A 72,089-nucleotide genomic window follows, 5' to 3' on the forward strand; every position below is an offset into this window, starting at 1 on the left:
CAATGAAACTGTTCTCTACAAATGTACAGATAAATGTAACAATCCCATATCTTATTTTTATTTTATTTTAAATTGAATTTAATAGTTGTTGGGTTTTTTTACCACCCCACTACAAATGTACAAATAAATGTAACAATGAAACTATTCTCTACAAATGTACAGATAAATGTAACAATCCCAAATCTAATTTTTTTTTTTTTAAATTGAATTTAATAGTTGTTGTTTTTTTTACCACCCCACTACAAATGTACAAATAAATGTAACAATGAAACTATTCTCTACAAATGTACAGATAAATGTAACAATCCCAAATCTAATTTTTATTTTATTTTAAATTGAATTTAATAGTTGTTATTTTTTTTACCACCCCACTACAAATGTACAAATAAATGTAACAATGAAACTATTCTCTACAAATGTACAGATAAATGTAACAATCCCAAATCTAATTTTTATTTTATTTTAAATTGAATTTAATAGTTGTACAAATAAATGTAACAATGAAACTATTCTCTACAAATTTACAGATAAATGTAACAATCCCAAATCTAATTTTTATTTTATTTTAAATTGAATTTAATAGTTGTACAAATAAATGTAACATTGAAACTGTTCTCTACAAATGTACAGATAAATGTAACAATCCCAAATCTAATTTTTATTTTATTTTAAATTGAATTTAATTAGTGTTGTTTTTTTTACCACCCCACTACAAATGTACAAATAAATGTAACAATGAAACTGTTCTCTACAAATGTACAGATAAATGTAACAATCCCAAATCTAATTTTTATTTTATTTTAAATTGAATTTAATAGTTGTTGGGTTTTTTTACCACCCCACTACAAATGTACAAATAAATGTAACAATGAAACTATTCTCTACAAATGTACAGATAAATGTAACAATCCCATATCTAATTTTTATTTTATTTTAAATTGAATTTAATAGTTTTTTGTTTTTTACCACCCCACTACAAATGAACAAATAAATGTAACAATGAAACTATTCTCTACAAATGTACAGATAAATGTAACAATCCCAAATCTAATTTTTATTTCATTTTAAATTGAATTTAATAGTTGTCAGGTTTTTTTACCACCCCACTACAAATGTACAAATAAATGTAACAATGAAACTATTCTCTACAAATGTACAGATAAATGTAACAATCCCAAATCTAATTTTTATTTTATTTTAAATTGAATTTAGTAGTTGTTTTTTTTTTACCACCCCACTACAAATGTACAAATAAATGTAACAATGAAACTATTCTCTACAAATGTACAGATAAATGTAACAATCCCAAATCTAATTTTTATTTTATTTTAAATTGAATTTAATAGTTGTTGGGTTTTTTTACCACCCCACTACAAATATACAAATAAATGTAACAATGAAACTATTCTCTACAAATGTACAGATAAATGTAACAATCCCAAATCTAATTTTTATTTTATTTTAAATTGAATTTAATAGTTGTTGTGTTTTTTTACCACCTTACTACAAATATACAAATAAATGTAACAATGAAACTATTCTCTACAAATGTACAGATAAATGTACATTTCCCATATCTAATTTTTATTTTATTTTAAATTGAATTTAATAGTTGTTGTTTTTTTTACCACCCCACTACAAATGAACAAATAAATGTAACAATGAAACTATTCTCTACAAATGTACAGATAAATGTAACAATCCCAAATCTAATTTTTATTTTATTTTAAATTGAATTTAATAGTTGTTGGGTTTTTTTACCACCCCACTACAAATTTACAAATAAATGTAACAATGAAACTATTCTCTACAAATGTACAGATATATGTAACAATCCCAAATCTAATTTTTATTTTATTTTAAATTGAATTTAATAGTTGTTGTTTTTTTTACCACCCCACTACAAATGTACAAAAAAAATGTAACAATAAAACTATTCTCTACAAATATACAGATATATGTAACAATCCCAAATCTAATTTTTATTTTATTTTAAATTGAATTTAATAGTTGTTTTTTTTTTTACCACCCCATTACAAATGTACAAATAAATGTAACAATAAAACTGTTCTCTACAAATGTACAGATAAATGTAACAATCCCAAATCTTATTTTTATTTTATTTTAAATTGAATTTAATAGTTGTTGGTTTTTTTTACCACCCCACTACAAATGTACACATAAATGTAACAATGAAACTATTCTCTACAAATGTACAGATATATGTAACAATCCCAAATCTTATTTTTATTTTATTTTAAATTGAATTTAATAGTTGTTTTTTTTTTTACCACCCCACTACAAATGTACAAATAAATGTAACAATAAAACTGTTCTCTACAAATGTACAGATAAATGTAACAATCCCAAATCTTATTTTTATTTTATTTTAAATTGAATTAAATAGTTGTTGGGTTTTTTTACCACCCCACTACAAATGTACAAATAAATGTAACAATGAAACTGTTCTCTACAAATGTACAGATAAATGTAACAATCCCATATCTTATTTTTATTTTATTTTAAATTGAATTTAATAGTTGTTGGGTTTTTTTACCACCCCACTACAAATGTACAAATAAATGTAACAATGAAACTATTCTCTACAAATGTACAGATAAATGTAACAATCCCAAATCTAATTTTTTTTTTTTTAAATTGAATTTAATAGTTGTTGTTTTTTTTACCACCCCACTACAAATGTACAAATAAATGTAACAATGAAACTATTCTCTACAAATGTACAGATAAATGTAACAATCCCAAATCTAATTTTTATTTTATTTTAAATTGAATTTAATAGTTGTTATTTTTTTTACCACCCCACTACAAATGTACAAATAAATGTAACAATGAAACTATTCTCTACAAATGTACAGATAAATGTAACAATCACAAATCTAATTTTTATTTTATTTTAAATTGAATTTAATAGTTGTTGTGTTTTTTTACCACCCCACTACAAATATACAAATAAATGTAACAATGAAACTATTCTCTACAAATGTACAGATAAATGTAACAATCCCATATCTAATTTTTATTTTATTTTAAATTGAATTTAATAGTTGTTGGGTTTTTTTACCACCCCACTACAAATGTACACATAAATGTAACAATGAAACTATTCTCTACAAATGTACAGATATATGTAACAATCCCAAATCTTATTTTTATTTTATTTTAAATTGAATTTAATAGTTTTTTTTTTTTTTACCACCCCACTACAAATGTACAAATAAATGTAACAATAAAACTGTTCTCTACAAATGTACAGATAAATGTAACAATCCCAAATCTTATTTTTATTTTATTTTAAATTGAATTAAATAGTTGTTGGGTTTTTTTACCACCCCACTACAAATGTACAAATAAATGTAACAATGAAACTGTTCTCTACAAATGTACAGATAAATGTAACAATCCCATATCTTATTTTTATTTTATTTTAAATTGAATTAAATAGTTGTTGGGTTTTTTTACCACCCCACTACAAATGTACAAATAAATGTAACAATGAAACTATTCTCTACAAATGTACAGATAAATGTAACAATCCCAAATCTAATTTTTTTTTTTTTTAAATTGAATTTAATAGTTGTTGTTTTTTTTACCACCCCACTACAAATGTACAAATAAATGTAACAATGAAACTATTCTCTACAAATGTACAGATAAATGTAACAATCCCAAATCTAATTTTTATTTTATTTTAAATTGAATTTAATAGTTGTTGTTTTTTTTACCACCCCACTACAAATGTACAAATAAATGTAACAATGAAACTATTCTCTACAAATGTACAGATAAATGTAACAATCACAAATCTAATTTTTATTTTATTTTAAATTGAATTTAATAGTTGTTGGGTTTTTTTACCACCCCACTACAAATATACAAATAAATGTAACAATGAAACTATTCTCTACAAATGTACAGATAAATGTAACAATCCCATATCTAATTTTTATTTTATTTTAAATTGAATTTAATAGTTGTTGTTTTTTTTTTTACCACCCCATTACAAATGTACAAATAAATGTAACAATGAAACTATTCTCTACAAATGTATTGATAAATGTAACAATCCCAAATCTAATTTTTATTTTATTTTAAATTGAATTTAGTATTTTTTTTTTACCACCCCACTACAAATGTACAAATAAATGTAACAATGAAACTGTTCTCTACAAATGTACAGATAAATGTAACAATCCCAAATCTAATTTTTATTTTATTTTAAATTGAATTTAATAGTTGTTGGGTTTTTTTACCACCCCACTACAAATGTACAAATAAATGTAACAATGAAACTATTCTCTACAAATGTACAGATATATGTAACAATCCCAAATCTAATTTTTATTTTATTTTAAATTGAATTTAATAGTTGTTGGGTTTTTTTACCACCCCACTACAAATATACAAATAAATGTAACAATGAAACTATTCTCTACAAATGTACAGATAAATGTAACAATCCCATATCTAATTTTTATTTTATTTTAAATTGAATTTAATAGTTGTTGGGTTTTTTTACCACCCCACTACAAATGTACAAATAAATGTAACAATGAAACTATTCTCTACAAATGTACAGATATATGTAACAATCCCAAATCTAATTTTTATTTTATTTTAAATTGAATTTAATAGTTGTTGGGTTTTTTACCACCCCACTACAAATATACAAATAAATGTAACAATGAAACTATTCTCTACAAATGTACAGATAAATGTAACAATCCCATATCTAATTTTTATTTTATTTTAAATTGAATTTAATAGTTGTTTTTTTTTTTACCACCCCACTACAAATGTACAAATAAATGTAACAATGAAACTGTTCTCTACAAATGTACAGATAAATGTAACAATCCCAAATCTAATTTTTATTTTATTTTAAATTGAATTTAATAGTTTTTTGTTTTTTTACCACCCCACTACAAATGTACAAATAAATGTAACAATGAAACTATTCTCTACAAATGTACAGATAAATGTAACAATCCCAAATCTAATTTTTATTTTATTTTAAATTGAATTTAATAGTTGTCGGGTTTTTTTACCACCCCACTACAAATGTACAAATAAATGTAACAATGAAACTATTCTCTACAAATGTACAGATAAATGTAACAATCCCAAATCTAATTTTTATTTTATTTTAAATTGAATTTAGTAGTTGTTTTTTTTTTTTTACCACCCCACTACAAATGTACAAATAAATGTAACAATGAAACTATTCTCTACAAATGTACAGATAAATGTAACATTCCCAAATCTAATTTTTATTTTATTTTAAATTGAATTTAATAGTTTTTTTTACCCCACCCACCAAGTGACCTGGAGATTGTATTCCTAGTAAGTTGTAAGACTGAACGTCCAAGAAAGCTTTCTGGAAAATGATTGTTTAAAAACACTAAAGATGGAGAAAGTATGATTCAATAAATTAGAATTGACGTCTTTTTAAATTGCCCTTGGATTGTTTCAAAAAAAAACTTCAGCTACTTTTGTGCGAGCTATGAGTTTCAAATGGTTTCAAGGTAGATACAATGAGACTTTTGTTTTGGCATTTTCGTTGATTAAAACAATTTACCGTTTTGCGAGAAACTTCGATATCAGCAGAGATAACAGTTTTGGTCGAGATATGAAAAAATGTTTGCTAATAGCATCCATCTTTCATATGCCGCCTGAATCTATAAACTCTTTTTGCACAAGTATCGTGCCAGACCATTTGCCATGTCACTACAGAAACAGTCAGTTAGGAGAGAAAGAGTTAAATTGCCCTTCGATTGTTTGGAAAAAAATACTTGAGCTACTTTTGTGCGAGCTATGAGTTTCTAATGGTTTCAAGGTAGATACAATGAGACCTTTGTTTTGGCATTTTCGTTGATTAAAACAAATTACCGTTTTGCGAGTTACGAGAATTTTCAATATCAGCAGAAATAACAGTTTTGGTCGAGATATAAAAAAAAGTATTTGCTAATAGCATCCATCTTTCATATGCCGCCTAAATCTATAAACTCTTTTTGCACAAATATCGTGCCAGACCATTGGCCATGTCACTACATTAACAGTCTTCGCTTTTTATATCTCATTCAAACCTGTAACACCCAACGTGGAATGACTGTATTGGCATTGGGGCACATTGGAAGGTACCTAATACATTGCTCGGTCGTAGCCGAAGGACCATAAGCTCTGATAGTAAGGCCCGCCGCACATTGTTTATAGTTTTAAATTAACATTATCTTATCTTCTTATCTTATATAATACAGACGTTACTTCAAAAAAAAAAGATGATTACGTCTTACGCGTCATGCATTTAGTCATGTATATTAACCAATGACTCAAATTCTGTCAAGTCACTGGTTTTCCTGGCTAGCTCAGGCATGCTCTAATAGCACTAGGGAAGAAGGAGTATTTGTACAAATTTGTCCTAGCATATGGGACGAGGAATGTGCCTTTATCTTTGTGTCTTTCAGAGTATTTTATTAAATTTTGTTTTTGTATTTGAAGATTATGGTTCAGTGTTTTATGTATGATTGCTACTTTACTTTTGAGCCTTCTGTCCTGAAGGCTTTCTAAATTTAGTGATTTTACTAAAGGTGTTACTCTAGTCAAATGTGAATATTCGTTTGTTATGAATCGCACTGCTCTATTTTGTGTCTGTTCTAGTTTCTTAATGTTTTCTTGAGTTGAGGGGTCCCAAACGGAGGATGCATATTCTATTATTGGCCTAACCAAGGTTAAATAACATTTTAGTTTTATGTTCTTATTTGATTTATAGAAATTTCTTTTAATAAATCCTAATGCTTTGTTTGATTTTTTTGTAGTTTCATCAATATGTGGATTCCATGACAGTTTTTCATTTATTATAACACCTAGGTATTTTGCGTTTTTAGTCTGTGTTACTGGTTTGCCATGAATAAGATAAGTGGAATTAATTTGTTTTAGTTTTTTTGTTACTCTTAACAACTGACATTTTTCTGGGTGGAAAGACATGCTCCAATTTGATTCCCATTTCTGTAATTCATCTAATTCTCTTTGTAAAATATCTGTGTCTTGTGTTGTTTTTATTGTTCTATATATTATGCAATCGTCTGCAAATAATCTGACTTTTGTTCCTGAAGTAATGCAATTTGGTAAATCATTTATGTAAATTAAAAATAGTAGTGGACCCAAGACTGTTCCTTGAGGTACTACTGAGTTTACTGTTATCGGTGTTGATTTAGAGCCATTTATTATTACAGTTTGTTCTTGTTTATTCTTAAATAAAAGTGGCCCACGGATGGTAATGATTGGCACTACACTTCAATGTAAGCTACAAGTTAACAATCGAGACAATACTATAGCAAAGTGAGATGACTTTATTTATTAGATTCCCGCTATATCTTTATGAGCCACATGTGGCCCCAAGCGCCATGCCCTGGAAAACCGCTTCAGCTGGCGGACTAAACCATGTGAGGGGATGGTGATAACAGGACACCACTGGGCGAACGGCCTTCTAGACTAAGGACATCGGCCAGGTTGGAAGAGTCCCATGATGGACTACAACGGACTCATGTTCAGGTCCAAGGCGAACCACCTAATTGGAGGTACTCGGCTGTTGTCAAGCATGGAAAGGAATCTTTCTGCCATACAAGTATCTAGCCCTCGTTACACCAAATGAGATAATGACCGTAAATAGATCCATACCGGCTCGGCCGTCGCCCGGGTTACCAAGGGCCGCGCCTACCGTCACAGACCCAGACGGAGGTGAGACGTATATTACTGCACCACTCCTTTACACTTTCTCACAATCAAAAATGCATGTTTATCTATTTTGTGTGTGTGTGTGTGGGGGGGGGGGCTGTGCGTGAAGGTAAAAGAAAACAGAAAAGAGTTTTTGGGTGAAAGACTGTTACGACCAGAGTGATAACAAAATAAGAGGGTCAGTCCAAACGTAACAAGAAGCCGAAGAAAAGTCAGTTTAGTCATTTAATGTATATGTAGTCGACCGGCGGCGTAGCATACGCCGCTAATTTGCCTCAGGCCACTGCAACCTATGCAACTGCAGTGGGCCCGGAACTTACATTATTTACCTATAAATTCGTCTTATCCCAACCGAAAATTGGCCACGCGAAATCCATTTCGCAAAAGGCCCTACAACGGTTAATTCCGGCCCTGCTATTTAGTGATTATTTATTTATAATAACGTCTTATTAATGTTTATTTGACATTGTATTTATTTTATTATTGTTTTTACTATCGGCATCCTTACTCAAACTTGCCCCCGAGAAATTTATTTCGCATAGAGCCCCACAATGGTTAAGTTTAGCCCTGCTATTAAGTGATTATTTATTTATAATTACGTCTTATTAATGTTTAATTCTCATTTTTTTTTATTAAAAATGTATGCGTCTTTAAATATAGAGTTTTGAGAAACTAGATATACAACAAAAATTTTACAAATATTAAGCCAAAAAACAAATTCCTTTTTCATACATACATAATGTAAAAAATCCGGATTCATTTATCGAGAGAGAACTTCTCTACAAATGTACACGTTTATGTAACAATGAAACTTTCCAAAACTATTTTTTTTATTCTTTTTTTATTGAATTTAATAGCTATCCAAACTTGTCCCCGCGAAATCCGTTTCGCATAGAGCTCCACAACGGTTAAGTTTAGCCCTGCTATTAAGTGATTATGTATTTATAATTACGTCTTATTAACAAATGCACACCTAAATGTAACAATGAAACTTCCCAAAACTAATTTTTTTTTAATAGTTTTTTTTTTTTACCCCACCCACAAAGTGACCTGGAGATTGTATTGCTAATAAGTAGTAAGACTGAACGTCCAAGAAAGCGTTCTGGAAAATTATTGTTTAAAAACACTACAAAATGGAGAAAGTATGATTCTATAAATTAGAATTGACACAGTACTATACATCTGTTTAACTCTTTCTCTCCGTAATTATTTACCACATTCTGGTGGAATCAACGTTGGTATCGTCAGTTAGGAGAGAAAGAGTTAAATTGCCCTTGGATTGTTTGAAAAAAAATACTTGAGCTACTTTTGTGCGAGCTATGAGTTTCTAATGGTTTCAAGGTAGATACAATGAGACCTTTGTTTTGGCATTTTCGTTGATTAAAACAAATTACCGTTTTGCGAGTTACGACAAACTTCAATATCAGCAGAAATAACAGTTTCGGTCGAGATATGAAAAAGTGTTTGCTAATAGCATCCATCTTTCATATGCCGCCTGAATCTATAAACTCTTTTTGCACAAATATCGTGCCAGACCATTGGCCATGTCACTACAGAAACGGGCATCGCTTTTTATATCTCATTCAAAACTGTAACACCCAACGTGGAATGGCTGTATTGGCATTGGGGCACATTGGAAGGTACCTTTTTGATGTCCAAGAGCTGAGCCGAAGGCTCTTCGAGCTCTAAGTTTGAAAAAAAAACCTGTTTGGACGCCAAACAGTAAAAAAAAAAAACCTGTGAGAACACAGTTCTGTTTGAGAGAGACCCTAGTCAATGCCTATGTAAAACATTGCTGTTTCCAATGCCTTTGGCCCCGACGCATGCTTGGCTGCACATGGCCGAAGGCCGAGGGCACCGGGAGCCTCCGCCATTTTCCTTCGCTGTACCAAGCTAGCTGTGCGTGAACCGCCATTGATGTAACGGTCCCTTTGAGGAACAGCGCATGGATGTGGGACGTGTTCGTGGGGACTTTTTTTACAACCCTGCCCGTACAATGCGTGGACTCTCGTCTGCCTGTGGGCATCCCGACGGGAGTCTTGTGTTGCTACCCCTTTAGCCTAGCCACTTCCTCTAATGGCAGTTTCCACGCGGGCGCCACGATGAGGCAGGGCAACGTGCCCGCGTTGGAAGGTACCTAATACATTGCTCGGTCGTAGCCAAATGGACCATAAGCTCTGATAGTAAGGCCAGCCGCACATTGTTTATAGTTTTAAGTTAACATTCTTGTATAAAAATGGCCCACGGATGGTAATGATTGGCCCTACACTTCAATGTAGGCTACAAGTTAACAATCGAGACAATACTATAGCAAAGTGAGATGACTTTACTTATTAGATTCCCGCTATATCTTCATGAGCCACATGTGGCTCCAAGCGCCATGCCCCGGAAAACCGCTTCAGCTGGCGGACTAAACCATGTGAGGTGATGGTGAAGGCGGTTGGTCGTTGTGCTGGCCACATGACACCCTGCTGCCAAAAAAAAAAACAGATGACCTTAACATCATTTGCCCTATAGATGTTATAAATGCCCTATAGATCGCAAAGTCTGAGTGGGAAGCTTTACTACTTTAAACAGAGGGTGCACTATGTCATTGAATGATTTTAATGAATTTTCTTTTATCTACTTCGCCGAAATTCTTTTATTGCAGATGATCTTGGAACGCATCACTCGCGAAAAACGAGTGGTCACTGTAATCATCTTTAGCAGACTTTCACACATTCTTAGTCTTAAAAGAAATCCTTTTTTTTTTTATTCCCTTTGCCTTAGAAATCAGTCGATTTGTTGTTAGTTTTTATTTATATTTTAATGTACGACAAATCTTTCATTCATTCAAATTTTCCATTTCATTCTAAAGCTCATTAAGGTTATTATTGCTTGCAAAAAGTCTGTACAGATTTTCTACTACTTCTGACACCATTCATCTCTCTAGCTCTTTCCAGATTCCCAAGTCTTAACTTTTCTGTTTCTTTACACTATTCATAATGTTATTAATAACATTTCTAGAATCCCAGCGCCATCCCTCGCTATTTAAATATATTTCTGTAGTCTGTCCATCCTTGCTGTACCCGTCTCTTCTTTCGTTCCATTCCATGGCTATTCGTCATCAATACTGGCAGCACGGCAGAGCAACGGGGAAAATCGTTTGTCGTATCGACAGGCCGGACCATCCAGAGAGGCGAAGCCTCCCAAACGGCTACATTCAATCACTTCTATGGTCCAGTCAGCGCCTGGGCCTGAGCATTGCAATCACCAAAAAAAAAAAATGCCAACAGTATTGAGACCAGGAAAGGAGGGGGGGGGTGCGGAGAGGAGAAAAAAGAGGGTGGGGTGGCTGTGTTGGCGCGAGGGGTGAGGATAGATTGTGGGTAATATTTGAAGAGAGGAAGACAAAGAGGGGGAGAGGACAAGGCACACACAAACACACACACTGAGAGAGAGAGAGAGAGAGAGAGTGGAAGAAAGAGTAAGGAAATACATGGACATATTGAGAACGGACGGAGACACAGATAAGTGAAGTCATGAAGACCTGGGAATGGATTGCGAATCCTGCAATAAATAATAATAATGTGTCGGGAGAGTGGAGGGTGGGCCTGAATAGCCCTTAGTAATTGCATTCATATATATATATATATATATATATACAAGCCCTTGCGAATGTGTATTTGTGGTGCGTAGTGGTACTCTATATATGCAATGAGATGCTTTGAGCCAACCAATGAATCAATTAAAGAGGCATGTCTACATAACACCTCAGAGATTGTTCAATTATAAGTATCTTTTATTTTTGTTCGTTTTTCACATGTTTCGGGTGTCCCTTCAGAGTTAAAGACAATCTACTTCCTAGTCAAAACCTCCCGCAGGACAACCAGGGATGGCAGCGGGCAGGGTGGGAACCCGGGACCATCGAGACCACCGAACGACAGTCCAGCACGGTCAGGCTGGCCATTCTATAAATACACTATTTATTATATTGAGTGATTGTACTTGGAGACACCATAGCGCTTGTTTAGATTATATTTTGTGTTTAAGAGTTTTGAAGTTGTCATTTTTATTGTCTGAGTTCCAACAAAACCGGCATCACGTTCAAGTCAGGAATTAATATGACGCTAATCACTGACTTTTTAGCTTCTTTCTATTTGACGAACGCCTTCCATTAAAATAGTGTAAATCTGGTAAAATCTTTATATCTTTTTAAAAAAAAAAGCTTACTCCGTACAAATTGTGAACAGAGGCGTAGCTAGGGGGGAGGGAGGGGGAGAATTTGAGGAAGGTCCCCAAATGAGTGGTTTATACATTAAATATTACGCAAAATACAGTGGCCTCCAAAGAGGTCAAGCCCCCTGGGCTTTTAACTTTACACAGTTATTAACTGTACCTCAAAAAACATGAATGCATTAAAAAATTAACCAGTTAAATTATTAATTAAATATTGGATATCGGAAAAGGGAAATAAGTTTAAAGTATTAAAATTTATGGTTGTAAATGTGGAGTTCTTCGCTTTAATAAGCCCTAAATTTTTCTTAGGCCTATATATATCATTGTATTCTTATATATTGCTTTTTTTTTTTATTAAAATTGTAATTATTATTTAACAAAAAAAATGGTGTTTTTTTTTTGACAATATAAATTGTTATTTTTAAAAAAACACGACAAAACGAAAAGAAGATGGCGTATCTATTCGCTTAAAAATAACATGTTTGAAGGATTTTACAGATTAACCCAAGAACTGATCATGATAATCGTCCGGTCTTTAGACTCATTTTGGTAAATGACAAAGAAAAACATTCTTAGTTGACTTTTTGACTTGTTAAATAAAATCTAGGTTCACAGTCACTAATGAGCAAACGACTGCCACTGGCGTTGAAAAATAATGCATCATTATCTTGAACTAGTGCACCTTTGCGCACCATTTCAACAGTTTTACCTTATAGATGAAAGAATTGACAGGCCTGTTATTTTAACAAGATTATATTGAAGACAAAGAGACAGGAATGGAAAAGGATGGTCAACGGTTCATGTGTGGTACCCCAACTGTTGAATTATCGCAGTGTATCCCTAAGAGGTGCACATACTTAATATTGTGGCATTTGGAAATAATTTGTAAGAAGCGTATATACATATTACTTTATTGTAAGTGATTTATAGTTTTTGATTTACAAATAATAATGGCAATAAAAAGTAATTTTAAAGCTTCGCAGATAAATCATCTCACGGTCAAGATAAAGTGAACGCTGCATCGCAAAACTAAATGTATGTCACAAAAGAGTTAGTAACGAAGGAGTGACTTGTCTCCCTTTCGTCACAAGTCCACAGAAAGTTCGATAACTAAAATGGATTCTAACACTCAGAAATACATAACACAGCATTGAGACAATTCGCAATTTAGCTTTAAAAAAAACTATTTCAGTGATGTAAACATAATATTCAATGGATAACATTTTACATTAGCACAACATCCTTGCCAGAAGGTTTGTCGCACGCGGTAGAAGAGCAACTGTTGGAATTGGCTTCCAACGGAGTCTTGAAAAATAAATATAAGGCATGTACTTAAACATCATTCTGGTTACAAATGCAGCATATGTATCCTGTTTTAACAGACAACATTCTGAAATATAACCCATTCTATCTAACTTTATATTTATGTGAAGTTGGTTGGTCAGCAGTTGTAGGCATTAAATAGAAAAAAAAAAGGGACAGACTATTGGACGTGGCACCGCTTCTCAGGTTAAAATTAACAACCAGGAAACCAAATTAGGATGATCTGAAATCACAGCACAAACAATTTCATCTTTCTCGTTCAAGTACATTTCTGGAGAGGTAGGGGGTTGAGGGGTACCCAGTGTTACACAAATTTTAAAAGGGGTCAACGCCTACACATATCAAAAGTTTGGGAAACAGTGAACTAATAGATAGGTGACGGCAAAGGCGTTTTTTTGTTGTTTTTTTTAAATAACAGGTCTATTTATAGTTCTTTCAAATCTTGTGAGGGTGTAAAGCTTATCTTTTTTAATGTCCGACTGCTAACGAGAGTGCCGTGTGACTAGCACAACGACCAACCACTTTGACTTTTATGGCTACTTAATGTAAGGTACCCTTTTGATTATGGGTAGACTCGGGTGCTAAATATCCCGAAGCTGAAAATAATACTCTTCGCCGGGATTGGAACTCGTGACCTGTCAGTTAACCAAGCGCTTTACCACTTGGCTTTACCACCACCCTCTAACATGTTGTTGTTGTTTTTTTTTTAAACAAACAATAATGACGAGAATAAATTTAATAAATATACATTTTATTTTCTCCTTACAATATTCTCTTGCATTCTCTCACTTTGTCTCTTTTTTTTTTCTCTCTCTCTTTCTTTTTCTCTCTCTCTCTCTTTTATCTTATTTTATCTTATATCATACAGACGTTACTTCAAAAAATAATGTACGTCCTACGCGTTTTCCTAGGTCAACGTATGCATGATAACCAATGACTTAAATTCTGCCAAGTCACTGGTTTTCTTGGCTGGCTCAGGCAACCCATTCCATGCTCTAATAGCACTAGGGAAGAAGGAGTATTTGTACAAATTTGTCCTAGCATATGGAACGAGAAATGTGCCTTTATCTTTGTGTCATTCTGAGTATTTTATTAGATTTTGTTTTTGTATTTGAAGATTATGGTTCAGTGTTTTATGTTTGTATAATTGCTACATAGTTTTGAGTCTTCTGTCCTTAAGGCTTTCTAAATTTAATGATTTTACTAAAGGTGTTACTCTAGTCAAATGTGAATATTCGTTTGTTATGAATCTCACTGCTCTATTTTGTGTCTGTTCCAGTTTCTTGATGTTTTCTTGAGTTGAGGGGTGCCAAACAGAGGATACATATTATATTATTTGCCTAACCAAGGTTAAAATAACATTTTAGTTTTATGTTCTTATTTGATTTATAGAAATTTCTTCTAATAAACGCTAATGCTTTGTTTGATTTTTTTTTATAGTTTTATCAATATGTGGATTTTATGACAGTTTTTTTTCATTTATTATATCTCTGTTTCTCTGTCTCATTCACGCTCTCTCTTTCTCGTTCACTTTCTCCCTCCCCCTCCTCTCCCTCTCTCTCTCTCTCTCTCTCTCTCTCTCTCTCTCTCTCTCTCTATCTCTCTCCGTGCGCAGGTTTACAAACACTGTCTAGAAACAGGAGCGGATACTCGGCAAGGGACGACACTAATCCCTTATATCAGTGTTGCTAAAAAAAAAAAACTGTAGTAGGCCACCACGTGAATTAACCTCTTTAAAAAATAAGCAAAAGTGTTCCTCTAAAAACGCAGAATGCGAGGTTCCGTTCAGGAAAAAGTTTGGGAAACACTGTTCTACATGATCACTAGGTGCAGGTCGGGTCTGGTACACGCCTAGTTTCAGTATTTCAAGTCGATCCTTATCCTGAAGGTTTGCTGAGACCCGGTGGATTGAAGTCATTGCAATCTAGATTTCAAAGTCTGATCCTATGAATAATACATTCAACATGTTCAGTATTCATAGTAGATCAGGTTCAAGAAGGCTTACAATAAAAAAAAAGTTTGAACTACTTATAATCCCCATCCCTTCCTATTTTCAGAATCCATTTTTTTTTCGACCAGACCCCTCCCCTCATCTCCATCACCGCCCCCCCCCCCCCCCCGGATAAAGCTTTAAGAATATTTTGTGAACGTTGAACGTTTGTTCAGTGCTGAATATTTTTTTTGTCTCACTCGTAAAATGTTCTCTTTTCCTGGCTCTCTTTTAGTCTCTGTACTCTCTCCATCTCTCTTCCTACCTATCTGTCTTCCCATCTCTCTCTCTCCTTCTCTCTCACATTTTCTCTCCCTCTTATTTTTTGCTAGTCCCTTTCTCATAACTCTCTCCTCCCTGGCTCCTCTTAGCATTCTCCTCTTTCTCTCCTATTTCCATCTCTTCTCTCTCTCTCTCTCTCTCTCTCACACACACACACACATTCAATCCTCTTAGCCTCCCCTTTCTATCATAATTCCATTTCTCTCTCTTGTTTGTTTCCCCATCTCCTCTTCTTCCTCTCTTTCCTTGACCACTCCTCTCTCTCTCTCTCTCTCTCTCGCTCTCTCTCTCTCTCTCTCTCTCTCTCTCTCGTATGTATGTTGGGGGTGGGGTAAGGTCAGTAACAGTTTGGTGGAAGAGAAGGGAACTAGGTGTATACAATAGGTATTAGAAGTACTAATTCTTACATATCGAAAGGAAAACAAAAATAAAAAATAAAAAAAAAGTTTTATCAACTCGCATTTCGATCTGGATGTTTGATTGCCTATTACCATCTAACATACGGCAACGCCTGTGTGTAGACAATTGTTGAGGGCAGTGTCAGACCAGAACTAATTTATTCCATTAGCGTCTTCCTTATGTTGTGCTAAAATCCTAGCACATTTCTTTTTGTTTATATTTGCTTTTTTGCAATTTTGTTGTATTGATTTAATCAGATTATCCTCCTTAAAAAAAACAACACTTAGATCAGGGTGGGAACATAGAACTTAAGTGGAGCCACAGCGATTGTATTTCATAAGCATAAAATAGATTTGCGTTGTCTCGTCATACAGTTTGTTTGTATTCTGTTTCTTTTTATTGCATGAATTCAAAATTTGTTCAACTGAGGGTTTTAAAAAAAATAAATAAATAAATAAATGAAAAAACAGGGGGAGAGAATTCCGGATTCTTAAAACTAGTTATTGCCCCTTCTCACCCAGACACAATAGCGAACTCTGCAAACGGTAAGTGCAATCTGAGAAGGCAGTATCAGTTTACTGACGTGTTATTAGTTATGGAATCAGTAAAGAGCGCCATCTGTCACTGCTTATAGGCTAAACCCCTTTATACAAATTATAAATCCCCGAATCAATACCTAGGTCTAGAATTGTAGGTGTTATGGCATTGCTCGGTGAACATTTTGAAGAATAATTCTCAATATTTTTTTGTTTTCCATGAGGTTTTCATGTTGGAAATTTGCATACATTGCGGAGAATCCATAAATAAATATAGAGTTGAAGCTAGGTGCTGAAACAAATGTGATACATACATATATTAAGCATAAATGAACAGCAGCACCAGGGACTACGTTCTTAAGAGAGAAAGTAGTGAATTAAATGCTGCGAAAATAAGGGACTGGGTCACTGGTTCGAGCCTTGGTCGGCGCAGTCCCTTATGTGGGTTTCGCATAGAGCCCCGTAATTGTCAGGGCCGGCCCTGAGAGCAGCGGTGGCAGTGGAACCTAAATAAAAACGTAGAGAAATGAAATGAGAAAGATTGGGAGAGATTTCAAAATAAGGGAACGAAGTGGTTGAGTGTTAGAGCGCTTGGTTCCGAACCGAGAGTTCCCGGGCTCGAATATCGGTGATGACTGTGGATTTTTAATTCCGGGATTTTTAGAACGCCCCTAAGTCCACCCAACTTTAATTGGTACCTGTTTTTCGTTTGGGAAAGTAAATGTGAATGGTTGTTGTGCTGGTCACATAAAACCCTCGTTAACCATGGGCCATAGAAACAGATGATGTAAAATTCATGTGCCCTATAGATGACAAAGTCTGAAAGGGTTACTTTAATTTGTACTTAGACAAAACAAACAAGCCCCCCCCCCTTTTTAGTGAGAGATCCCTATTGCCACCTAAACAATAAAATCATGAGAAAATAAAATAATTTTTAAACAAATCTTAGCCTATATTAAGCGTAACTGTATCAATTAGTTTGGATCAGTCATTTAGATCAAGTTGTAATAAATCTAGATTATATAGACATGTGCGATTTAAAATATTTTATCAATTATCTTTTTTTTTTCCTGATTTTTTTTTTTTTTTTTTTGCTTCAGAGTTGAATATAATTACTTCCTAGTCCAAACCTCCCGCAGGACGACGGGGGATGTGAGCGGTCAGGGTTTGAACCCTGGACCATCGATAAATCTGAACGACAGTCCAGCGCGCAAACCGCACGACCAGGCAGCCATTTAGCTTTCTCAATGCGCAATGATCCTAACACTTCTCTGGATCAGTTTGGAAAATGGGGTAAAAATATTTCAAACTTAATTACTTACTATTTCATACAATTACATTTCGTTTAAGATTTTTTTTCTTTAAACCAACTGTGTTTTAGTTTTCTCAATACGCTATGATCATATCATTTATTTGGACCAGTTTGGGAAATTATTTTTTGGGAGGGGGGGGGGAGAAAGAATGGAAATATGGGTGAATTTTACTGTAATCTCTTTTAAAGCATTTTTTTTTAAATGCTTTTAAAAACCAATTACGGTAAAATCCACCCAAATATCCCTTTCTTTCTACCCCCACCTAATGTTCCCAATTAGTCAATAAAAATGATAGGATCATGGCGTATCAAGAATGCTAAAACCAGGAAATAACGCTAATAAAAAACTATTGATTAAAATATTATTAATCGCACAGATTTATTGTTGTAGGTCTAGATCTATAAAAAAAAATTAATTACATGACTAATAATAATAATAAGTCTTGTCTTCGAGTCCAAAGAGTAGTGAGGAATGCAGTATTTCCCGTGGCTGCGCAGCCCCAGCTATGACCTACATATTTTGCCACACCCAAGGCAAGAATAACCATTGTCCGAAGGTGGTCGATTTAGATTTTGTTTTCGCTGTCTGTGTCTGTCCTCAAATATGTATCCCGCGGCCTTTGTGAGTGACCTCTAGCTGTCTCATTCTGAGGTTGCATGCAACCAGGTGCTCACTTCTTATGTCAGACAATTTGGCGCCAAAGCTGGTCTTTAAAGAGTTTCCGTGGGGCGCCTCTGTTACGTCGACCACATTTAGCTCACCAAAAAAGACTGCCTTTGGCCTACGTTCGTCTCCCGTACGGGATACGTGCCCTGCCCAGCGTAACTGACGGACCATAAGAAGTCCCTCTATACTGTCCATACCGGCGCTGTCTGTAGTGCGGTCTTGCCACCGTATGTCCATGATGGAGTGCAAGCATCTTTGATGAATGCGCTCAAGTAGTCTTAGTTGCTATCTGTAGTGTACCCATGTCACAGGTCCAGATAGTAGGGTTGAGAGAACCACTGCTTGGTAATCCTTGATTTTTTTTAGGCAAGCGGAGCGATTTATTCCTCCAAACTCTCGCCTGAAGGCGTCCAAAAGCGCTACTGGCCCTGACCAGACGGTTATCAACTTCCCTTGAAAGTGAGGTGTCGTTTGATACTATACTACCTAGGTATGTGAAGTGGTCTACCACTTTAAGGGGTTGTCCGTTTATGGTGATCTTTGGGGCTGAGTAGGTTTTATAGGGTGACTTGTGGAACATGGCTTCTGTTTTCCCTAGGTTTATAGATAAAACGAAACAGGCAGGAGTGTATGCAAATTCGTTGACCGCATTCTGGGGATCATGTTCATTGTGAGCTAGCAGGGCGCAATCATCGGCATAGAGAAGCTTTGTTTAACCGTTATGACCATCTCCTTTGTTTTTTGTATGGGATTGTAGACGTCGAAGATTGAACACATTGCCGTCCGAACGAAGCCTTATGTAGATGCCTTCGTGCAATCGCTGCCTCATTCGGTCCAGCATCTCGCCAAAGAAGATAGCGAATAGAGTAGGAGCAAGTATACTGCCCTGCTTCGCGCCATTTTCTATTGGGGAGTGATCAGACAGGTCACCATTACATGACTAATCCAAACTGATTGATACAATTATACTTATTAGAAGCTTTTTTTTTAAAGTGTTTTTTTTTTTAATGTTTTCTTGATAATATCCTGGCCTGGACTATGGGTTTTTGCTTGGTTCTTTCCAACAATTTAACCAACTAATAATGCTGAAAATATTGATACATTCTTTTTTTTCTTTACCTGCCTGAATGGACCAACTAAAGGGCCGATTCTGAGTTTGTGTTTTCACACAAACTATCTTTAACCTTGTTTTATCATAATCATTATAGAATAATAATGCGAATTTTTCATATTTTTTTACTTTTTATTTTTTCATGACCTATACTTGACCTTTAAGATCCGGTCTTTTTCAGCATTAAAATGGCTGCCTCCATCAGAACATGTTACCGTGCTAGGTCAACTTTCAATAGTGTTCATCTTCTGAAACTTAAGCTAAAAAATGATTCATTACGATGTGTTCCTTTGTACGTGTCAAGTAAAAGAGATCTATTTGTTGCATGTAAGTATTATCTATTTTATAGATTTGGTTTACACTACTCTACTGTACTCAGTCTCAGTCACACTCAGTGAGTTAGTCAGTAATTTCAATTTGAGTTTAGTAATCATTAAATCAGTAACAGTAACTCTGTCAGTGTCTGTGTCTGTAGTACCAGACCAGTACACTGAGTACGTCTGTTACTCTGTAGGCTGTAGCCACTGTAGGCTGTAGTGTTGAAATCCCTGTCTTCATCAGGATTTGAACACAAGACCCCTTGTTTAGGTACTTCGATAAAAATTTCAAAATGATCATAATGATAATGCAATGGAACCTATTTAGTTAGATAGCGCTTGAGAAATGCTTTCCAATGGTACCAATTTTATATTGCTGAGTTAATTGTGAGGGAAGTTATAAAATTTTTAGTGGCCAAAAATGAGCCTTCTTTAGCCTTTGTAAATTAAAAAAAAATCTGTGACCGAAACAACTGACAGTTGAACTTAAATTAACAATTTATTAACTGTATTATAAAAAGTCTTAAAGATATGGGGTTGAAACTTCACACTCTTTTACATTAACCAGTATTCTGTTAAAATAAATTTAAAAAATAAGACCAAGCAATAAAATCTTTGAAAAAAGTGAATTAATATATAAAAAAAAGCCTTCGACAAAAAAATAAAAATATATGTGATTTTGTCATCATATGAGCCCAAAAATCACAAATAAAACAAATCAGAGATCTGTATTGTGTTTTATTTTGTTTAATTATAATTCTACTGTATTTAAATAGCTATTTATATGCATCAAATAGATAATTCTTATAAATTATAAATGAAAATAGCACTGCGCAGAAAAATATTTCCTAAAATTTAATGACTATAAGTTTCATAAACTTCATAAAAAAACTGTTTTAACCTTTTTGTAGAGCACTGGCAATTAATCATTTTAAAATGCCTTAATTTAAATGCTTTAAAAATTAGATTGTAAATGAAAAATTTCTTGCTTCGGACAATAAAATAAAAAAGAAACCTTGCGATTTTTTTAGAAGTTATTAAAAGATTTTTTACTTGAATTTTTGTGCAATAATAGCTCATCATTTTAAAAATATAATGTACTCATTTATTAACTATTAATTTACATGTATATTAATAGAAAAAAACAACACACAGAAAAAAAAATTAATTATTAGTTTGCTGAGCTAAAAATCTGAAAAAAAATTTTTAATATTTAATATTATTTTTTAAAGTAATTAAACTTTTACTTTAAAATTTGCAGATTACAAATTCATTATAATAAAGACACATTCCCTCTCCATAATCTAGCATTCAAACACTATAAAAGTTAATCTAAATGAAAAATTCCTATTTGTGCTTCTAAAAATAGCTCGTGATAGACAGAAATTAACCATTTCCAGTAAATCACAGTGTTGGTTGTTACTAAAAATAGATTTTTACCATCAACTTTGAAAATTAATATCTAAAGAGTGCGCCAAGCTACAAAGTTCAAACTTAGCACATATATATATATATTAACATGCTAAATTCAATAGAATTAGTGAGATTGTTGTAACCATAAACACTTTTATTTTATTTAAAAAAGAAAATTTTACCCTTCTTTGTCTTTGTTAATTTTAATATCAAATATCTTTAAAGTGCGCCAAGAGAATTTAATGAGATTTGAAATATACACATTTCATAATATGATAAATTATTGTAGCAAACAGCATTGTTGTAACTTTTATAGGAAAAAAGTTGTAAAAATGTCAACTTTCACATAAACTTTTGTTAAGAAAAATTTAACAGATTGGCTTCAAAAGCAAATAAAAATGATCTCTGATATCTTATGTTTACAAAAAGTAATCATAATTAGTCCTCAAATCAAATACAATATGCTAAAACTTTGATGGAAATGACCACCCCTAAAAAAAGGGTAAAATGTGCTGACACACTTTTCAGCCATTTTTTGGGAGAAAAAAAAATGGATCTAGGTCAGTTTATCGAAGTACCTACCTTGTTTTGGAGACTGAGCGCTTTATCACTCACACTGAACCACTAGTGACTATCATCTATGTCACCCCTTCTAATGCTAGATTCTATAGAAAACCACCCTGTCTTTATCAGGATTTGAACACGACCCCTTGTTTTGGAGACTGAGCGCTTTATCACTGAACCACTATGTCACCCCTTTTAATGCTAGATTCTATAGAAAACCTAGTAATTCTGTAAAGTTCAATATCATCATTGTATCATCTATATCTAAGGCTAAGGTTTTCTCTGAAATTTCAACCAAAAAAATTTTTAAACATACTTCAGGGTGAGTCTCAACAACAACAAAAAAAAAACACTTTTCATTACTATTACAGGGTCAATATTGTCCTTGTTAAAATATGTAATATTTCAAAGCATTTGAATCCATCTCACCTCTAGTTCTAGCCCTAACACTAATTGAAATTTCCTAACAGTCAGTTTAGAATCATAACAATTGACATATCTAGATCTAGTTCATTAATAAATTAAGATGTTAAGAATGTTAATAAATGTGACCATATTTGTATTAATTTAGCTCTAGGTCTGTTGTTGATTTAGATCTGAGAGATTTTTTTTTCTCTTTAAAAAAAATAAAATTTTAACATGTTTTTCAGCCCCCGCACAAAAGTTAAATGTGAAAAATGGTAACATCATTTTACCATTCACATCTCAAAGGTGTACACAGCGATCATTTCTGACCTCAATCAGGCTACACACAACACAAGAGGGTGTGAAAGATGAAGCAGAAGATGACTATCATTCCATCATCAAAGATACAGAAAGAGGCAAAGGTAAAACTCTACGGATTTATGTGTACACAACATTTAATGTATTGATCATGCATTATTATTACAGCCTGCTTAAATGAGCATTTAGGTGCATATATATATATATATGTTAATCCAAGATGTTTATACGCATATGGTTACCAGACATTCTCCAGGCAGGAGGAGGAAAAGTCCTCCATCAGGCATTATCCTAATGTTTAAAAATGTCTGGCTTTTACTCTATTGTTTGCTTTCTTTGCATATAGCAATGATTTTGTTTGTTTTTTTTATATTATCATCGGAATTTGGTCCATTAAATCTTCTGGTTTTAACATACAAACTCACTTATGTTATAGATCTAAATATCAGAGAGACCTCCTGCAGTTGCTGTATAGTAAGATGTTTAAAAGAGACCTGTTGATATTAATAGGCAATGAATAAGCAGACACACTGGCCAAAGATGGAAGAACACAAACAAATGAAAATCCCTCTCTACCCAGAAGAAATGATGAAAAATAATAGAGTGTACAAAAACATCCCAATGACAAGAAAAAGGACCCCCCCCCCCTTTATTATCTATCTGGACATCACCAATGCAAAGTTTTTCTACCTAATAACATAACAGAATGAGACAACCTATGTTCCGGAAGCTAAAGTCAGACAAGCGAAACCTACCCTTGTGGAGCATCACCAGAGAATGCTGACCATGTCCTTCAAATTTGCGTACTATATCAAGAGGCCCAAAAAGACTCTGGCCCCAAAACCTTTCTATATAAGAAAAACTATATGGAGAACTGTCTGATCTGGAAACCACTGCACGGTTCATCTCATGTATTACTGATCTGAACCCACCAACATGAAAAATTAGAAAGAAAAAGAAGACCTGTTACTCAGAACTTCTTGAGATCTGGGTTAGCTGCTAACATTCAAATGTTTTTTGTTAATCAAAATACAGTGGACTAAAACTTGAAACTGTACTCTAAAAGACATTTTTCTCAATTAATATCTGCAATCTGAAAATATGCTTAGAGGTTCACACCTATGTTTGCAGGAGTGATGGGAAGTAACAAACTAACTACTTAACTCCTACTTTAATGTCTAATACAATGTCTTTTGTCGGGGGGAGGGTGATAATTATTAACTAGCCTGTTTGAGAATTGCTTATAAATAAGATTTGTGTAATCTTTTTCAGGTCCTGCAGATGTTCATGAGTTTCAGGCAGAGACGAGAAAACTCTTAGACATTGTTGCCAAGTCCCTGTACTCCGAGAAAGAAGTAAACAGCATTTTTTATTTTATTAATTACCTGCCTCTGAGCATTTGATATTGTTAGTGTTATTTAATGCCTTATTACTTTGATGTCAGTCATTCTTGATGATCCCAGGTTTTTATTAGGGAGTTGATTTCCAACTCAAGTGATGCCATAGAAAAGCTGCGCTACTACCAGCTGACAGGCGCTGAAGTGGGTGACCAGGTTGGCCCACTAGAGATCCACATAGCCACCAACGATGATAAAAAGACATTCACTATCCAGGCAAGTTTTAGTTTCTTTGCTTTACTTTCCCTTGTCTTAGTGTGAAACTAATTGAAGTATACAGTATTTGTTAAATAAACAAAATGAAGCTATATACCAGTAATTGGCCGCACCCTAAAATCCCAGTATTCATGTGTGTACTTCAAAAGCAGTATTTGAAAACAAAGAGACAAGTTCTCTTGTTTTTATAACTAAAGTGAGATTTTTAAACATGACTGACTCAAATCAGAGATAACCTAATAGTGGCCTCTCTGTCTAATTATTTTGTTATAAAGATGACATTCCATAATTTATTTCCTGTCAACCTACAAGTTTAGAATCTAAGAAGTAATTTATAATGAAAATCTTACAAACTCATGAATATATCTAATACAAAAAATTGTGCTGCGGCAATACATGAAAGTAACTATTTTGTAAAGGCAATTACAGACTACATTAGTTTTATCTTATCTTGTATAATACAAACGTTACTTTAAAAAGAAGATGATTACCTCCTACGCGTCATGCGTATTAACCAATGACCTAAATTCTGCCAAGTCACTGGTTTTCCTGGCTAGCTCAGGCAACCCATTCCATGCTCTAATAGCGCTGGGCAAGAAAGAGCATTTGTACAAATTAGTCCTAGGATATGGAACGAGGAACAAGTTTTGTGAAAATGTTTTCATCATGTTACATGGGCCTGTAAAAGCATCTGCAACTACACCTTAATACTATCACATTTAATAGTCATGTCCCTAAAATGAAAAATTAGTTTCATAAACCAACAAAATTTTTTTTTATATTTTGTACTTTGTGGTGTAATATAAAAAAAAAAAAACTTTTTGAATTTTGTTTTCTTATTTGGATATCTTCCTGAACTATTAGATAAACATAGAACCAGAGCAGCCTTTGTGGGTGATTAGTGGGGCAACCACCCTATACCTGAGGGGGCCCCTGCGATAGGTAAATCTTTTGTCATTGTTAATGTCAGCACATCATACAAATACTGCTAAGGCCAGCTCTGATTAGTGGTGTATCCTATATGAAAATACCATTACTTAGAAGGAAATAGATTTAAACTATATGGACTGTATAACCGAAATCTTTGAACTTTTATTGTTTTAGGACACAGGAGTTGGGCTTACTAAAGAAGAACTTATTGATAATCTTGGCACTATTGCCCGTTCTGGGTCCAAGGTCAGTATTAATGCCTTCAATTTGTAAATATATAAAAATAATGTTTTTTTGTGGTTTTGTTACATTCAACCACCAAACAAATAAAAATTCCAACTTCATATTTATAGGCATTTTTAGACCAGTTGTCTGAGAAAGCTTCTGCCGGCGATGTCAAGAGTAATTTGATTGGTCAATTTGGTGTTGGCTTTTATTCAACATTCATGGTTGGTGACAAAGTGGATGTTTACACAAAGTCTTTCAAGCCTGGCTCTGCAGCCTACAAGTGGTCCTCTGATGGGTGAGGGTTTGAATTGTTTTTTTTTAATGTTCAAGTACATTTTTAACATGTGTGTAAAGTGTGTTTAATTTTTTACAAAGCTTATATCAGCTAACTCTATGTCTGTCAATTTAAAAAAAAAAAAAGTAACCCATTAGCTAAAAAAAAATTGGTAATTAATTATTTTGTTTGGTATCTCGAACAAGGGAAGGAAACTGTACTTGACTAAAGTAGTGGTATAAGCTTAATTAGTCCCCTTTATAGGTTGTCGTCTGCGGCTTAGTGAATACAGACATAAAAAATATAAACAATAGATAACTATACAATCTTTCATGTTCATTAGCTCTTCGCTAGCAGAATGGTTCCTGTATTGGCTTGAGAAGCCTGAGAAGGCTTTAGCCCACTATTTTTAATTCAGGTCATTCACCCAGATACCCTGTTCTTTCTCTCCCACCCCTTTCCAACTGGTCCAGACAACTGATAGGATCATAGAATATTGAGAAATATAAAAGCATGAAATTGTGTAAACAAAAACAAATGTTGAAAATATTTCTAATCACTCAGATTTATTATTGCTAGTCTAGATCTATCTGTTAGAAATTTAATTACATGACTGATCCAAACTAATTAATATAAGCTTTGTTTTGTTTTTTTAAAAAGTATTTTTTTTTTGTATTTACAAATGTCTTTTGAGTTCAGATCAGGGAAATACGAAATCACAGACGCTGAAGGAGTGGACAGAGGCACCAAGATTGTCATCCATCTCAAAGGAGATTGTTATCAATTTGCCAAAGAAGAAGTCATTAAAGGTATTTTGGTGAACATTTTTATGCTGTAAGCTTTAACTGTAAGACTTTCAGATAGACTTTGATGGAGAGATGTGTAAAAAAAAAAAAAAAAAAAAAAAGCAATTCTAAAAGAAATATTCAAGAACAAACAATTTATTACATGTTAGTATGATAGAATTATAATTATTATATTATAATGATTTTATTTTTGAATGACAGAGATTGTCAAGAAGTACAGTAACTTTGTTGGTGTCCCTATCTTTTTGAATGGCAAGCGTGCCAACATCATACAGGTGAGCCCATCAGCGGAGTCAGTGTTTCTTCACTAAGTCCTAGCATCAGTTTTGAATTGCACTTAATTTTACTATAAAATTGTCTTTTGTAGACATGCAACAGACAATGTTTCTTTGTAAAGCATCAAATAGCTTTATTTGTTCCATCATTCTGTAGCATTGTTATTGTCTTCCATATGATCTGAGTTCAGGTGAAAAAAAAATTAAATTGTGTTGGGTTAAGCATTTTTTTGTATTATTTATTTCATTATGTGATTTCAAACTAGTGTGTGCACTGTTCATTCATGGTTTCTGATTCCTTTAGTTTTAGGCGTGCACAGTTGCTTTAACTACATTAGGCTTAAATCTAGCAAATCATGAAATCATTGTCATTGATTATCACCCAGTTTGCAACAGTGTTTCTTGCACATGCTTGAAAACATTTCAAAAAGAACAAATGTAGATCTAGTTATGGAAAATAGTGTGATTTTAGTGTTTTAATAAAAAAAATATCTGAATCTAGGTATAACGGCCTGCTTTTAATGAGGGTGACATGTGTCCAGCACAATGACCAACCACCTTTACCTTTTCCCGACTAATGTCATGTATCAATTGGAGATGAATACCCTTAAAATTCTAAAACCGGATTTGAAGACAAGCCACACTACACCTTTCTTATGTAGCATACTATTTAACTAATACTTCTGATGTAATTGTTGAATGAACTGAAATAAATGAATTCTAATTATTTTCCATGACTGTAGGCCTTGTGGACAATGGATCCCAAAGATGTTACCCCAGATATGCACGAAGAGTTCTACAGGTTTATAGGCAATGTTTATGACAAGCCACGTTACCATCTTCATTACAAGACAGATGCTCCATTAAACATTAGAGCACTCTTCTATGTCCCTGAATATAAACCAAGTGAGTCACCAATATGAATTTTAAATTTAGTGCTCCCACAAGCAAGGCCATTGTCAGTGTAGACTGGAAGGTCATTTAGACTACTTTTTTTCTTATTGCTTTTTGAGTAAACATTCATTGTCTACGTCTTTCTCAAAAGTTTAGAATCTTAAAAGCTTGTGTTTTTTTTCCTTGACCAACTCTGTAAAGTTAAAAGCAAATTAATGTATTAGGTTCTTCTGACTTAAGTATCATCCTATGTTTAAAGCTTGCTCAAAGATTAGAGTTGTTTGAGTCTGTCATGTTGAGTTGCTAAAGTAAACTAAGGATACAGTAGTGGTAGCTATTTAACCATCTGTTATCTACTTTCTTTAAATGATGTTTAGATTCCACTTAAATGTAAATGTTGGATTTTCACAACAGCTGTCTCCTGTAATTCTCTCAAATTTTAATTAAAAGTTTGACAGCAAATAGACTACTAAAACAGATATTGTTTTAAAATATTTCTTAATTAATGCTTTTTTTGTTTTTTTAAGCTATGTTTGATATGAGCAGGGAGACAGAGGTCGGTGTATCGCTTTACAGCAGAAAAGTTTTAATTCTTGCCAGGGCTAACCATGTCCTCCCTAAGTGGTTGAGGTTTGTGAAAGGTAAATGGAATGATAAGCTTGAATGAATTTGTACAAAACAAAGGTTTTCTGATTCTCATCCATGTAGAACAACTCTAAATGAAACATAAGTACATCTCTTCTCTTATATCTGACACAAACAGGGGTGCAACTTTTCCGGAATAACCCGGAAATCCGGGTTTTCAGGGGTCCGTTGTTTCCCCACTCAGGGTTTGCCTTCTACAATTTTGTTAAAATCCGGGTTTTTAGTAGAATTTCTTCGAAGTTTCTTATCATTTTCCCCATTAATTTTAGTTTGCTATTTCTGGTCGCGCGAGCCGCCATTTTTAAACAAAATCCACCAGTTTCATATCTCGCGATTTGCATGCACACCAAGTATTATTTACAGTTTTTTTTTTTAGCGTGTAAACATTCTATAGATCTAGATCTACCGAAGGCGCCTCGATTCGGTTCGATTTAGAGTCTAGATCTATTTCTATGATCAATCTAGATCTGATGTTGACTGTAAAGTCTTGTATTTAGTATAGATCTAGTCTAGATTAAGGCAAGGTCGAGTCTAGATCTACTCGCGTACCTAGAAATAGAAAGAAAAAATTCATGAGTGCGAAATTAGATTTTTTTTTCTTTCTGTGTTTTATATTTTTATAGATTCCATAGAGAGCCTATGTCTAGAGCTATATTGGTCTAGAGTATTCTAGAGGTAGGATCTAGATTTAGGATTGAATAGATAACCATATTTACATTGTTTTTAGATCAGAACTAGAATCAATGATTGAAGAATTAATTAAATTAATAAGATCGCGTTCGCCTCCTAGAGGCTTGATTGATTGGTCATTAGTGATAAGATCAGTAATAGATCTATACAAATTATGTACAAGCACATTCTAGCCATCTAGGTCTACATTTAAATATTAGAAACTAAATCTCAAATCAATTAGATCTATATCTTGTTGCAATAGATTTACTTGTCCATGCATGTACATTGATGGAATCAGTTTTATCAATGTTGATTAAAGTAGGCTGCTTCAAAGGAATAATGAGGGAAAAAATGTTAAGAGAGAAACATCATTTAAAATAACTCGGGGGGGGGGGGGGGGGCGCAAACATTGTTAATATAAAATTGTACTATAATCCTCTTAACTTGTACTACAAGCTTTATCAATAACTACACACAAACTCTATTTATTATAATGATAGGCTTGCTAATTACATATTTAAAATATGCCGGGGCATATTATGATATAGATTTAGATAGTAATTTACTGTTCTTCTTTCGTCAAATTTTGGTGCTTAAATTGTAATATGGTACGTTTCAGGGTTGGTAAAGTTTGGGGTTTATGATCTTAGGGTTTGTAAAATTTGGAAATTCGGGTTTCAGGGTTTACTTGGTCTCATGGGTGGCACCCCTGCTGACACTTTTTTCAAATGCATTTATTAGTATACTTTTACCTACACCATAAAAAAAAGTTAAATTTGAATATGTGTATCAAACATTTGTTCATACATTTGTCATTAATTAGAAAATCTAATTACTAAATCTTGAGGTATTTTGTTCTGACTACTTTCAATCATGTCATCACAATTGGAAATCCAAGTCAGCTTCTACTGTTACCATTATTATTTTTCTTATGATACTGGTTCCTTAATTTTTTTTATGCTGCAATAGTTAGTTGCTACTTTTAGATGGACTAACTTTGTCCACATCTGATATAGCCTTAATCTGTCTTTCATTTTGAATAGCAGAAAATATGTAACTAAACTCCTACTCCAGAAATTAAACCGCAGTTATTTATTTATGTCCTGCCTCAGTCAGTAGCAAGTTATATAGCATTCAAGCCCTCCTATCTTCTAGGCAGTTAGACTAGATAAATAAAAAAACAACCCAAAAATTGAAATTTTCTTGAGTTGTTTTCAATGCTGTCTCAGGCAGGGACTTAATTTTTTTATTCTATAAATATTTAAGCCTTTTATATGTTACTCGTTTATTGTATTAGTTTATATGTATGCTTTTTAGGAGTGGTTGACAGTGAAGATATACCATTAAACTTGAGCAGAGAGTTACTTCAAGACAGTGCACTTATCAGGTAAGTCACTGCAGTTGGATTGGAGGACGAATCATTGCAGGCCAATGATGAATGACCATGCCAATAACAAGGTCCTCAGTTCAGCCATGTGGGTTGTTAACTGGGGGCCACAGAGCTGGCTGCTTTGTTGACACAGCATGGGGCCATCTGAGGTCAGAACATTGGACAACTAATATTAGCCCAGTCTCATTTTAGCATTTACTTATTTGTCTTCATCATGTAAAAATTGTTTTTATGATAAAATTAAAAAAAAAAATATGCTGATTGTTTGTTCATATTTTTGATAACTTAGTACTGACTCAAAATGATCCATAGGTTCTGAATTATTGAGTTTCTTTTATGTAGCATGGTGAAATAGTGTTAATTAATTAATAAGTTCTTATATATTATACCTGTTGTTATTAACTACTTCAGTATTAATTTTTTTTTTGCATGTAGGAAATTAAGACAGGTGTTGACCACAAGGCTTCTCAAGTTTTTCTCAGAACAAGCCAAGAAAGATCCTATAAATTACATGTCATTCTATGAGGACTATGGTCTGTTCTTTAGAGAAGGCATTGTGACAACAGGAGAGCAGGAAGTTCGAGTGAGTCAATTTGATAAATATAGATTTTTTTAAATTTTTATTTTTTTTTAATTATTTATTATCCTGTTTTTGCATTAGTAGTGTGATAAATGATATTGTTTACTCTGAAAACATTTTATGCTAAAAACTCAAACTATTAAGATATGGCCTTCTCCAGGCGCAAAGCGACAATGAATCATTTCATAAAAATGATATGGTCAGGACAATGTCGCCCACACAGCAGTTCTCCCTTCTCCATGCTACTGATCTGTCCAAAGGATGGCTAGTTGGTACAGTTTGAGATCAATGACATCGTAGGTGTAGCTTTTTTTGATGCAAACTGCCTAAGGGTCACTGGCTCCTGATTTTTTCTCAATGTTGACTCCCAAAAACCTTTCCCATGTTTGGATATAGCTGCAAGTCATAAGGGGTTTAAATTCAGAGTTTTCCTTCTCTTAGGTGGCTTGGCTAACAAGCCCCTCTTGTCAGAAGCTTAATAGTTTAGGCATCAGCTTCTTGCCTTAGCCCCATCTGTTATTGGAAACAGTTCAGCCTGCCTCAATATTTGAGACACATGCCATTAGGAAGCATTTTATAGGTAACGTAGTGCTTATATCCATTACCACTTGTGAAACCAAATATTAAGAAACATTTACAAATGCTATAAAAAAAATAACTAATTGCTCAATAAACAATGGATATAACTGTAAGTAATTTGGCCAGCTCATCAAGTTTTGAGGCTTTTGTGAATAGGTTGATTAACCAGTCAGAAATTTTAATCAATTTATCCAACCATCTACAATGCATTGTCTAAACTTGAAAATGTAATAGTGTGACCTCTCTTGTGACAAGTAAAGCAAATGACTTGTATCCTTCAAACATAAGTGATGCCTAACCTACTGTCCACTGACTTTATTTGGCTCATAATAAAATGCTATCTGGCCCCCTCTTGATTTCTGCACATGTGAAGCCACAGCGGCTTGGTTCCACTGGACTCCATATCTTTTTAAAATCCTTAGTGAAATGCATGAATGTAGAAAAGCTTGTGGCTACCATGCAGAAGCAGGTTGGACACCACTGTTGTAGAACTTTTATTATTTGTTTCATTAATCAAAGCCAGCTTTTTTTTTTTTTAATTATAGGAGGACATAGCTAAACTATTAAGATTTGAGTCATCAAAACTTGAGAAAGGCCAGTTTACTAGCCTTGAGGAGTATGCTCAGAGAATGAAGGCAGGGGAGAGAAACATATATTTCCTGTCAGCGCCAAGGTTGGTATGAGTGCTACTAATGTCAGTGCCTGTTCTCTTGTGTCAGCGGGCTGTCTCTGTGATGACAAATCACTGCGCAAATCTGACTGGCATCATTGGCAGTGACTCCAACCTTGTGGTTGTTGAGGCATAGTCATGACTGTTCAGTGTGATCACTGGTGTGACTGAGGGACAAGTCGCAGGAACTCAATTTTATTAAATAATTAAATGTCATTCTTGAGCATACCATTACTTCTGAAACCATTTCATTACACTATTCATTGAATTAATGTCTGTAGTCTTAGTAAAAAAGTAAAGTACCCCTTTCCGACTTTGCAATCTGCAGGGAAGGTCTTCTGTTTCTATGGATGGCTGTTAACTAGGGTGTCTTGTGGCCATTACAATGACCAACCACTTTTACTTTCCATAAACACATTAGAGCTGAGTGGAATTGGGGGGCATCCTAAAAAAATCCTGAATTCAAAATCAGTCTTCACAGAGATTTGAACCCCCTAGTCCACTTGGTTCTGAGGCCAAATGCTTTATCACTAATGCAACATGCCCTTGTTTGAACTATAAGCATTCTGTAAAATTATAAAGCTATCTGGCTTCAAATAATTTTATATTTATTATGCCTTTTTTCCAGCACGTTAGTTGATAAAGACATCAAATTGTTTTAACTTTTGTATGCATCAATGTGTATAACTGTTTTTATTGTTAACCTTAACTAATGGTATAGTTTTTCTTTAAATAAAAAACACATAGGTCAAAATGTGCACACAAAAAAATAATCTTGTGTATTTTCCCTGCAGTCGACAGTTGGCAGAGACTTCCCCCTATTTTGAAGCTTTGAAAAAACGAGACATTGAAGTGTTGTTCTTGTATGAACCTTATGATGAACTTGTGTTGATGAATCTAGGTCAGTTTGACCGCAAGAATCTCAAGTCCATAGAGAATGAGCTGTATGAAGACAAAGAAAACACAGACACTGTTGATGAGAAAGGTAATCTGAACTAGTACTTCTCTTGTCAGTCAAAACATTTGTAAGGTGAAATGACTAAACTAATGGGAAGTACTGTCAGGGCAAGTTTGCAGAAAGGATTGGTCTGATTCTCAAGGAAGGAAATATGTTAACACTTCTTTAAAAAAAGATTTGACTCCCTTGTATTGTCAAAGCTGGTTCATAGAAAAACATTATTTGCAAACTAATGCATGCTTATCAGTTTAACTGTAACTTACATTTTCTTAACAGTATGCTAAGGCTTCTACCTATTTTCAGTAAACTTAACTTTGAAGTAAAAATAATGTATTGACCGACTTTGTTTGTAAGACAACGATGGCTTATCTTGTAGAGCATTTTATGTGGCTATAAAAAAAAATTTAATGTTTTTGAAAATGGTCGTACTCAAAAATTTTACTGTTAATTTTTGTTGTTTGTAGAACCCAGCAATTTCTTGTAAAAAAATAATAAAGATGAATATTCAGAGATTTTAAAAAATTCATCCCTTTTTTATTAGCAGCCTGTTTACTTATTAGTAATAATTCCTATATATATCTTAATTAAAAAATCAAATTTGGCTAAATTGCGAGGTAAATTTTGTATATTTATGGTAGGCTTGTGTTGCATTGTGTCATCAGGATATTTTAAATTTTCAGTAGTTATACTATGTTATCAAATATAACAAAAATTAATAATACTTGCAAGTGTACCTTATTTAAGGTTAATCCAATATAAAGTTTGTTTTGTTTTACTTAGAAATCTTCTAATATAATACATGGTTTGTTTTCTTAGTTCTAGAGTGATTTATCTTGTATGATTTAATGTATGTCCCTATGATGACAAATCACTGCGCAAATCTGACTGGCATCATTGGCAGTGACTCCAATCTTGTGGTTGTTGAGGCATAGTCATGAGTGTTCAGTGTGATCACTGGTGTGACTGAGGGACTCCCCAACTCTTCTTTTTATACTGTTACCTTTAAAAGAGATCCTTGTCAGTTGTCAAATATTTTTTGTGTAGATGAGAAAAGTTTGAAGCAGTCTGAGGCAGAGGATCTCAAAGTTTGGCTCAAGTCTGTGCTTTTAAATAAAGTGAACAACATCAAGGTGAGTCCCACAATAGACTTGACCACACGTGATATCCAGACATTTATTTCTTGCTCATCGACAACAAATTACCCACCAGGCATCACTAAACCTTTCTTGCTTAAAATATTTTATTTCAAGTTTCTTTGTGCTACTGTTTCATTACAAAAGTAAATATGCATGTTGAATGTTATTTTAAAACATATGGTTTATTTAAAATGAAAATAATAATAATAATATCTTTAATATCTACGAGAAAATGAGTCTTACAATTTGTGTATTAAACATAAACATTATAATTATAAGAAATGAAATACATGATCATTCCAGTTTCACTCAGACATTACGTGTGAAATGTTCATATCAGATGGTTGGATTGTATTTAATGATTTGATTGCCAGGGGAACAAAAGACATTTTGGTCTGTTTGTCCAAATATGGTTTAATTTTTGTATCTCCTGTTCAAAGAAAGTAAACTGGTTTCAACTATTTCTCCAAAGAGGGTACTATCATACATCAGCATGTCAAACACTTAAATTATGTGGTTCAAATTATAAAACAGTGTATAGTAAACACTACAGTACAGTCCTCAGTTGTTTCATTTTGAATTTCTTTAGATAACCAAAAGACTCGAAAGTCATCCCTGTGTTATAACTGTGATGGAAATGGGCTCTGCCAGACATTTCCTGAGGACCACTCTTGCAGACAAAAGTCAAGATGAGAGACTTCGTCTGCTTCAACCAACATTAGAATTAAACCCAAGGTAAGGTTTTGTACATTTCAAGTCTTAGAATTTTTTTATTTTTTTTTTCATTTAAATAATGTTATAACAAAATAGCATTGGACTTTTTTTTTTTAAACTTATAATTTGAAAATCTATAGAAAAAAACAACCAATGCCAGTTATGATGATCATTAACTGCAGTAAGACAAATGTTGTAGGATCATTAAAATATATCCTGCCTTGTAAAAACCTTTTAACGATAAGCCAGGAAATATTCTGGCTTTAAAAGTAAACAATGTTTTTCATTGCAGTTCTAAAATTATTATTTTTTTCACGATATTTTTAAAAAATCTCTTTATTATTATAAATGGAAATAACTTGTCAACTTGAGTTGCATTTAAGCACGTTCTAAAAAAAAAAATGTTAAAAATATCTAATAGGAATATTAAAACTTTTTTTAAAAAATTGAATACTAGAACAAAATTCTTTGAATAATATTCTAACCAATATGTTGATTAGCTCATAGTCATATATTGATTCAACATCTTTTTTTTTTATTATTTTAGAAATATTAAGTATTAAAATTATTTTTTAATAAGTAACACAAAATTGTTTTGTTTATTTTTTTTGTTTACTTATTGGAAAGTTAATATTTAAAATTGTTTTGTTTTTTTCTATAAAGTTAAAGAAATGTTCCTTTGGCTATTTAGCTAATGTTTAGAAAAGAAATACAGAAGTTGTTGGGAAAGATATCCCAGTCCTTGACTTCACTAATCCACTTAACTTTTTTTTTCCAGTCATCCACTGGTAGTGAAATTGTTCCAACTTAAAGGATCTGATCCAGAATTGGCAACACTCCTTGCAGAACAGGTAATGTTGTATGTACTGTTAATTATTAAGCAAATAAAACATGGGAAATGACAAAGTGTGTTAGTAAACACAGCAATATGTTAGCTCACTGCTGCCCTAACCCATTCATTTTAAATATTGATAAATACAAGAAATGTATACAGTTTTGATATTGGAGATAAATACTGTTGTAACTCCAGTGGTGAAATGTATACAGTTTTGATATTGGAGATAAATACTGTTGTAACTCCAGTGGTGAAATGTATACAGTTTTGATATTGGAGATAAATACTGTTGTAACTCCAGTGGTGAAATGTATACAGTTTTGATATTGGAGATAAATACTGTTGTAACTCATGTGGTGGACAATAGGGTTAATGTGTGTGTGACCTACTGACACACGTGACTCAGGAAAATCACACAGGTTGACGGCTGTCAATGGACAAGGGACAGTACTGCTAATACAAGGAAATATGACCCGTGTTATGGTCATGTGATCAAAAGCCTTCACAGGCGAGAGACTTTATAAGAAAGGACAGTGCAGTCCAGGACAGCAAGGCAGTAAGGACTGTGCTGTACAAAGTGAATCCTTGAAAATGTAGCTGTATGAGTTCAGGAGAAGAGAGAGAGACTTGTAGTGTTTAGTAGGTAGTTCTATTAAGTGCAAGAAAGCATTGGAAGTTATTGAGGCCAATATATTGTGTTGTAGTGGCCGTTGATGCATGTAGTTTATTAAACTGCCACATTGTTATTTGAAACTCTTGTTGTCAAGTTCTTGCATTAGCTGTGCTGTGTTTGCAGAAGGCCTGGTAGAGAAGATGGTAACAATACATAGCATGTGATAAACTAAAGTTTAAGTTTATATCTGTGCATAATTCTAAACTTTTTCTTCTCATAGTTCTTTTGGTCAATTCAGACTTATTCTTTACTGAGACTTTTTTGTACAATACCTCTATTAAACTCGTAACTTCGTATCTGGTGGGTGGTTGTAACTTGGACACAGATTGAGATTTTGAAAATGGCTCTAAGAATTTTCCTAGAAATTTGACAGAATGATAGAATAACTAGCTCTTTGACCACACTGGTAAAACTCTAGTTTAACTGTTATAATTTTTCAGATTATAAAAAAAAAATAAACTCATATTTAAAGAATAAAAATAATATTTATTTTGAACAGAGTATAGGTCTTCGGGTATTTCCACATTCCTTAAAGAGTTTATTAAATAAATGTTCAGGAAAATTTTTGTACATCGTCTTCTAAGTCAAGATCTAAAGGCCTATCATGAAATTCTTTTTCTGGCAAAAAGGGGGAATGGGACGAGTAAAAATGTTCAATTGTTGTTTTTTAATCTAACATTCATTACTTATTAAAAAGTAAAATCGCTCTTATAAGTTGCATAAAGAAGATATTATCTTTTTTTTTTTTTTTTAATTAAATGTGCAATATTTTTCTTATTTCTTTTTATTAATTATTATAGTGAAATTGTTTAAAAATTAGTTTTGTGTTCATGCATATTGAGAATACCTGTTATATGGGATTCATCCCATTGTCAATATCAATTGTAAGGGCTCAATCTTAATTGTATATGCCACATATGAAAGTCATGGTTCTGTTGTCTCTGTACTCTGCATGGGTTCTGTGACTACATCATGTCTGCACACTGTTGGCATGGCGAAATCAGTTTTTCTAGATCTAGAAACTTTGTAAATAATGACCTCTCATAGACCAGCAAATATTCTAGACATTAGCTGATACTCATAATACAGTTGGTGGTAATCTTTAAAACGTGGGGGAACATCGCATTAGGTGTCAAACCCCATTTTATTATAGTAAAGTGCTGTATATTCTAATAGGAATATTCTAAACAAAAAAAAAAGCATCATATCTCAATTTTATATTGGCTCTTTTCTGGCTGTCTGGTTTCACTTGGACATGTCTGATGTGATAGTTATCTCCCTTGCATCACTCTTGTAAAGTTTCAACCTTCCAGTAAATCTCTAGTGCTGGATAGATTTTCATGCAGTTCTTTTTTAATTCCTGCACAATTTATGTTTTCAAGATCAAAATAAGTTTGAGGTTCTTAATGATTCTGTACTAGAGCTATACTGTTTAATGACAAACTGATTCCTTACAAGAACTACAGTGTTTAAATGACAAAATGATTCCTTACTAGAACTATACTGTTTAATGACAAACTTCTAGTTGTTAATAAGACACAGCCTTGTGAGTCTTAAGGAAGGATGGGAGAGTGCTGGGGTGGGCTGGGTGTCTAAATTGGCATGGGCATTTCTATACAATCCAGCCCCACAAATTGTATATCATATGATGGACATCCAAATCTAGGTCTACCTGTCCTCAAAACCATTAAGCTAAGTTGGATAGTGTTTCAATATAACTATACACATGCTCCAATCTTTATAAGAAATAGAGGCCTTATGTTTCTTTTTAATCGCTAAGCGTGTAGGTCATAAAAGGATGAAGCCCATTAATAGCACTGTCTATGAATGTAGGCTATTACATTATTTCTGAAAATATGATTAAATTAGTATTATACTGAAGAGTCTGTAAAAGTTTTTTTTAGCATGAGGCGCAGAGGGCCCTTTTTTTTATAAGAGAATACTATAAAACCTTTAACAATTTAATACATGCTATAGTGGTATCCATGAGGCCCAACGTTTGGATAGTAGCCCACAGGGCATTTCCCTGAATGCCCACATAGCCAGTCCCCCCTGGAGAGTGTGTCATCCCCTATTAAAGACTATTAGATACATATTCATGAAACGTTTAAATATTTAAGTATTTTTTGAGTATTTAAATAAGATATCTAAACATAAAAAAAATATTATAATTACAAAACTGTTAAGTATCTCTGCTTCTTGGAATATCTCTCTTCTAATAAGTAAATGTTAATTGTGTTTATTCTTGAATTGTCTAAACAAGTTTTTAGATGTAGTTCTAGTATTCAAATCAAACATAAAAGATTACTTATCAGACAGCAAAAAATACAATACTGGCATCTCTCACACACTGGCTTGAAAATGAATCCACAGCGTATGTGAGACTTGTGTATGAGTCATGACAAATGATTCCATCCACTTCAATGTACTTCAGAAATACAGGAAATAATTCATGCAAAGATACAACTGTGTTGGGAAATGTTTTCAATCTTATTTCACAATTGAAACATGGGAGAGGACCAAATAACTGGAGAGCCATTTTTGAAAAAAAGAAAGTTTCAAAGAACAGAATTAGTGAAGGGTCTCAAAGAACAAGACAGCTCTTCAGAATTAGTGAAGGGTCTCAAAGAACAAGACAGCTCTTCAGAATTAGTGAGGGTCTCAAAGAACAAGACAGCTCTTCAGAATTAGTGAGGGTCTCAAAGAACAAGACAGCTCTTCAGAATTAGTGAGGGTCTCAAAGAACAAGACAGCTCTTCAGAATTAGTGAGGGTCTCAAAGAACAAGACAGCTCTGCGGAATAAGGGAATCGAAGAACAGGAGTGCGCTCCAAAATTAGATAAAGTATTCAAAGACTCAAAAAACAAGACAGCTCCCCAGAATTAGTGAGGGGTTTAAAGAACAGGACAGCTTCCCAGAATTAGTGAGGGGTTTAAAGAACAGCACAGCTCTCCAGAATTAGTTAGGGGTTTCAAGAACAGGACAGCTCTCCAGAATTAGTTAGGGGTTTCAAGAACAGGACAGCTCTCCAGAATTAATGAAGGGTTTCAAGAACAGGACAGCTCTCCCTACTTTAGTGAGCAGTTCAAAAAACAGAAGTCTCCTTTTTAGTGTTTTAGTTTCTTTTTATTATTATTATTTTTTTAAAAATTCATTTTCAATAGTGGAATGCACAAATGTTAGAAATACTTTAAGACTCAGAACCAGTTGTGTATTACACTTGCTCCACAGGTCGATAACATTTTTTTTTTACTCCCTGTGTACTGAGTGTCATCTATTTACATTAGCTGCCTTCTAGTCTTTATGTTATTGTCATAAAATGAGACATAGTTCTCTCAGAGTCACCAGAAATCACACTGCCTGTTATGTACAAGTTAAAAACAAAATAAAGCATATAGGTCTAGTCTCTTAGGAGGGTGCCGGATACTTCGTAATACTTTAAATATGTTCTCGAGTAAGTGGTTAGCAGTGTGGTACAGTCTGCCACTTATTTGACATGCTCTGCCCAATTCGGAGTTACAAAAAAAAAAAAGCTTACATCTGAAACTACGTAAAACTTGTGCTGCTGAGAACTGAAGGGGGTGTTTGTGAGACACGGCAGATGCAAAATTGAATGTACCCTGACATACCGCTTGTGGCCATCCGTTAGAACTTCTGAACCTTTGTGAAGTTGTTAAAGGTGATTCATTGTCCCATGTCTCAACTCTTCTATGTCCTGGCTGTCCACCATGAAGTAGAAGCGCTCAGAGATCCCAGAAGTGTTTTACCAACCTACATTTCCTGAATTAGTGTTAGACCTATCAGTCGCGATCTAAGAGTCGAATCGAAATTCCTTTATGGGTAAAATATTTCAGTGAAGCTCCAGTACCCTTGTGCAGACCTGCAGCTGTACCTAGGAAAGAGATTTCAATGAAGCTCTAGTACCTTTGTGCAGACCTGCAGCTGTACCTAGGAAAGAGATTTCAATGAAGCTCTAGTACCTTTGTGCAGATCTGCAGCTGTACCTAGGAAAGAGATTTCAATAAAGCTCTAGTACCTTTGTGCAGACCTGTAGCTGTACCTAGGAAGGAGATTTCAATGAAGCTCTAGTACCTTTGTGCAGACCTGTAGCTGTACCTAGGAAGGAGATTTCAATGAAGCTCTAGTACCTTTGTGCAGACCTGTAGCTGTATCTAGGAAAGAGATTTCAATGAAGCTCTAGTACCCTTTGTGCAGACCTGCAGCTGTACCTAGGAAAGAGATTTCAATGAAGCTCTAGTACCCTTTGTGCAGACCTGTAGCTGTACCTAGGAAGGAGATTTCAATGAAGCTCTAGTACCTTTGTGCAGACCTGTAGCTGTACCTAGGAAGGAGATTTTGAATCAAGCTCTAGTACCTTTGTGCAGACCTGTAGCTGTACCTAGGAAAGAGATTTCAATGAAGCTCTAGTACCTTTGTGCAGACCTGTAGCTGTACCTAGGAAGGAGATTTCAATGAAGCTCTAGTACCTTTGTGCAGACCTGTAGCTGTATCTAGGAAAGAGATTTCAATGAAGCTCTAGTACCTTTGTGCAGACCTGTAGCTGTACCTAGGAAGGAGATTTCAATGAAGCTCTAGTACCTTTGTGCAGACCTGTAGCTGTACCTAGGAAGGAGATTTCAATGAAGCTCTAGTACCTTTGTGCAGACCTGTAGCTGTATCTAGGAAAGAGATTTCAATGAAGCTCTAGTACCTTTGTGCAGACCTGTAGCTGTACCTAGGAAGGAGATTTCAATGAAGCTCTAGTACCTTTGTGCAGACCTGTAGCTGTATCTAGGAAAGAGATTTCAATGAAGCTCTAGTACCCTTTGTGCAGACCTGCAGCTGTACCTAGGAAAGAGATTTCAATGAAGCTCTAGTACCCTTTGTGCAGACCTGCAGCTGTACCTAGGAAAGAGATTTAAATGAAGCTCTAGTACCCTTTGTGCAGACCTGCAGCTGTACCTAGGAAAGAGATTTCAATGAAGCTCTAGTACCTTTGTGCAGACCCGAAGTTGTACCTTTCCAACATTTTTACTATAAACGAGTTCCCGTAACTGTGTTATTGCTATAAAGAATGCAAATAGTTAGAATGCATGTCTGGTAAGAACTATTTAATGAATTTCTATTTATAGCATCGCATCACTTTAATGTAATGTTTTTCCTTACTGCATCTGCTGTTTTATCTGTATCTGTAGATCTAAGAATAGTTGTTAAGATGGGAATACAGAATACTACAGTTGCCCTTTAAACCAATTGCTTTTAACTGGACTAGATTGGTCTCTTGACATAAGCCTTATTTATGGTAGATATTGATGAGAACAGTTCTAGCTCATGGTGTTAGTGTGGTTTGACTAGTTGTAATCTTATTTCGAGGATTTCGTTCTTAACTGTTGGTTTGTCCACAGTCACGACCTGGCCTTGCTGTTCTCGTTACAAAACTCACTCCCTCTGTATACATTGTGTACGTTATTTCTCCCACTTCCCAGTCTCGGGTCTAGTTGAAATTTAGCACAATTATTTTTAGTCGTTGACAACACACGAATAAAAATAATTAAAAAAAAAACTAGTGGTAATTAATCAGTTTTGCTTGATGTAGAAAAAGGGGGTTAAACCTTGCAATATTGAGAGATATGGCAGTGATTTTTGCGGTTCTTGCCCTTCGGTAACCTTTTTTTTTTGATTTGCTTTTAGTGTTGATAGTTTGTTTACATCTTGGCCATGTCATGCTTTTGGTTTAAGTATTATAGTAGGTAGAAATGATGGACTGGAGAAACAAAAGGGGCTGGGAAGTGCTGTGAATATTTAACATCAATTGAAATGCCAGATGTGGTGCGTATGCTAGAAAACTTGGCCCCAGTTGTGAATATCAAATTTTTCACACGAATTTCTATTTAGTTTAGTCGCGGATACAGTGGGATTTCAAAACTTGGGGATGATTTGTATATTCCTTTTGTGACACCTCATTTCTAGCGTGTTGCTACTTACTATTGTGACTTAGTCACTGCGAAGCATTTTTAGGGTGCGCTCCTGAGTCCACTCAACTGTATTGGGTACCTTATATACGTCGAGAAAGTAAACGCGGTTTGACATTGTGCTGGCCACACGACACCCTCGTTCACCGTCAGCAACAGTACCGATGAGAGTGACGTTATCTGCCTTAGTAGGTCGTAAGCTCTGAAAGTGGTACATTTACTTAAGACTTACTTAACATACTGTTGAAAGCGAGGCGTTGTACATGGTCGTGTCATTATAGTTTGTCATATGCAATTACTTGTCTAGAACTGACGCAGATGTGGTCGGGGCGTGGTGGTAGGTATGGCAGTCCTGTCACTAGTGACAAAATCCACATTGGGGGAGGGGGAGTTCACCTTGCAGTCACCTTTCACAATACAATCACTGTTACGTTGTTTTGGGCTGACGACCTCAGTTCGTCTGCTAGTAGTCTCTCTCGCCCTCTTCTTTTATGCTCTCGCCTTTACATATATATGTGCTAGATCTAGATGGCGTATTTGTAGCTTTAGCGCAATTAAAAACTCAGCTGCTTCAGCGGAAGTGGCTAGAGCGAGTTAGAAAGGAAGTGTCGCTCACCTGACTTCGTCACAAGGAGTCTCAAAGCAGACGATGATCTTGCGCTTGAGTGGGCACATTCCGCGTGCCGTCAGTTCACTCCTGGCTCCACGTCTGTGTGGTTGGTAAAAACAACATAGTTACCACGTGATTTATTTCATGTGTACTTTTTTTTTTTGGTTGCTGCAAATTTTTTTTTAAAGGTTACTTTTAACACTGAACACAATGAAATCAACAATGTTATTGGACTACACAGCCCTACCATTATGTGTGTACACGTCACGGTGTATGTGTGCGCTTGTTATCTTAACCAATCATGTTATCGCAAATATCTTGTCGATGTGTTGTTGACGTCTAGTCCTGCTTTAATCTTTTTTTTTTGTCCACATATAATCATGATTAGTTCAACTTTAAATATATCTTTTTGGACTTATCCCAGATTTAAAGTATTAGTTTAATAGCTGTTTTTTTTTTTTGTTTCTTTAAAGTGAGAATTAAGTTAAACTATATTAAAGCATTTATCAGTTTCAAAGAAGTCTTGAACCCACGCACCTAGCTAATGCGCTCTTCATTAGGTCAGAAACCAATTTTTTTTTTTTTTACAAAGCTTGTATATAATCTGAATTAAAAAAAAAAAAAGTATCACCAGACCCGCTGTTCTGGAGCTGCTTGGTCATTTTCTTGTACGCTATGTGCTTCAGATTCATTGTGAAGTGTTCATAGTATACAAAGTGTGTGTGGGGGGGGGGGGGGCTGAGTGGTAAAGTGGTCCCGGTTTCGAATCAAGGTAAACACTGTGATTTTTTTTTTAATTTCGGTCGTTGTGCTGGCCGCATAACGCCCTCGTTAACCGTCTGCCATAGAAACAACTTTTATATCATCCCCCTATAGATCGCAGGGTCTGAAAGGGGAAGTTTTTAAAACCTTATTATACAAAGTGTTCAGATATAGTAACGTGTTTTAAGTTATACAACTATAAGTGTTCATAGGATATAAAGTGTTCAGATGATAGTTGTGTTGAATAGCTTCCCTGTTCTGTTTTACTGCTGTAATTAACAGCATTCTCTTTTAGACGGGTAATTAAATAGTACAGCTATTTTAAAAACTCTCTGTGAGAGAAATTATGTATGCGAAGTGTATAGATTATTACTGTGCATTGGATAAGTGTACCAGTAACCTTGGAATGTGCCCCCCACTTCTCTCCGATAAAAGTCTATAATCTAAGGGTTATATGTAAAAACAAGCAACTAGAACTCTCTGATACTATTGTGTTGGTATAGACGGGACCAGTGAAGAGAACCGACGTGTACGTCTTATCTTGAATGTTAGTTGGACTTATATCTACACCACTCTTCTCCCATATTCTGTACTCCCCCCCCCCCGGGGGGTGGGGGTCTCTCACCCCCTTCGCTAATATGTGTCTCTCAGGTGAGTGCAGAAATTCAGTTCGGTCATGCCTCGGCGAGGCTTAGGTTCACTAACTGTTTGGTCAAAAGCCTCGAACAGATGTTGGGTATTCTATGGAATGCCACACGGCTTTCTGTGTGTGTGTGTATTTTGTTTAGGGTTAAGGTCAGTTTTGAAGAGTTTATATTGTATTATACCCAAGGAACGAAGTTTTACAACAGTCCATTTTAAAAAAACAAAACAAGAAGCAAAATAAATTTTAAAAGTACCGTTCTTGAAAAACAAAACAAAGTTTAGAGAAAAACTTACAGCCATATATCTCAATTCTCTAACATTTGTTTCCTTTTTATATCAAACGAAATTACCGTTTATTGAGTTAATGTTTTGTTAGGGCCAGTGACTATTTGTGCTAAGTTTCAACTTGACCCGAGATTTGGGAAGTGGGAGGTAAACGTGAAAAACGTTGTACCATTCAGGCTGATGGACGGGAGTTGATAACAAGCACAATTTTAACAAAAAATCCTTTTTAAAATAAAGGATTACATAAGGGGAAGAACTCCGCACTTACAACTATTTCTCTTAAGTACAGAAGTTATTTCCTTTTTCCATATTAAACTAGATAATTAATTACCAATAATTTATCGACTAATTTGTTAATTTTTTAAAAATTGATTCATGTTTTGTTAGGTAAGATAATTGTTTAAAGTCTCAACTTGATCCGAGAAAGGGTGTGGGAGAAATAACGTGTACAATTATTTAAGGAGACAAAACCCCACACATTTAACCATATCTGTGAATCCTGCAGGATTAATGTCCCTTTTTGGTATAAAACAAAATAAATTATAAGCAATAATTAAATGACTAATTGCTTTATTTATTTATTCACGTATTGTCTAAGGTTCGACGCCAATGAAAAAAAAAATTGAGAAAAAGTTTCAACCTGATCCGATAATCTGTGTATAAGAACGTGTACAAAGTTTTTAACCAGACAGTCTGAGTGAGTTGATATAAGCTTTGTAAAAAAAAAAAAAACTCTAAGAAAAGGACTTAATGCATTCCATCAGCTATCAGAATTTCTTTGAAAATGTATTTAATAATCGTTTCACTAGATAAGTCCTGTGTTGTTTGCCCAGTATCTGCCCATTGTCTCAATGATCTAGGCAAGGCATTGCATCACAATGTTATCGTGTTATATATGTCCGTACGTGTCTGGGTTAGTCCCGAGTTACAGTCATTAGATAGGGACTTTGAAGTCAGTGTATTCGGTCAGGGGCGTATTCGATGTTAAAGGAATGAAGAATTGTATCATTGGCCTCCTTCAGTCGTGAAACGACTGTGGTTCATCTCGAACACTTTTTCATATGGCTGTGGAGCCCTATTTTGGAGAGACTTTCGCCTTGGTGGTAGAGGAGCTGAACATTTTCCGTGTGGCACGCTTTTCCTCAAGCATCGAGGCCCATGTTTTCTCGCTGTCTGTAGCTTTCTTGGTCACCGTCTCTCTCCAACTAGTGCGTTCTAAGGCTGTGTCTTCCCAATGTTCAGTATCAATGTTTACTGTTTTTAAATCCCTTTTGATCACATCAACGTAACGGAGGTGGGGGGGCGACCAGTTTTTCTTGAGCCAGACGCAAGTTGCTCGTACAGAATGATTTTCGGGATGCGATTGAATAAAGGTGTTGACTGTTTTAAGTTGGTTCTCCAAGCATTTGCTTTTGTGTGTGTGTGTGTTAGATTTCATTCTAAAATAAATAACCAATTTTGTTAACAGTAATTGTTGACACTGTCTGTTATCCTCAAACAATCTCTGTTTTCTTTTGTTTTGTTAACCCACTCATTCATTTTTGGAGACGCGGTGGTTGAGAGGTAAAGTGCAAGGCCACTCGGCTTTAATTGGTACCTGACATTAGTTGGAGGAAAGTAAAGGCCACATGACATACTCGTTAACTGTAGGCCACAGAAACAGATGACCTTTGTATCATCTGCCCTATAGTCCACAAGGTCTGAAAGGGGAACTTTACATTCAGTTTTACAAATTCAAATGTTCTAAATATTAAGTAGGTACTAGCCTATAAAAAAAAAATTAAGTGCCTCAAATTAAAATCAGACTATGGTTAGAGTACCGAAGTTGAAAGTTATTTTTTTAGAATCCCAACATTTGAAACTGACAGATGAACGTGTGAAATACATCCAAATACAAGCAATGTAAGAGGATTCGTGTTGCTGGTACAGACTTCAAAGTTGGCAACAGTGATGGCTATGTGAATGTAACAGGACTATCTGTTGCACCAATACAGTTAGAAATCATCTGCTAAGTCTAGGGATGTACTATCAACTAGTATCAACTGAACTGGATAGAGACATCCCACTAGTTGATAGACTTGTGTCTGTGGATGATACGTGTCCTGTTAATGTGGGGGACTTGTGAATCACGCATGATATTTCTCTTAGGCAGACTTGGAGTGAAAAAAAGTAGCAGTCTGTATATAGGATTTACAAATCACTTGTGTACACGTTTTCCTAAGGGAGAGAAGGGGGGGGGGCATATCGTTGCTTCTATGCATTAATCGTTAGTGCATTCTCGGGTTATTTGAATCATTCATTAATCTTTCATTGGTGTACTAGTGATATAAGCCTAAACTCTCTTCTGATTTACCTGTGCTGTAAGCCCATATATATATATATATATATATATATATATATATATATATATATAATTATTTTTTTTTACTAATGCCTTAAGCCCATGTAGTTTTCAAATGTACAAGTGCTTTAATCTATACACTTTCCATTGGTACAAATGCTATAAGCCCATACACTGTTCATATGTACAAATGTTGTAAGCCCATAAACTTTGCATTGGTACCAATGCTATAAGCCCATACACTGTTCATATGTATGCCGTAAGCCTATCAACTTTCCATTGGTACAAATGCTGTAAGCTCATAACTTTCTTTTGGTACAAATATTATAAGCTCATACACTTTCCATATGCGTTATGTAAGCCCATACACTTTCCATTGGTAGAAAATGCTGTATGCCCATACACTTCATAAGTTCATATGTACAAAAGCTGTAAGGCCTTACTTTTGTTATGCGTACTATTGATGTGAGCCCATGACACTTCCGATGTACTGTTGTCATGTCCCCATATACTTCAACGTTTGGGGTTAGGTGGTGACTGAACAGATTGTCTAAACTGATCTTTGTCCGAGTTGGATTTGTCACCACATCCATGTGAGGAAAGTCAAAGTGGTTGACCATTGTGCTGAGCACACGACCACTTTGACTACAATTGACAGTAATACAAGTATTCTGTAGTTTGGCCTGATACCATCCATGAATGACCATACCTTAGAGAATCTTTTCACTAGAACTACAACAGGTTCCATATTGTTTTGTTGTCCTTTATGTTTTGTTTCAATGTGGAATTTCTTTAAAAACGTTGCTGCTTGTGTTAAAGAAGGTATTTGTTCTTCTTACACAACATCTCACGTCTGTGTGTGTGTGTATTCAGTGGAGCGTGTCTATTAAGAGGACTTGTTCTTCCCCCTCAAGTGAATGTCTGGGAGGACAAATAACTCATTATGTCTTCTACCTACCTTCCCACAACCTGGACGTCAGGGCCCCAGTGATGAATGTCTGCGTACAACCTCGCGTTTGTTCGTTTGCTTGACTTTGGTAGAATGGTGACTTACCTTCCCCTGGGCCTCGGTGAATTACCTTCCCCTGGGCGTCGGTGAATAGCGCAGGACTTAATTCTAATCATTGTAGTTACCAATGATAGTAAACGTCACTGCTCGATGGCTAGATGAAATACTAATGCAATGCTGTTGGTATTAAACGGAGTGCCCCCCCCCACCACCACGTGACATCGTGTACCTCTCCATTGCCCTTTTCAGATGTTACGTGGAAAAAACAAACACACAAGCTGGGTGCTGTATGAAGTGATACGCTTTTATTACACATGATCTAATAGGCTGAGACGTTGTCTCTACCACCCATTCATGTGTGAGAAACACGGCAGCCTCGTTTTCGTATCGCGTCACGAGTTGTAAACGGATGACAAGAAAAGTTGACCATATTTTATGTTTCGTTGAACTTGATTGATCACATGATTGATCACATGACTGATACCTTTTGTCTGCGTGTGTGTTGACAAACATAACGTGGAATGTTAGTGCTAATCACGGACGACTTGTATCCTTTTCTTTACACGCTCAGCGTTTAATTTATAGCTCCACCGGTGTCCTGGCGTAGGACAAATTCAAGCTCTTCTCAAGTAGCAAATTCTTATTTTATTGCACATTTAATCCCAAGCTTGCTTGCTATCCATATATTTCAAACAAAAACAAAGCTCAACTACTTGTTTTCCAACATGGAACGGTTGCAGACGTGTTTTCCCGGTAGTGAAAATAAAAAACCCAGATGTAGATGAAGTGGAAAATACCCACTTTACACACTGATCGAAGTTGAACGGATTAAAAGCGAAATGAATTCGAAGAAGTGCGTCACGTGACTTGGGGTTTCACCTTGCTGTGAAGGAGAGTCATGTGTGCAGCCATTTGTTTTGTAAGGGGCGAGATTCTCCACTGCTCTCCACGCTCCATTGCTTCCGACATCTGTATGGGGGAGGGGGGGGGGCCAGAATGCAAACACTAATGCCCCTCCTCACGCCCAGAACCCTATTAAAGGTCATTCAAGTTGTATTACTTCACAAAGAGATGTCCCATTTAGTTTATAAGTAGTTTCTTGACAATTAATCAGTCATTGATTCTTACATATGTGAACTTTCTTTTTTTCCCAGCTGTATGACAATGCTATGATTAATGCTGGACTCATTGATGACCCAAGGTTAGGAATGTCAAGACTCCAGTCACTGTTAGAAAGAGCTTTCGCCAAGATTTAGTCACATTGTGACAAGGAACATGATCAGGGGATGGGGGGGGATTTCATTGTCATTATTTTTGTGTCACTTTTGTTAAAGGTCATGATCATTTGAAATGTTTGTTTGTTTTTTTCAATTATTATTTATAGAAATGTACTAAATGTAGTTGTTTAATAAAAGTGATTCATGGACATTTTTAAAAAATATTTGTTTAAATTCTTGTTAATATTTTAGAATTGAGACTTCGGACTACACATGTGAATGAGCGATACACTATTCAACTGTCACCTCAAAAAAAAAATGGGGGGGTTTATCTTGAAAATTCACTAGTTTGAAACAACTTTCAGGAAATCTACATCTAGGGATTACACACATCGAAACATCAGAATTGACCTACGCCTGAAATTATTTTGTAAACAAAAGGAATGCCAACTAAGAACTAGATTCTGAAGAGTTTTTAGTATGGTTTGTTTCAATCCATTTTGACATTCGTGTCAAAGATGTTAAATAAATTAATAAAACTAGTCGACCGGCGGCGTATCATACACCGCTATTTTGCAGGGCCAACCTTAGGCCACTGCAACCGCAGTGGGCCCAGCACATTTATAGGACATGCGCTAATTTTAGGTGTATAAATTATTAAATTAAACCATTTTATAACTTATAACAGATTTCCCATGGCCTCCTGTCAGGAGGTCCTGGAAATCTTCTGAATTTGCAAAATATACGAAAAAGTCCTGAAAATATCAGGAAATTATTAAAATCTTTTGAAAACTCATACAAATCTCCTGAAATATACAGACGAAAATTCTATTTTTTTCGCTCTTAAATTAATTAGGTTAACTCCCTCCGTCCGAGTTGCAAAAATAAAAGAGTGATCTTTCCATTGTGTCCAAACTGTCGCTTCGATAGTTACTACGGAGTAGATTACCCCCCCCCCCCTTTTTTTAACGTGAGGTAGAGATAAAAACAAAAGAGTGATATTGCAACGGTCCTGCCCTGCTATTTTGTGACTACGTGTTCACCCCCCACCCCTCTTGTTTTCTCGTGAACTATCCGCAGAGTGATCTTTCCTTTACTCCTTAGTACTTGACAAAACTCTTCAGGGAAGAAGATAATTATATTATATAGATATGTAGATTTAAGACTATATTTGATATATTAGAGCAGCAGTTCTCAACCTTTTAAGCTCGGCGACCCCTTTTTACAATCCCCCACTCTGCCGTGACCCACACACACACACACAAAGCACATACAGAAATAGAAGAGTAGACAATAACAATCCCCTGGAAAATCGTCAATGGACCCCCAAGGGGGTCGCGACCCACAGGTTGAGAACCCCTGTATTAGAGACCCTTGGAGAGCTCCCACAATGGATGCACGAAACACATCTGAAGACCAAAGAAAAGACTTTGTAGAAGAAACAAACACAAACGTAAAGAAAACTTAGTAGACCCCCAGCCAGGCAACAGCAATGCATCAGATATGAAAAAATATTTGCATTACGCAACTGGGTTTGCATAGTCATGTGAAACACTGCACCCATCATTAATAATCAGAAATGAAAACATGGCCATTATTATTATAATATTTGAAATACCTGTATGTTGATTTTTTAAAATATTGAATTACAGTATTTAAAAGTTCTTTTTTTTTGTTTGGGAAAAAAAGGGGGGGGGGGAATAGGGAAAATACCTCAATAAATTTATAGGAATTTCTTTTTTTCATTCATAACTACATGTTGTAAGAATATCTTATCATGAATTAAAATGATTTTCAATTTCTTTATGGCTAATCCACAAGTGTATCTTATCATTTTCAGTAAGCATGATAAACATTAACAAGCAAAATATTTTTTAAATACTTTTTTTCAAAAATCTAACTCATCTAATGGCAAAGAACTCCGCTATTAAAACTTTATCATTAATGCTATTGAACTCCGCTATTAAAACTTTATCATTAATGCTATTTCCCTTATTTGATTTTAAAAAAAAAAATAACTAATTAGTACCGGGGTAATAGCCTGAGGGAGAGATAGTGTTAATTAGTTATGGGGACTAAACCCAACAAATTTAGCCATATCTGTGAATACTGATGGTTTAGTTTCTCTTGTTGGTTATCAAACAAAATAACTAATTACCAGTAACTAATTCATTACTTTTTTTTTTCAAAATTGATACATGCCTTGTCTATAAATAATTGAAATATGTTTCAGCTTGATCCGAAAATGGGTTTGGGAGGAAAAATGTGAACATACTTTTTACCAGACAGAGTGAGTTGATATAAGCTTTGTAAAAAGCTCAATTTATTTCCAAAGTCTCTCAACATTTGAGATTCAAAAAAAAAAAAAAGATGCAAGTAATTATGTATTACCCACTGAAGTTCAATAAAGTGAACTCTCGAAAGATGTAAATGTATGATCGCAGGTTTAAGTAATAACCTCCACTGCTTCAGGATAACAACATCTTTGACTAACACATTAGCTTGACATTGTACAAATGTTCTGTATCCTCATGAAATTGATTTGTTCCCTACAAATGGGATAAGGTCAAATAAAATGATCTGATCATGCTTTTTGTGCTGCTGTGTTCCAATTTCAATAATGACATTTTTAAATTTGACAAAATGCCTGCAATAGATTTAGCGCTGTAGTCTAATTTTATAATCATCTCTTTTTCTCCGTAATTATTTACCACATTCATGTGGAATAAACGCTGGTATTGTCAGTTAGGAGAGAATCTTGTGAAATAATTTATACCAGACATCAGCTAAGTTGCAATGGTTGATTTTCTGGCAATAAACTGCTGATTCAATTGTAACTATTGAACTATCAATTTGGTAAAATGCTTTGGTTATAGACTAATTTTTGTTCCAGGAAATGTTTTCTAATAACACAAAGCAAGTAGATTAACTAATAACAACACTACTACATATAGACATACACAATTCATGATGACCAAAACATTGAAGACTACTGAATGATTTACTTTTAATAACTGTATGAAAAAAAAAAAAATTCCATGTATACACAATCAAAATCAATAATACTAACTACACAGTTCTGTTCAATCCCAATTTGTATGATGGTCTACAACACATTTGTCGTCCCACCATCAGTTGGCCCAATTATCTCAATATCACATAGTACATAAAGAATGCAGACAAAAAAAAAAAAAAAAAAACATTCACAATCGCATACAGTCTAAGAATGCCACACATTCAGTGTTGCAATAAACATTGACCACTAACATGAGAGGAGGGGATAAGTTTACTAGGTAGGAAATACACATCCAGATAAGTAGTGATACATCAAAGTGACTAAACAAAACCACGACAGTGTTTGACTCTAGGCTTTATTCAAGAACACATTGGCCTCGTATGGGGCAAGTACAGCCTTACATTTCTATGTATGCAACAAACAAAATGGACAGCCATTCAATCAAATGATAAGTTATCTATAAAACTATACTGTACAAGGAACATGAAGCTATCTACAACAAAAATGTTATGTAATTACTCGACCGAAAAAAAAAAAAAAAGTTATAATTTACTGATTTAAATGTACTTAACAAGAAAGAAAAATAAAATACAGCATCTTATTAAAAGTATGCAATGCAAAATTTTTGTTCAAAAAAATGTAATTAAATTGTTACCACTTTTTTTGGAATGTTCATGTAATAATTTCATCTAAATTTCTGTAATAATGTTTATGTAAAACATCAAATTACTCTGCCATTTTGAAAAAAAAAAAAAAAAAAAAAAGATCCTTTATCATGCCTACAAATTTGTCAAAAAAAAAAAAAAAAAAAAAAAAAAAAACCTAGCGAATAAACTGGTTAACATGAAAATTGTAGAGTATGCAGTTAAACATTACTTCCTGTTATACATTGACGTAATATATGGGACATAAATAGAAACAAAACACCAGGTTACTTTTTTTTTATAACTTATTTGCGTGGTGTGGGTGTCTTATGGAGACTATGATAAATGACAACTGGTATTCGTGTATGAAAAGTCACTTTCATCACAGATACTGGAATCTTAAAAATCTGTACAATTTCGTAGGAAGAAGAATGGTGGAAATTTTTTGTTTTCTATCCAGGGTTTGGCACATCAAGCCTGTGTCACTTATAAACTTTACCCGAGGGCCTATTTGCTTAATACATAAAATACAACTTCCAAGATACAAAAGCAGACTAGTCATGGTAGCTTTTGATTTTTGTTACTAAAACTTTTTTTTCAATACTTCTAAACAACATGCCAAAAGAAATAAACTAGAAGAAGAAAATATTAAGCACAAAGTCAATTGGTCATAATTGAAAAAAAAAAAATAAGTACCAAATTAAAATGTACAATATTTACTTAAAAGAAAACACTAAATGCATGTTAAATTTTTTGAACTTTTCAATATACCACCATGTTTTTATTTTATTTAAATAGCTAATAGAGAAACCAACACAGCATTGAGAGTTTGTCGTAAATTGAACAGGAAATTTACTTCACAGACAGAATGAGAGCAACGATGAGACCGTATAGACCCAATACCTCAGCGAAAATGAGGATGAGAATCATACCGACGAATAGCCTTGGTTGTTGCGCTGTTCCTCTCACACCAGCATCGCCTACAATCCCAATAGCAAATCCTGCAGCCATACCACTAAGACCTACACTAAGTCCTGCACCCAGATGAAGGAAGCTCCTAAACAGAAAGAATTTTTTTTTTATTACTCTTACAAAATCAGTTGATTGTAATATAAAGAGGATATAAATTAAAAATGTTTGTGAGCAATATCTTGGCATTTACAATGTTTAGTACTGATATTTAAACTTGCTTAAGGATCATACTTAGAAACAGAATTTTATACCATTTCTTAGGGCTATAAGAAAGTGACATTAACATTTCATCTTTATCTGTGACTTGTTTTGTAAGACTGACACAGAAATAGAAAAGTGTGTAGAATAATTAATTATTGAATAATATACTATGTACAGAAATAAGCTTACTTGTAAAGAGTGTAGCCTGTTGCAACTATGTCTTGTGTAATGACGACTGCCACGACAAGACCGTAGATGGCAATGATACCCGCCATGACGACAGGAATAACTGATTTCATGATGAGTTCTGGCTTCATGACTGCCATAGCTGAGATTCCTGTACCTGACTTAGCAGTGCCATAAGCTGCACCCAAAGCTGTCATGAAGAAAAAAATACATACATCAATTGAATTGCTTAGGAAATCTAAAAAACCTTCCGATCTATAGGGCAGATGATGTAAAGGTCATCTGGGGCCTGAAAAATGACCAACCACCTTTTTATTTTACCTAACTTAGGTAGACTCAGGGGCGCCCTTAAAATCCTGAAATCAAAACCACAAGCTTCAGAGATTCAAACTCAGGACCACAGTTCAGAGTGCTTAACCACTCAGCCACTGCACCCCACCTCCCCCAAGATTTATATAGAATATAGGATAGAAACTTTAATTCCTTTGACTTTAAATACCGGTATACTGCTATTTATCTGATTAATACACCTATTTCAGACAGGATTGATTTGATTTGATTTTTTATTTGAGGCACATCGGCACAATTTAGGCCATATCGTGCCTGCAGTCCCTTAAGGATCCCTCTCTCTCTAAACAACAGGGGCCAGATTCTATACAGTCATATCATTAAAATCAAGGTCTATTTTCAGACAGGAAAACTGTTCAATTACAGACTTTGATCTAAGATCAAGACTAGAGTGTAAATCATATAGAAAGACTTAAATTTGAAGCCTAAATAAGTATATAAATATAGATCTAGTATGTAATAAATTAGTAGATCAAGATGCAGACCAAGTTCTAGATATCTAGAAACTAGTCAGTATATCAGTATACACATACACCTACAGCTGTAACTTAGACTACAAGAACCTAGATGTATCATCTATCTATACTATTATATACATTATATTATTATATTTATAATTTATATCCTAACTACACCTATAACTATAGCCATAGCCTACCGCCCTACAGACATAAGACTACTAGAACCTAGATCTATACATCTACATACAAACTTCTAGATACTAAGCTCTATAAACTAGATTATGATATTACTTATTACTATTCTAGAACTCTGGATTCTCAACTAAAACTTAGTGACGCCAGTAAATGAGTAATAATTTAAATTTAAATAATGTAATATCATGAATCATGAGTAAGTCCAAGTGTCAGACTCAAGACAGTCACACTCACAGTGACAGAGACTATTATTATAGATCTACTACTTTTACATACTCATAGATCTAGTCTAGATTCGAATCTATATCTAGACTGTGTCAAGACTAGATCTAGAAATTTCATTGAACTTCTTACTTCACTCATCATTTCATATTAAATTCACTATTTTATAGTTTTAGCAGACAACACAAAATTTGAGACTTACCACAAAATGAAATTGCAGATGTTACACCCATAACTCCAAAGAATGCAGAGTATGGTGGAGCGTTCATATCGTAATCTGCCATTTTTTATTATTGAGCAGGTAAGAAAATAATCTAACTTAAAAGATTTTTAAAATTTCGCAGCTAAGAGCCCTGTGCTACTCCTGAATCCAGCAAGATGGCGAGTGACGTAGTTGTCATATGATCATGTGACTTTCATAAGGAAGTGGCAAAATATTGTTAGACGTTTTTTCATTGGTTTGTGAAAATAATTCTAACTTATCAGAAACTTTCTTATGTAGAAGATGCTTTCGTCATATGCTTCCGGTCATGTTATTAAAACAAAACAACTTCCGTTTTATTTTAGAATGAAAAAAATAATCCTCCTTTTATAAGAATTACCCCCTTGGGCGGCTTGGGCCTTAGGTCATTAGTGCTGAAGTTAACTCGTTCATAGTAATCATAGGTTACTTCTATATAGGACTGTTTTAGGTCTACATTACTCTATATTTTAAATGAATTTTTTTTTTCTAGTTTTTTGTAGATCTAGAGATCTATTATAATTTATAGATCTGTCCTGCTTGGGATATGGATTAGAATTAGTATATGTAGATTGTAGGCCTACTGTACTAGATATAGAATATAGATCTAGATATATTTATTTACCTCAACCTTTACTTTACGCATTGTATGACATGGACATAACCATAAATTAATTAAAGTTGGCCGGTACTCTCTGAAACTAAATCTAGTTTCAAAATTATAAACTAGATCATGATCTAGATCTAGGAGCTTATCAAGTTCACGGAGAAAATTTAAAGACATAAAAAAAAATATTTGTACTATTAAATAGTAAAAAGTATTGGATCAAGATCGAAGCCTTAAAACTAAGCGATTACCGGTGATGAATTTAGTGCAGACTATTTTGATTCCCACTGCAACCAGTATTAAACTTTTTTAGTTGAAATAATTTTACATGATTTCTCTACACTCAAAGTATATTTTAAAAAATCTCAGATGACGTGTACCCCATAAATTAGAAAAAAAATGTGTTTTGTCCTTAGGTTTCTGGTCATATCCTGGTACAGGCCTTTAAAAAAGGCATCTAAATACAGCGTCTTTATTTTTTTTTATTTTTTTTTTTTTGTCTAACATGTCTTCAATGTAGGAGTGCATACATATGTAGCATACGTTTCTATGGAGAATAATAAAGCACCTTGACTGGCATTTCGTGAAGTAATTTTCGAGACTTTCTGCCATCTTTGATAACACCCCCAAAAACACACCCACAAATAAAAGTATTACAAACTTGACCTATCGAAGCAGGCAGTGGCGTAGCTAAGGGGGGGATTTGAAAATCCCCCTCCCCACTTTTAGGGGGTCCCCCAAATGAGTTTTTTTTTATATTAAATATTACGCAAAATGCAGAGGCCCATTATAAAGAGGTCAAGATAACAATTATTGACTTGGGATGAAGAATGTTACGGATTAGAGCAGCCGGCTCCAATGAATCCAATAGTCTTTGATAGGAATTTCTCCCAATGGTCAGGAATAAAGCAGAAACTCTCCGTCCTCTTTTCTGTCTGGATATTCTCTGTGGTCGATAGGTCTACCATTCTGGATTTGGGTAACACCATTTTATCATGCCGACGTACCTCGGATTGCTGGTTTCGGACTTCCAAAAGCGCGCATGTAGGGAAATCTTGTCATAAATATTTAAAAATCAGCATTCCGTGTAAGAACTGTAAAACTCCCTTCCCAGTTGCGCGAACTGAAAGTGTGCCCGACCCCCGGGCCATGCGCGATGGATTTTCTGGACTGGAAAGGTTGGTTGTCTTGAATTTCCAATCCAAAGACTTGGAGACAATACATTGATCAAAAACTCGCTGTACACCGAGGTAAAATCCGATAGAGTTAAAATTTACTCTTCATTATTGATGCTCCATTCCACAGACGTTTTCACCAGGGCACCATAAAATCGAGAGTATTTTAGCATGAATGAAATTACTGTCACAGACAAAATAGTTACCACATTGTACGTGAATGTTGTGAATACAGCGCGTGAAGGTGTAAATAGTGAACGCGAGTTATGCTTAACGGGAAGTATGATCGTGCGAGAGATCGAGAGTTGAGACAGTTAGTGAAATGACTTGATGAAGTTAAGTAAGTTTCTAGTCTGTTGTTGAAGTCATTTTTCTGATCAAGTGGAACATATACATTAGTCTTGAATAAGTTGATGAAATAAGTTTTGTGAACTCAAGCAGTGGGCTCAGTAATATGATCATGTAACAAGTGAGGTAGAAAAATATAAATTTCCACACTCACACGAGACCAATTTTTTTTTCAATTCGGTCATGAAAACACTAAGGGCAACAACCGTGGAAATTTAAGATCACACGATTTCTTTTCCAATGATAGTACAACTGACCATAGTATTTGCTGAAGAATAAAATTCTTAAAATACTTATATTTGATAGAACACACGACGCATTGACGCGTAGGACGTAATCATCTTCCTTGAAGTAACGTCTGTATTATATAAGAAAAGACCTCAGTACATTCAATTAATATAATAGCACGCTTCTTTTTGGGTGTCCCATCAAATGTGTTCCGGGTATCTAATAAAATACTCAGAAAGACACAAAGATAAAGGTAAATTCCTCGTTCCATATGCTAGGACAAATGTGTAAAAATGCTACTGGAGCATGGAATGGGTTGCCTGAGCCAGCCAGGAAAACCAGTGACTTTGCAGAATTTAACATGCATGACCCTATGCAGGACGCAATCATTTTATTTTTGAAACAACGTCTGTATTATATAAGATTGGATGGTTTTATAAATTCCGTATTGTAGATATGTTTTTGTTTGTTTGTTTTTTAGCTAGTATAGTAGCTTTGGGAAATATGTGTAAGCCATTGTGGACTTCTATGACGAATTTAATGGCAGTAATCTCCTCTTGGACTGTCACAGGCAAAATAAGTCTAAACATCCATGTTTTAAAATCTTAACTAAGGCTCCAAACCAGTCCCGATCAAGAGCGTGTTCTTTGTAAGGGAAGTAACTGCAAGAATAGCCAGCCAAACGGAAAGCATTATTGTCAAAAGTTATCTCCCATCGTATATAAGTGAAACATTGGTCAATAATTATAATTGCAATAATTTTTAAAATGGTTGCTAGAAGTGTACACAAATCATAGGCCTAAAACTTAAAAAACAGCTTTTGAGCACCTCCTATCTATAATTTATATACCATAAACACCAACATGGCCTTCTACTTATAGCTATCTGCCACTGATACAAATCTCATATAGCATCTGGAACGACGCGATTTTGACGCCAATATGAAAAAAAAAAAGTCTTAAAGTGTAGGCTATCTTTGGAGGAAACAAATCAACGCAACGTATTTTCTTGATGTAAAATTACAGTTACGTTTTCAAATGGGGATAAGTCCAACTTTTGCCATGAAGAATTGTGGCGCGTTTGAATGTTCTTCTGTTTGAATCTCTGGGAAAAAAAAGGGCTTGGAGTAGGAAATACTGTGTCCCTTTGAGATAAAACCCAACCTCAGTGCGAATTCATTTGGAAGTGTTGGAGTCTCGGACTGTTTTGATTCCGCCCCAGACGACGAGGTCTAGTTTGATCAATATCAGAAGAACTGGGAGGTCTTTGAAACCAGTGATTCCCAAAGTGGTCTATATAGAGCCCCAGGGGTCTACGAGAGGGAACAATGAATTGGGTTTAAATGAGGGTGGATCTCTTTTAAGCAGTTTTAGTCTTTAAATTATATTTCCTATTGGGCCTAATGAAATTAACTCGTACGTACATATATGATTTGTACCTTCGTTAATCCTTGAATTTCAACCCTGATATTCGAATGAATTTTAAAACTTGTAAATGTTAACATCGTATTTAAATATTTCAATAGTGATTTTATGAAACATTTCCGAATCCAACAAAAAATGTAAATAGCACAGTGCTGAATATTTGAAATTTGACTTCATTCCTATCTTCTTTGCCTATGTGTCTAGTATGCTAGAAAGTAATGACGTTACGAAACCATCTAAGGGATCATTTGAGACGATAATAATAATGGCAATGTCTTGGATTCTGAAAGATTAAGGATGAGTGCTGTTTTTCACATGACTACGCAAACCCAGTAACGACCTACACATTTTTCCAATCTCGTGCAAACAAATGCCGTTGTTCGCCGACGGTCTATTTAATGCTTCTTTTCCTCTTCTATTCTAATTTTCAGCTTAAGTTTGAGGATACTCTGAATGCGGTAATACCTCAATAGATAATTAACACATATGCTGATGATATAGAAAACAACGGCTGTAACATTACAAGAACTATTTGGAATAAGTTCTAATGAAGAGCTTAAAGTACAATTAAAAAAATGTATGGATATCAGCTTCACAAAGATAATACATGAATACTTATCAGAATATCATCACAAAGTTTCTAATTGTTAATCCATCTTCATATCTAGTGTTTTAGCTAGGATTGCCCATCTTCTAATGATAATTTAAAAAAAAAAAAACATCAACTGGACATCACTAACGGAAAAGTTTTAATATTAAACCTAATTAAATTGAAACCCAATTTTGAAATTTTATAATCAGTGCAGCCCACTAATAGGTGTATATTTTTTTTGTTTGGTAAATTCATGTAATGAATATTATTTTTTCTTGCGTTATTTTAAATGTAATATTTCTTAATAGATATACACGACTTAGGAATCACTTAGAAAAAAAAATACTCATTTGAAGTTGATGAATTTTGAAAAATGCATAATTAGCTAAGCAGGGGGTCTACCAAAAACTGGAAAACATGGCAAGGGGTCCATGTGACAAAAAAGTTTGGGAACCACTGATTAAACTATCTTAGCATCAAGTCTACCATGTGTCAAGCTAGAATTCTTTTCACGATAGCCACTTAGGTTATTGAAATTAATAAAACTAATTAAGAGCTCTTCAATACTCTAATTCTTATAGAATCGAGTAATGAATCATTGGTGTCTAGATCTAAATTCTTAAGACTCCAAATCAGTCACGAGCAAGATTCTAATGTGTACTGTATAAGGGCAGTAACTGCAAGAATAATCAGCGAAATAGAAAGTATTGTGAAAAGTTATCTCTCATCGTACACTATAATTATTATAAGTAAAACATTGGTCAATAATTATACCGGCGATTGCTATAAATTTAAAATCTAGGCTATAAATGGCTATAAAATTATGCGCTGTTGAACACGTCAGCCGCGCAAGTGCCCAGTGATATTAGCAGTTTACCACTGACATAGAATAGCAGCAGGCGACTTCGGAACGAGACAGAGTGTTCTTACAAATACCGCAGGATACACATTAGAGAACAAAAGAGAATCATCTGCCGAGGACAGATATAGGCAAAAAGAGAACCTAAATTGACCACCACCAGGCGATAATATCTGCAATGTATGTGGCAAAATATGTAGGTCACAGCTGGGACTGCTTTCCACGTGAAGTAAACCACTGCAATCGACTCGAAGGCAAGCCTTCATTATTAATAATACAAGTGCAACACACATTTTTCTTTTTCTGCTTCTAATCTACAGATGTTCGTAAATAGGCTACGTAAGATATTTCTACTACCTTCATCACATTATGTAGGCCTAAGAGATTTAAATAATGCTAAATCTTTTTTTTTTTTAATATTTTATCGCCAAATCTGGCAACCTGGTTCAAATGATTGCTTTGTTTTCTCAAGTAGCCTACTAAAAGTTACTTCTAGAAATAAAAACGTGTGTCCTAATTCTAACATACCGCAGGAAACTGCAATCAGCATTTGACAGTTCAAAATGAATAGAGACTTGACTCGTCCATTCTGTCATTAAAAAAAGACCCTATCCGAGACAAAAGGAATGGAGAAAGACGGTCTACTCTGTGGTGCCCCAACAAACTAAGGGTTTAGGTGAAGGTGAGTACGTGATTAGAGAGCCATCCAAGTTTGTATATGTTTTTTCAGGTATATGTTTTTTATGGGGGGGGGGGGGGGAGAGGGCAGAAGTATTGTGAAGGAGAGTTAGTCTTTAATATCTGACTGAGAATTATGTTCTTAATAAAGTGCAAGTCATCTAAACTACGCCATTGCTTCATAACTTGTGTTATATGTGATGTTAAGTTATCTTTGGTCATTGATGTCTCAACCATCCTGTGGATAGAACACAACAATCTGAACGTTTAGCATTGTATTAACCCTTTAGACGCGTGTGGTAGTTTAGCCCTTAAACACTTGGATTGTAATTCCATTTTGTAATAAAGCTCAGCACTTTAAAGGTTAACCCTAAAAGTTATTACCAGTGATTCCACTCGCAAAGGTTCTCATTTCTTTGTTAAGTTCAAATCACAATGTTCAAACCTATGACTCGACAGCCAGACACTCGCCCACTTACTTAGTAGGCACTGTAATATATATATGTCATAGTAAATATGAGCTTTTTGTTTGCTTTTTGTTTTCAGCATAATTTGAATGCATTAGTGGATGACATTGTAAACAATATATATTAAACACACCAAACTCTAATGCAATTTCTTTCTGGAAATCCTTTTCCTTTGCAGCTTAAAAACTTGTCTTTTTATTTTGCACTTGAATTTTTTAAAGGAGGCTTGGTGGCTAAAGGGTAAAGCACTTGGCATCCAAACTGAGAGGTTCCAGGTTCAAATCCTGGGATTTTTTAATTTTGAGATTTTAAGGGCAGCTCTAATGGGTACCTGACATTAGTTAGGGAAAAGTAAAGGCAGTTGGTCGCGCTGGCCACATGACACTCTTGTTAGCCGTGGGCCACAAAATAACAGATGACCTTTACATCATCTGCCCTATAGATCGCAAGGTCTAAAAGGGATACTTTACTTTATCAAGATAAACAGTAAGACAAAATCTTCAAATGCCCTTTTAGGCAAGTGCTTTGAGAATAATTTTGTCCTAGCTTATAGGTGCAGTGTCTGAGCAGTAAGTGGGGCATGGTGGTGGAGTGGTTAAGCGCTTGGCTTCCGAACCTGAGGTCCGGGTTCGAATCCCGGTGAAGACTGAGATTTTGAATTTTGGGATTTTTAAGGCGCCCTTGAGTCCACCCAACTCTAATGGGTACCTGACTTAAGTTGTGGAAAGTAAAGGCGGTTGGTCATTGTGCTGGCCACATAACACCCTGCTCATTAACCGTTGGCCTAAGAAACAGATGACCTTAACATCATCTGCCCCAGAGATCGCAAGGTCTGAAAGGAGAAACTTTGTCTGAGCAGTAAAGTGCTTGGCTTCCAAACCGAGGTCCCAGGTTCAAATCCTGGTTTAAAATTGGGATTTTCAGCTTCAGGATCTTTAGGTGACTCTGAGTCCACCCAGCTCTAATGGGAATCTGGCATTAGTTGGGGAAAGTAAAGGCAGTTGGTCGTTGTGCTGGCCACATGATACCCTCGTTAACTTTGGCCACAGAAAAAGATGACCTTTACATCATCTGCTCTATAGATCGCAAGGTCTGAAAAGGGGAACCTTACTTAATAGAACATAAGCTTTTTTTTTTAATTAACATTTTTGTCTTGTCATCACAACCTCCAAAAGTAATTCATAACCCAGCTCACTGACAGTCAAAAGCACTAATTCAAATATTTCCACCATCAGATGTTGATATTAGCTGATAATTCTGACGTTTAAAAAAAAACTTGTTTGATTATTTAAGGATGAACCTAAAACCTTGTCTTCAATTTCAAAGATTAAAAGAGCAGACCCAACTATGACTTACATATTTTGTCACATCTAACTAAGACAAAGAAAATGATTGTCAGTTCAGGGAATCTATGCAAGTGCTATTTTGTTGTCTCTGCCTTAGTCGATATCTTTCTTCTAATGAGGCTTGGAGATTTTGAATTACATAAAGTAGCTTTCTTCTGAGGCATAGTGATTTTGAATCACATAAACAAAGTAGCTTTCTTCTAATGAGGCTTGGAGATTTTGAATTACATAAACAAAGTCAACAAACGAATACATGAAAAAAGCTCAATTTGTTTTAATAGATATATATATATCATTATCAACAATTTGTATCCCCATTAGTCTTCTTGCTATTTAATCAGGAAATAAATACATGCTCTTGATCTGAATATTTGGTCTTCAGTAGCTAAAGATGGGTTGGATTCAATCACAACAGTCTTTTGTAATCTAAGTTTTTAGTCCTGGAATTGGGTTGTTACTATTTCCTCATCCTTTATTCTTCAGATCTTGATAACAGTTCAAATGCATTAACTCTTTTGATTAAAGCAATACAATTTGCAGATGTATAAAAAAAAAATATTGGACATGAGAAAGAAATTGGAAGCACAGCAACAGTCTGCATAATCTTCTAATTCCTTACTGTAGCAAGTCATAAATAAAAAGTACATGTATTTGGCTTATCATAGCACAAGACAACATAAGACAAACACATACATTTCAAACGAAATAACCCATCACCAAGCCTTCATATTTATAGATTCAAAAAAATAAAAAGATTTAGTGATATAAAAAATATTTTATAAAGAAAAATATATAGACATTGTGGATATCACAATGTATATCAAGTCTCAAGCTTGCCAGTTTGTCCAGAATAAAAATAAAACTTGACAATACAGTGATGAGATTTGATTATTGCACTTTGATAACTTACTAGAAAATCAAAATAATTTCTTGCTTATAAAGTGATGAAGTTTTAAATAAAAAAAAAAATAAATCTGAAATCTAAGAAAAAAAAATGTTATGAAGTATTTACAAAAATTACAAATACTTTGTAAAGCATTTTTTTCTCCCATACAGTTTTAAATAAAATATGTTGAACGATATGCATGTAGACATACTACCCAGACCAAGCATGACAAAACAGAAAAATAAAAGCTGACATATGCAACTTGTTTTTTTATTGAAAATATCTGCAAACCCTGGTTTACAAGACAAGTGTTAGCTCAAAAAAAAAAAAAAAAAGTCTGTCAACTGTGTAAATTTTTGTTTGTTGACTCCTATGTGTGTTGAACCTTGCTCTGTGTGCTGCCAACTTTCACTGCAGCGCTTGCATTATCTTCATTTCTTGTCAAAACCAATGCACAAAAGCAAAACGTAAAGTAGTAAGGGAGAGGCTGAAGATCAAGAGTGGAAAGCCTGTACAAAATGTCTAAAAGTTAGCCAGTTCTGAAACACGGAGACAGAAACCAAAATAAATTACAGGGTGAGTGGTAGCATGCACTTAATATTTATAATGACTGACTAAAATCATGATTTTTATGAAAATGTTATAAAAAATTTTGACTAATAGAACTCATTACAAAAGTCTGTTTGAGTCAAGAAACATCAGATTTATTTAAAATATAAACTACTTCTGCCAGATTTTAAAAGGACCAAACAATATATTTTGTTTAAACTTTTAGATCATCAAGAGATTTGTAAAAAACTAGTAAAATTTTTTAAACATAAATAATGTTATTTTATTCAAGTTGATTATGAATGACAACATTACTCTAGAGAGGCTGCATAGTCACTTGAAATACTGCACTTCTCATTAATCTTCTGAGAAGAAGACAAGCCTTAGTATTACTATGGAGTTGTTTGTATAAAAGCATTTAATAAAAAATGAACTAAAAGGATACATTAGGCTATTCTGCACTCATCCTTAATCTTTGGAATCAAAGATGTTACCATTAATAATACAGACACTTTATCTTTTAATACATTCTGCTTTTTATTAAAATTTGAATTACAATTACATACAAAAGACTTAATTAATTATTTTTAATAGTACAAATATAAGTTAAATATTGTAAAATAATACAGTACCAAAATGTATTTAGTCAATTAATTACTGCATTCTTTTGATAAAATTGAAAAGAGTTCTAAAAAATCTTCCATTAAGAAACTAACCTTAAGATAACTTGTCTTAAGATGACTTAAGAAAAAAAAAAGAACTATTATAACTTGAATTAAGATAACAAGACTTACACTTTAAATCTTCACCACCCTAGTAATCTCACGTGTGACGGACATTGAACGAGAGCGGCGAACAGTTTGAAGATTCTTTTCAGCACTATCTGCTCTGGCTTCGGCCTCATCAATGAGAGCCTGGGCTTTACGGTATTTATTCATTGTCAGGTTAGCTACATCTTCCTGTGGAACAATTGAACAACAAGCAGCTTGAGAAACACTTTTTTAAAACTTGGAAGTCACAGTAAAAGGAATTTGTTTCTTTATGATAACAGTGACATATTTTTAGTCCAAAAGATACGAATAATCAAAAAATGTCCTCAAAGATTCTTGTAAAAGTGATAACTTTATCTATCTCTTGGTTAAATTCTTTTAACTCACTTTCTCCTGCAATAAGCCATTCCACTTAATAAGAACTAGGGCATGGTTGAATGCTGGTATGCAGCATATAATTGTAATACTACAAGGCTGCCCATAAAAAAATTGCAAAGAATTATATTTTCCTTTCAAAATTTGAAAGTAAATATAAAATACTGTCCTTCCTTAAAAAGTTTACCTCTACAGGGCAGATGATGTAAAGGTCATCTGTTTCTGTGGTCCACAGTTAACCATGTATCCAAGCACAATGAACAACCACCTTTACTTTTCCCCAACTAATTTCAAATACCCATTAGAAATGGATGGAATCATAATAAAACATTACCATTATTTAAGTCTCTGAGAATACAATGAGGGTGGAAATGTTAACAAAATTGAGTTAAAAGAATTTTTAAAAACTCTTGAAATAGTTCTTAATTTAATGCTGTAATTTTTAAATTATTTTTCAATAACATTTCCTAAGCACAAAGACCAAAGTTTCTTACAGCTTCCTCGATCTGTCTCTTGTATGTTTTGACACGGATAGTGAGTTGATCGTTCAGACTCTGGAGCTCAGCAAGCTGTTTCCTCTCCTCTTCTGTTTGTGTCTGGAGTTCTTTGTAGAAACGTTCAGCCTTGCGCTGGTTAGCAATGGCCTCACGTACACGTCTGCTCTCGGCTTCCAGCTCAGCTTCAAGGTCACGGACCTAAACACAGACACACAAAAAATTGTATTAATGTATTGTGAATTACAAAATGTGAGTAAACACCTAGCATTAAAATGAAATACCACCATGATGTCCTAGATACCATTATCCCAAACTTATTTATAAGTTCTTCTTAGTTAAAGAACATAAGTCATTTGTTAAGATTTTTTTCTACAAACTGGTATAAACTTGGGTGTCTTAAATTGGTGTGTTTGTCTCTGTACAATGATAATTAAATCCTCAAAGAATCCTTATTTTACCTAATGTAAGTATTCTATTAAAATAAATTTTAAATGAATTTTATAAACATTTTCAATTTACTCAGGGAGTATAATCCAATAAAAAATACTTACTCTGCTTTGTAGTTTAGCAATCTGTCTCTTGCCTTCTCTCTGAGCAAAAGCCTCAGCCTCCTCCAATCTGACTGTAATCTCACGGATCTCAATCTCAAGCTGTTTGCGCAGGCTCTCAGCATTCTTGTAGTTTTCCTGAATTAAAGGATTTCACTTTTGAGTTCAACATGCCTCTCTTTACATTAACCTTATATTTACATTACTGGCAGTTGTAGTTAATTACAAAATCTTGCAGAAGAAATATAAAAGAAAAAAATTACTTGTTCTTGACGGAGCTCATCAGCAAGGCGGGAATTCTCATTGGCCAATCTCTCAGCACGTTCCTCAGCAGCACGTTGGTTGTTCAAAGCATCATCAAGATCACTCTGTAGTGTAGAGATCAAGCTTATATTTATTTAGTATTCATGGGAAATAAATTATAAAACATTTCACTCTTAAGGTTTTTACATCACTAAATAAGAAACAATGTCATAAGGATATCTAGGTCAGTGCTCACCTGGAGTGCACCAACATCTCCCTCCAAACGTCTCTTGTCATTTGTCAGGGATGTTACCAAGATGGTCAATTCACTGACACGAATGTTGATTTCTTGGAGCTCTACTTCAGCATTCTTGCGAGCTCTCTCAGCCTGAAAATATATTTTGGTTTTAACCTTCCATTCTGAGCTTAGGAAACCAAGTTTTGACTATTTTAACCTATTAAATCTTAATGAGGCACAATGCAATAACAACGATTAACTCCTAATGCTAACTCCTAACGCGGCTCAATGCTTGTGTTTTCAGTCTCATCTAGAGTGATAAGATGAAAAAAAAAAGTAAAGTTCCCCTTTCAGACCTTCCAATCTATAAGGCTGATGATTTTAGTTTTATCTGTTTCTTTGGCTAATGGTTAATGAGCAGGGTGCCATGTGGCCAGCACATGACCAACCACCTTTATTTTCTCCAACTAAAGCCAGGTACCCATTAGAGTTGGGTGGGCTCAACGACACCCTAAAAAATCCCAGTCTTTACTGAGATTCAAACCCAGGACCCCAAGTTCAGAAGCCAAGTGCTAAACCACTCAGCCACCGTGCCCCAAAAAATAATTAAAAAAAAAAAAGCAAATAAAAACCTGATACTGTATGCTAATTTTGTTTTGTTTCAAAACTACAAAAAATAATTTAAAATTGTCTTTTGTTTTCTTTTAATGTGTTGTTCAATTACCCCAATAGCAAACAATTTTTGTTTATAAAACATCAACTGTAAATTTAAAGAACCATAAAAAGGAGTTATTAATTTAAATACTCTTAGGGAACAAAAATGTAAGCTACTGGGAAAAAAAATAACTAAAAAATACTGTAAACACTAAGAGTAGGCTACTTACAGCTTCAAGCAGGGATCTGGCATCTTCTAATTCCTGAGCCAAGGCAATTCTCTTCCTCTCGCTGAGTGACAGTTGGTTGCGAAGATCATCAGCAATACGACGTTCATCATCCAGAAGACCTTCAAGTTCCTGAAATTTGTTTTAAAAAATTTGAAATCATAATGTTAATTAAATGAAAAAGACAAGCATTAGTGCAAGTGGGAGAGAACACTTTTTAAATTAAAATATGTCATTAATCACCTAAAAAATAAACAATGATAAAATTATGTAGTTACCTTAACTCTGGCTTGGAGAGATTTGATCTGTTTAAGATATTCAGCATTGGCTCTGTTGGCGTTGTCCAAGGCACCTTCGAGTTCACGGATGTCAGATTCGAACTTCTTTTTAATGCGAGAGATCTCAGATTTGTAACGGGTCTCAACCTCAATAAGAGTGCGTTGAAGCTCTTCAATAACACGAGCACTGCTACGTCTGTTAAATTAAATATAGCTTTACTAAATTATTTATAATTTTACTTTGGATACAAAATTTAAAACTTTAAATAGGCTAACAGCTAACAAAAATCTTTTTTTTTTAATGAAGAGTTAAACTAACAAAATCTTTTTTTAATGAAGAATTAAAGATAATTGAATCCTACCTAATGTTCTCCAATTCCTCATCCTTTTCACGGAGTCTGGCTTCCATGTCTTGTTTAAGTTTCTCAAGAGCAGCGTTGGCATTAGCCAGTTTGTTCTCGGCATCACGAAGGGCATCCTCAGTGTCCTAAATAAAAACACTTGGCTAGTCAGAAAACTCTCAAGTCCATTATGTGTCAAGTAAAATAAACTAACTACAATGTTTGGATCTTAAGGTTTTGGTGGTCAATGGACGGCACCTAGACAAAGAAAGTTACCTTCAGGGCAGCAGCAAGAGAATCTCTTTCGGCCTCCAATTGAGCCCGGAGAGCCCTCAAGTCAGCCAGTTCACGGTTGGCATCCTTCAGAGCTTGGTTGGCCTCACGAAGTTGATCTACACAATAAGTATTTAAAAATTATTTTTTAAAACTAATACTTTGAATCTGCGTTAATGTAATCTTAGAAATTTTAATAATGATTTAGAGACAGTTAAGTTTATGAAACATTGATTCACTACTTCAAGCATTAACAGCTGATAGTACAAACTTATTGAATAATATTACATTATAAAAATCATTACGTTATCAAGTTTTATTACGTAAGAGATCCCCCAAAATAAAAATCCTATTGTTTTAAAACATTTTGCAATAAATAAAATATTTCTATTTTTAAAGAGTCATACCCGAAAGTTGTTTGTTCTCTCTCTGCAGGTTGTCGTTGCGCTCGGTCAGTTCTGCATTTGCAACACGTAGTCTGTAGACTTCCTGTTCAAGGTTGGCCTTGTCAGCACGGAGACCGTTGTTCTCAGCAGTCAGCTCATCCACACGTTTCTGCAGAGCTGCATTTTCATTCTCCAACTGTCTGTTGCGTTTTGTAAGGTCTTGTACAATGATCTGGGTCTGTTGATTGAATAGAAAAAATACAATATATTTAAAAAAAAACCCAGATGTAACTAAAAATGAGAGAGAGGGATTTAAGTTTAAAAACTAGAGAGAGTGAGATCTAACATTGTAAGAAAAAAAAGATTATTCTAGAAACAGCTCATATTTAGGACTCTATCAATATACATGCAAATATGCCTATGTAAAGAAAAAGGGAAAGAATAATTACAAAACAAAATTAAATGGGCTGATAACATTTTAGAAATATCTGTCTTTAAACAAAATTGTACCGGTATTTCAAAACAAAAAAAAACAGTCGATTTTTAACAAATGGCTAATTTTTTTAAAAAAGATCTCTGCAGATGTCAGGAAAGGATGTGAAATTTTTATTTCACTCCAAGGATTTTATAGTATTATGTTAAAAAAAATATTGTAGAGGCTTAAAAAGACTTACATTTTCAAGCTCAATGGTGATCTCTCTGAGTTCAATTGTGAGCTTAGCCTTGGCCTTTTCTAGACTGCCGTTCTTGACACGCAGTTGTTCAGCTGTGTCCTCCAACTCAGCAATGCGAGCGGAAAGTTTACGTCTAGAAGAAAAAAATAAAGAATTTATGAGGGACAGCGACAAACAGAAGCCTTCAAAAAGAAAAAAAAACTTAGGGAAATATTTGTCTACATTAGAGTAGAGTTTTTCACCTGGTTTCTTCAAGTTCCTCTGTCTTGAGTTGAATCTCTTTGTCGAAGCGGGCTTTCAGGACACTGAACTCAGCATTTACTTTGCTCAACTGTAATCTCAAATTGTTAGCAGACTCGACCTCTTCCTCATAACGAGCATTAAGATTGTCAAAGTCGCTTTGCAATCCAGAAAGTTGAACTTGAAGATTCTGTCTTTGCTACAAAGGACAGAAAAAAAAAATCAGTACAGACATGATCAAGTTAAGCCAATGCTAAAGATATACATAAATTGAAAAGAAAATACAGTAACAAATTTGTTTAGTATATCAATTTTTTGTATTTTGATCAAATAGAAAATATCTATTGAAAGTTTTCATTAATATTAAAGAGACTTAAGCTTCTTCATCTTCGTTACATTAGTAATCTCTGGTGGGATGGATAATGAACAATGAATTTTAAAATGTCCACAAAAAAAAAATACATTTAAAACTTACTCTTGACTCATCATCCAGATTTCTCTTCAGGTCATCATTTTGGTGTTGAAGTTGGGCCTTAGCTTTAGCTAAAGCAGCGTTGCTTGAGTCGAGTTCTTGAACCTGAAGACAATGAAGGGAGAAAATGTTAAAACTGAAGATATTTCAATTTATACACTAGCAGTATTAAATACTGATTTAGTTCAATCCCACAATGAATCAAATACTATACACTAACTAAATGTGTTGCGCAATGCTACCGAAATGTTCACTACCTACTTTACAATCTAAAAAGTATCTTAAACTATACCTGGTGTTGAAGATCGAAGTTTTCCTGGGTCAGTTTAGCTTTAAGTGAGGTCAGGTCGTTCAGCTGGCGGGCCAAATCGTCAACTTGTCCTTTAAGGCGAATGTTAGCCTGTTCTGAAGCATCCAATTTGCTCTCAGCTGAAGCCTACCCAAGATACAAATTTTAATTAGCATTTTAAGATAAATAAACACAATTTAATACAAACAAACATGAGAAATACAGATAATTCGAATAATTAAAGATTGATCAACCATACCTTAGCTTTGCTAACGGAATCCAGTTGTCCAGAGAGACCATCAAGTTCAATGACAAGAGTCTGTTTTTCTTTTTCAATTCTATAAGGAAACAAGGTTTATAGCTAAAACATAGCTGTTATTTACACAAATATATTACATGGAAACATCACAAGAGTCTCTCTATAGACCTAAATAGGTCATGTGAAACAGAATCCACTTTTTCTAAAGCTATTTGAGAAGAAAGATGTAATATAACCAGATTAACAGCTGTTTTTATTCTTCCTAACAGATGTCAGGAATCTAATAAGACTCGAGTGACCCAAGAAGGCCTGAATAAAAATATTGACTTTATATTAGAAAGCTTGGTTAATCTGTTC

The 72,089-nt window shown here is 34.4% G+C and overlaps 3 protein-coding genes across 4 annotated transcripts in view; 1 reads left to right on the top strand and 2 right to left on the bottom strand.

The window, feature by feature from the left end:
• Window positions 1-19,746: 19,746 nt before the first annotated feature.
• On the top strand, window positions 19,747-49,545 carry LOC106064383 (heat shock protein 75 kDa, mitochondrial-like). The gene is made up of 18 exons (XM_056038510.1): window positions 19,747-19,920; window positions 22,538-22,714; window positions 23,883-23,965; window positions 24,074-24,223; window positions 25,328-25,399; window positions 25,507-25,676; window positions 26,355-26,464; window positions 26,663-26,736; window positions 27,480-27,642; window positions 28,158-28,271; window positions 30,265-30,334; window positions 30,773-30,920; window positions 32,042-32,169; window positions 32,961-33,151; window positions 34,169-34,254; window positions 34,850-34,995; window positions 35,753-35,825; window positions 49,261-49,545. The coding sequence occupies exons 1-18, from the start codon at window positions 19,782-19,784 to the stop codon at window positions 49,360-49,362; spliced, it is 2,196 nt and encodes a 731-aa protein (XP_055894485.1). The 5' UTR covers window positions 19,747-19,781; the 3' UTR covers window positions 49,363-49,545.
• Window positions 49,546-52,316: 2,771 nt separating this feature from the next.
• LOC106064384 (V-type proton ATPase 16 kDa proteolipid subunit c-like) lies at window positions 52,317-55,979 on the bottom strand. The gene is made up of 3 exons (XM_013222939.2): window positions 55,771-55,979; window positions 54,346-54,532; window positions 52,317-54,040 (listed from the first exon to the last, which is right to left on the bottom strand). The coding sequence occupies exons 1-3, from the start codon at window positions 55,850-55,852 to the stop codon at window positions 53,836-53,838; spliced, it is 474 nt and encodes a 157-aa protein (XP_013078393.1). The 5' UTR covers window positions 55,853-55,979; the 3' UTR covers window positions 52,317-53,835.
• Window positions 55,980-63,787: 7,808 nt separating this feature from the next.
• The window catches only part of LOC106064385 (paramyosin-like), a 17,902-nt gene continuing 9,600 nt past the window's right edge, over window positions 63,788-72,089 (bottom strand). For both annotated transcript variants that reach the window (XM_013222941.2, XM_013222942.2), the window contains 16 exons: window positions 71,733-71,811; window positions 71,477-71,620; window positions 71,188-71,289; window positions 70,715-70,911; window positions 70,473-70,605; window positions 69,820-70,036; window positions 69,416-69,531; window positions 69,161-69,285; window positions 68,799-68,994; window positions 68,524-68,652; window positions 67,658-67,789; window positions 67,422-67,526; window positions 67,162-67,296; window positions 66,608-66,808; window positions 65,763-65,927; window positions 63,788-64,958 (listed from right to left, as the gene is read on the bottom strand). In XM_013222941.2, the coding sequence (XP_013078395.1) occupies window positions 65,766-65,927; window positions 66,608-66,808; window positions 67,162-67,296; window positions 67,422-67,526; window positions 67,658-67,789; window positions 68,524-68,652; window positions 68,799-68,994; window positions 69,161-69,285; window positions 69,416-69,531; window positions 69,820-70,036; window positions 70,473-70,605; window positions 70,715-70,911; window positions 71,188-71,289; window positions 71,477-71,620; window positions 71,733-71,811 (2,173 nt within the window). In that variant the 3' untranslated portion in view covers window positions 63,788-64,958; window positions 65,763-65,765. The remainder of the gene's footprint in view (window positions 64,959-65,762; window positions 65,928-66,607; window positions 66,809-67,161; window positions 67,297-67,421; window positions 67,527-67,657; window positions 67,790-68,523; window positions 68,653-68,798; window positions 68,995-69,160; window positions 69,286-69,415; window positions 69,532-69,819; window positions 70,037-70,472; window positions 70,606-70,714; window positions 70,912-71,187; window positions 71,290-71,476; window positions 71,621-71,732; window positions 71,812-72,089) is intronic.

Source organism: Biomphalaria glabrata, chromosome 8 (assembly GCF_947242115.1).
Source record: "Biomphalaria glabrata chromosome 8, xgBioGlab47.1, whole genome shotgun sequence".
NCBI classification, from domain to species: domain Eukaryota; kingdom Metazoa; phylum Mollusca; class Gastropoda; family Planorbidae; genus Biomphalaria; species Biomphalaria glabrata.

What these genes read in the sequence shown, in the direction of transcription:
- LOC106064383 (XM_056038510.1), top strand. Translation starts at nt 19,782, where the DNA reads ATGGCTGCCTCCATCAGAACATGTTACCGTGCTAGGTCAACTTTCAAT. An exon ending in AAGAGATCTATTTGTTGCAT is followed by an intron (nt 19,921 to 22,537) that starts GTAAGTATTATC and finishes CATGTTTTTCAG; the next exon opens with CCCCCGCACAAAAGTTAAAT. An exon ending in GTGGTTGAGGTTTGTGAAAG is followed by an intron (nt 28,272 to 30,264) that starts GTAAATGGAATG and finishes TATGCTTTTTAG; the next exon opens with GAGTGGTTGACAGTGAAGAT.
- LOC106064384 (XM_013222939.2), bottom strand. Translation starts at nt 55,852, where the DNA reads ATGGCAGATTACGATATGAACGCTCCACCATACTCTGCATTCTTTGGA. An exon ending in ATCTGCAATTTCATTTTGTG is followed by an intron (nt 54,533 to 55,770) that starts GTAAGTCTCAAA and finishes TCTTCATGACAG; the next exon opens with CTTTGGGTGCAGCTTATGGC. An exon ending in ACAGGCTACACTCTTTACAA is followed by an intron (nt 54,041 to 54,345) that starts GTAAGCTTATTT and finishes CTTTCTGTTTAG; the next exon opens with GAGCTTCCTTCATCTGGGTG.